Below are 61,660 nucleotides of genomic sequence, written 5' to 3'. Positions count from 1 at the left end.
TATACATATTTTTTAAATTTAATTTAAAAGATATTAATAAAAATTATTTTAAATAAAAATAATATGAGCATATTTAAAGATTACTTATTAATTTTGTTATACCTATTTTGAGCCTTTTAATATAATTTTTAATTAAAGTTATTTAAGATAGTTTTATCATGTTATTAAATTATTAGGTTTTACCTTTTTGAGAGACGTACAACTTTTTAGGACGGAGCTGAGGACGCACGAATATACGAGAGGGGGAAAGAAAGAGTCGGCGGCGCATAAAATTGGCAAGGATCAGAAGCAATAGCTTCGTCTTTTTTATTTTCTTCATTCCGTGAGCAATGTTCAGTTGGGTTCGGGTAAATTAAGTTTGATTAAAATTATTAACTCTATATATAAATAGAGTTAAAAATTTTAAAAGTCAGATTTGTTTAAGTCGGACTCAATTTAAGTCGAGCTTATTTAAATTAAATTTAATATATTATATCCTTTTAAAAAAAATCATATAGCCAAGTTTAACCTTAATTTTTTTGGGCGGGTTTAGGCTGGCCTGTCCAACTTGGTTCAAATTAACAGCTCTATTTCTAATGTTTTCATACAGTGTTGTTCAATTTTTAGTTCTATGAAAAGATAATTTTTTGATGTGATCAATCACAAATCATAATCTTAATTTTAATCAAAATCTTTTATATTTAAAGAAGATTTTATTTTAATTTTATTCCAATTTACTCTCCTTCTTTCTACCTTTGAATTTTATGCTTTACTTGCTATTACTAATTAAAGTAGTTTTATTGCATAATTTTTGGGTTATATGTTTTATATAAGGTTTAGCTTATTATAATTGATTGATATAGTATCACAAGAGAAATTTGGCCTTGCTTAAATGATTACTTATGCTTTATTTCTGGTATGACTAACTTAAAATAGTTGTTAGATTGTGGGTTAAGAGATATCTTAATTAATTCATAACTTATTTTCTTGTTTAATTCTTGAATGATAATTTAAAAAATATATAATAAAACTAAAATAATAAAGTTAAATAAATTTAATTTATTTTGTAGACAATGAAGATTAAATATAGATAATTAGATTGTGATTGATTGCGCTACTTGTACTTCGTAATTTTCTCAATTGAACTTTACTTATTTAATTTTAATTTGGTTTGTTTTTAAAATTAATTTCATCATAAAAAAATCCCCCCACTATTTATTTTTTTATAATCATAATTCAAGTGGTTAATCCATTGACTTTTAAAGAAATGACTTGTAATGACCCAAAATTTTAAATTAAATATTTTTTTAATTAATACTTTTATTTAAATTAGTTTTATAAAAAGTGGAGAGTGATAGTTTAGTGAAATTTACTTTAGTAACTTTTTAAAGGTTCAGAGTTTGATTTTTATTGAATAAAAGTTTGATTTTATTTTATTTTAAGTTATAGAAAATTTTGGGCTCATTTTTGTAATTTTTTGTGTGTCATATCTTATAGTTTTCCCAATTTTTCTTTTTGGTCAGAATTTTTATTCTTCCTACGCGAGGCAGATCACTTCATTTTTCCTCAATTTCTCTCCTTTCTTCACCGACATGAGCTCCCCTGATTCTTTACTGTCGGTTTGCGTTTCTGCTCTTCAGCATCGACTTGCTTCCTAGATCTTTGCCATCAGCTTCCTCTGTTCGCGTCGCTATTTCGCAGCTGGAAGTGGGAGATCGCTGGATTTGCTCCCTTGTTTGGCCGTTCTTTGCCTCTTCTCTGCTTCGTGGCTGACAGTGATACATGGTGCGTCATCTTGAACTTCTCTTCCTCCTCAGTTCTGGGCGTGAGGTCACCTCAATTTCTCTTCCTCCTAGGACCGATAGGTGCTGTCTCTTTGATTTTTGCTACTGTGGGTTAGTATAAGAGGTTCCTTGCTTCTTCCTCGGTTCAGCGTAGCGAATTCATCCTTCCTCCTGTCCTATTCTACCGTAATCGATTGAAGGTGTGGAGCTTCAAATCCCCTACCTCTTTGCTGTTTTGTTTGTGTGATATTTGGGTTAGCTGTGATGTTTTTTTCATTTTTGCTGCTGCTGTGCGTGATAGAAGGGAATACATGAGTTTAACTAAGCTGAACTTGAATTTAAGAGCATGATTGTTGGTAGATAATTTCTCTTATGTAGATTACTGTAGAAGAAGAATTAGATTTAAATTTCTTTGATCTCAATTGGCTTGTGTTGAAGGGGGAAAAATTGGGAAGCTTGGAAATTCAGGTATTAATAAAATTTTTAAGGAAATGGGGAAGTTTGTATTATAGTTGGGCATGAGGCATGTAAGGTGTTTGATGAAATGTTTGGTGGAAGAAACTTTGCTTGATTTTATAGTTTATGAAATTTCATTAATTTTTATAAGAAATATGTTTGGTTTAAGTACTATTTAATTGTGAATTAACATGAGTATTATCTAGAAATTTAATAATTATGAAGCTAGTGTGTAATTAGTGGATTTCTTGGGAGTTGTATGTCTTGGGAGTTGTATGGTTGTTGATTAATGGTTGAGCAAGAGATTTAAATGTTAAAAGCTCAATTGAATGGTTGAAATGATGCACACTAAGCATTTGTCAAAAGGCTAAAGAGAAAATTGTATTTTAATTGAGTATTTAGTTATTGTTACTTTATGTGTAAATCTTGGTCCTAAGGCTTTAAATTTATTGTAGTTAAATGTTTGTTATGTTAGTTTGAAATAAAGTTTTATTGAACTTATTGAAAGTCTATTAAGACCCTATTATATTTCATATGGTGTCTAGAGAAAGAGGATCTTGATAAAAGGGATAAGGAGTAAGTTATAAATTTTGGAGAGTATTTTAGGTAAGTGGATAGCGTCTCAACTGATTTTCTAATAAAATTTTCTTTACTAAAATATTGCATTTTTATGCAAATTATTTTATAACAACAATGTAAGTACTGGATAATTTGTTAATTAAACTTCTTTATTTTATGAAATTACCTTTAGCACTTTTGAAATGTCAATTATTCAATAAATACAAGTTTGGATTTTGATTATGGGATTTCATTCTGAAAATCATTGAATTACTATGGAAAAATGATTCATGCGAGTTTGACATTGAAAATGAAAATTATATTTTTACTAATGATGATCTTCTCGCATGTTTGAAAGTGAATTTAAAAAGGGACTTTATACAGAACACTTGTTGTTAATAGCAGTTCCGTTTGCTCTTGGCGCGCCATGGTACACCTAGATAGCAGGGTGCTTATAGGAGGTATGTCATGCCCCAAAATATAGGAGTGACCGGCACGGGATATGTACCTAAACACACATCCCTTAAGCCCAATTTAAAAAAAATGCCTTAATATTTTTGTGAAAATTTCAATAGAATCCTTCTTGTACATAAGATCTCTTAAAATTTTTTAGTACAAATTTACAAACAAATATCAATCAAGCAGGAGCTCAACTCCTTCTAGTCAGCATATAGAATATATATTGAAATATGAATCCTACCTACAGCATATGTGGAGCACCTAAAATTTAATTTACAAAATACAGTTTTATAATTCAAATTTTAGATAAAAAGGTAGTTTGGTCTATAGCTCCTCCACTTCCCACTCAGTGATAAACTCCTCAATAATTAGCAAAACATTCATCCTCAACTAATGAATTTGAAACCAAAATAATTTTCAGTGAATAGCATCCCAAAAATAAAATTTAAAAGAGTAAAAAAAAAAACTCAAACAGTTAAGTAAATTAGTTGAAGAGATGATAATTCAATGTAATAAACTTAATAAATATGTAAATCTTAATCATAATCATAAAATGAGAGTGAGCTGAAATTGCATTATTCTATCATGCTTGAAGAAAATAAATTATCCACATGTAAATCAAAGTAGTACATTTACTAACTGAAAGCATTGAAGTATCAAATACCAAAATTAATTAAAAATTTAGAATTTTGAGGACTTAACAGAACAGGTAACAAACGTGGACACATAGTCCACGAGGGTAAAATAACCAAACGCGGCTTATGCCACGAAAACAAACGTGAACATATAGTGCACGAGAGTAAATAACCAGACGTGGTCAAGACCACGAAACAGATGTGGACATACAGTCCATGAGGGTAACTAACCAGACGCAACTGAAGCCACGAAACAGATGCGGGTGCATGACCCACGAATAACAGACGTGAGAATAGAGCTCACAAAGATAAAACTAGCTAGTCATCAACCATAGCACGTTATGGGCTAACGGAACTGTTATTAGCAACAGTGTTCTACTTAAAGTCCTCTTAAAATCATGTTTCCAACATACGAGAAAAACAATCATCACTGAAATAAAATTTTCACTTTTAATGCCAAACTTGCATGGATTATTGTAAGTATCAATTTAATACTTATCAAAATAAAATCTCATAAATAATGCTCATTATTGTATTTATTGAACAATCAAAATTTTTTAAATCTAATCAAAATAATTTCATAAATTTTGAATATAAGAATCTAAAAAAAATTTACATGTACCTGCCACATCACATTTATTTCGTTGCAATAATCTTATATTTCACATGATAAAATAATTTAATCAATAATATAAGCAAATTATCATAACAATTAAAAATGATCTTCATAAAGACAAAGATGAATTCTTACAGTAAAAATTATTATTAGTAAAATAAATGGGATGTCATTCACTTACCTAAAATTTTCTCAAAGTATAAGATCCTCTTTTTACCACATTAATTGATTTCCTCTCCTTCCAAATTTCCTATAGAATAGTAAGGTTTTAATAGCCTTTCAATCAATTCAATAGTTCCTTTCCAACATTATCACTACCAATATTAAACTATACCAGTATTGAAACTTTTACAACCAATGCTTTTCATATAAGAGTTCCTTAATAGCCATAGTTGATTTCTCCATTTTAATACCATCTACTCTTACTGCTTTTGTTAGAATACCAAGTAAACATCATTTTCCCAACCTATTCATAAGGCTTTTGTGTTTTTTTTTTGGGTCCTCTCTTCTTCTTCTTCTTCTTTTTCCAACATTCAAACCTCTAACTAAATAATTTATCAACAACCATCAACTCTCAAGAATTCAAATAATTGTATATTAATTTCATGATCAAATTACCTTTACCACCTTCAAGATAAATTTATATATCAACAACATCCATATAAAATATACTTCTTACAATAATAAGTGAAATTTTAGAGAAATACCACAATTAAGCAAAACTCTTCTACCCTGTGGGCACTAATAGTTAAACTAATACCAACATTTTCCTCATCAATTTCACTTCTCAAAAATTTATCAGCATGTATAAACAAATCAAGTTCATCTAAAACTCAAATCCACACCATCATCTTTTTGTTCTTAAAAAAAATAGCTTCAACTTAAGTGAAATTCCCTTTTATATTAATAAATGACAGCAGAAAAGCAAGAAAAATTCCAGAGTCACATACAACATGCACAACCAGATGGAGGAGGGAAGAGAGGTAAGATTCACTAACCAGCAAAGCCAATAACGTTGAACCAGGAAGAGGAATAGTCTAATGTTGAGAAGGGAAGCAAAACTCTGTGCTCACACTCACAGAAACCAGCACCGCACACAAAGAAGACGGAGAAGATCGAGGATTTCCCCTGGCTGTTACCGCCAACTCATCTGGAGTATTAAGTTGAGAACTGTGATAGTAAAACAGAGAAGGAGGAAGAGAACCGAACTTAAAGCCTACACATACTCAGGATGATATTGCAACCATGAGAGCAGGGAGATGAGCGATAGGACACAAAGAAGAAGAGCTCGTGATTCCTCCTTTTGCAATGACGTGCAGCAGCAGGCGGAGCTTGTGTACACACCATGGACGGCGATGGAATAAGTGCGAGAAAAAAGAAGATGAAGAAGAGGGAGGATGGCGGTTCTGTTCAAAGCTCCTAGATCTCTTGCTGGAAAGAAGACATTGGGAAAGAAATAAAAACAGAGGATGCGTGTGTTTTACTCTCTGCCATCGATTTTTTTTCCTGAGGGCATAATAGTAATTTCATAATGAAGCAAAAATAAAAATCTTTCTTAGTGGTCTTGGAGGATTCGAACTTGGGACTTGAGTATATTTATCCATACTCATTTCCATTGAGCCACCCATTCACTCTTAATAAAGCTATCCTAAAATAAAAATATAACCAAATATAATCAAAATACTTTATCATTAAATTTAATCTTATTTAAATTTTTGGGTTATTACAAGGTGCTAATCCCGTGCGATGGCCAACGCACGTGGAACGAAGGGATGGTTATTCGTTAGCATCGTACTCACGTTTGTTTCAGGGCTTCAAGTCGCGTTTAGTTAGCATTATCCTCGTGGATTGTGTGTCCACGTTTATCTCGTGGCTTTGGCTGCATTTGGTTACTTACTTTCGTGGATTGTGTGTCCACATTTGTTTTCATGGCATATGCTGCGTTTGGTTATTTACCCTCGTAGACTGTGTGTCCACGTTTGTTAATTGTTCTGATAAGTCTCTATAGTTATGAATCTAATTATTTGATGATTTTATATTTCATTGATTTTTATTCAGTAATTTGTTTATAAATATTTATTTCATTTATGTGCTTTCTTAAAATCAAGTGATATTATCATTTGCTACGATAGTTCAATGATTTGAAATTTCTTGAATATTTATAGAGACATTTTATTATGAAATTTATTGAATTTTTACAGAAATTTTTGTTTCTTTAACTTACATGACTATTTCGAACTTTTCATTTTATTTATGTTCTATTCTTTATTGTTGGGACATTATTCACCAAAAAATTTCTTTGGTCTCAGATAATGTAGTTGACCCTGCACCTCCTGCTAATCATTGAGGGGCTCTATTGCATTTTGGACAGTGGAAGCATGCTTCAATCGTTTATTTTAATGTAAATAGTCATTATATTATACAATGTTAGTTAGTGCTCCACGTATACCGTAGTTAGGTTCTAGTCCTATTTTTGTTATTATGTAATCTACTGGTGTGGAATTAAGCTCCTCTTCTAAATTTGCTAACAGATTTATTGGCTATAGAAATTTTGGGATGTTCTAATTACAGGGGAGACTTTGCCAAAATTTTTATTGAATATTTAAGACTTTATGAACTTTATAATTATATATATATATATATTATATGATTTATTGATCAGTATAAATATCTATCACTATTATAGTTTAATATTTGGATAATTGAGGCTTATGGAATATGAGTTTATCTCATATTTTGTGTTGGTCATACCATTAGTATTGGGGTGTGACATGACTTAGGTTGTGCTTTACTATAAAATTTAATTTTTATTAATTTTGGTGCTATTCGACAGTAGTGTCAAACACTTTGTCTCTTAGAGTGTCATGAGATTAGACACCTTGGTACTAAGAGTGTGATCAACACAAGATATGAGATAAACTCACATTTCATAAGCTTTAATTAACAAAATATTAAGTGAAAATAATGATAAATAATTTATATTTAATTCTAAGACTCGTAAAGTCTTAAATATTCTGTAAAAATTTTGATAAAGTCTCCCCTATAATTTGGACCTCTTAAAATTTTTACAATAATAAAACCTGTCAACCAATCTACTAAGGAGCTTAGCCCCATGTCAGCAGATTTCATAATAATAAAATAGGACTAGGACCTAACCATGGTATACATGGAGCACTAAATTTATAATTTTATAATATAATACATAATTACAACAAAATGAGCAGTCAAGGAGTGCTTCCAATATTCAAAAAGCACTACTACGCCTCAATGATTAGAAGAAGATGTAGGGTTAGCTACAATATTTAAAATTAATTTTTTTCAGTGAATAACATCTCAATCAAAGTTATAGATAAAAATATGTAAAAGTGGTGACTAATAAATTTAATTTAAACAAATTAACAGAATAATAAAACACATACTTTAACTAACAAATAAATGACAAAGTTGCTCAATGATATAATTGTGGAATTAACCAATAATATTGAAACCTTGTATATTTATCAAAATTGTACTGCATGCTTATTATTTATAAAAATAAATTCAAATAATGATGTAATCAAGAAATTTACTTTTACAAGATTAATATAAAAATGATAAAATTTTAAATCAAATTTAGAGGGCTTTATCAGAATAAATAACAAGTAAAATTCAAGGCTATAAGAACAAGCACAGGCATAAAGCTATGAAATAAGCATAGGCATGAGGCCTATGAAAATAAGCGTGAGTATGATGTTCATAAATGACTATCCCTTCATTCCATGTGCGTTGACTTTCGCATGGGGCTAGCACCTCCTATAAGTACCCTTTCTAGCTAGGTGTCTCATGGCACGCCAAGGACTTACGGAACTATCATTGACATTTAGTGTTCTAAACTCAGTCTCCCTTAATCAAAATTAAGCATGCATGGAGTTGAAAAAAAATTACAAAAAATTCCTTTTTTCAAAGTATATGTTTCAACTATCATCTTCCATTTCCCATGCTCATTTTCATCTCCTCCATGCACAAATTGTTGTAATATAAGTTTGCATATCAAACATAAAATCATCGGTAAAATTGGGATATCGTAAATAATATGACAATTATTATAAACAATAGAATTGAAAAGAATTTTCTTATACAATTTATAAAGGGATAATATTAAAAATTTAAATAAAGAAATTTTATAAACATTTTACAAGAAATTATCTAAGACACTATCCACTTACCTAAGAGTTTCTTAAGAATTCTCTAAAGCTCGTTCATTTCAACTTCTCACTTTTATTCCAATGATGTCATTAATTTCCTAACAAGTAAATCACAATCCTAAAATCACTTACTAATTCTTTCCTTAATGTAAGTGAATATTTAACATACATCCTAATCTTCAACAACTAACAGAATTCTCTTTACCCCAATAAGTTCTCTCTACACTCCTTAATTTCACTTGCCAAATAATTTTCTCAAACCATTAGTGGCATATAACTTGATCCCAAATAACATCACAATTAAACATACATAGCCAACAATTTCCTTATCAAATTAGTAACTTAACCATAACCCAATAAGAGTAGGAAAAAACCTTTCCATGCATTTATGTCTTCTTAATGCTCAATGAAGCACCAGAAACCATTATTCAATTTAATATCATCTACTTTAGGTACTCCAAGCTTCTAGTCACTATATTAAATCTATTACTAGTAGATAGCATCCATAATTCTTCTAGACCCTTGTATAAAGATTAAACAACCTTATATCCACCAAATCTTTCTTTCAAGTATTTTCACAAATATCTTGAGTGCATCAAAATTTAGTTTACAATAAACATCCAACAATTTAATCAACCTCTAATATTAACTCTATCATCAACATTTAGCTTAACATCAAACTAAAATAACATATAGCATCAACCAAAATACACCTCTTGTTAAGACAAACTTGGCAACAGGAGCAAAAGTTTCATAAAAGTCAACACCCTCTTACTGAGTGAATCCCTTAGCTACAAGGCCAACCTTGTATCGCCTTACCTCTCCCATGGGTTTATACTTGAATTTGTACACCCAGTTAGAGTCAAAAGCATATTTCCTAAGTAGAAGATTAGCAATCGACCATGTACCATTTTGTCCAAGGGCCTTAATCTCATGAGCCATGGCCGCTTGCCAGTGTGCATGTCAAACTGCTTCTGTAAAATACTTGGGCTCATCGTGCTTATTAATGGCTACAAGAAATGCTTTGTATGAAGGAGAGAACCACATGTTAGAAACAAATTTGGTAAGAAGGTGTGCAGTGGAGTTACTTGATGAATAAACTGAGGTCCCTGAAGGAGGTGGAGTAGACTAAGATGGATGGGCTAAAGAAGTAGGAAGGTCAAGTACATAGTTAGTGAGGCGACTAGGCTCTCGCTTAGCACGTTGACTTTGATGAATGACACCATGCTGCATAGCTTCTATTGGAGTGGCGAGTGCCACATTGGAAGTGTTCAGTTAGTTCAATATTTGGTTGACTAGCAGCCTTAAAAGTGAGAACATGCCCATTAAACATGGCTTTGGTGTCCTAATCAATCTCCTCATTGTCTATAATAGCACCATTGATGCTTACATCTGGGTTAATTAGTGGAACTAAGGCTACAGACTATAGATTCTAAAAGGGAAACTAGGCTTCAAAGAAAACTACATGGCATGACATATAAATGTCCATACTGTGAATGTCATATTGACGATATCCCTTCTAACCCAAGAGATAGCCAATAAAAACACATGCTTGTTTGTGCTCATCAAACTTATATATAACCCTTTCATTGTGCCCATAAAACTAAGTAAATGTACATAAATTGGTGGCTTGTGAAGCAATACCTCATATGGCATCCTATGGTGCAAAGCTTTGAATGGGAGGCAATTGATAGGTGCATTGTCGCTAGCATGCATTCCCCTAAAATTATATTGGCAAACCTGCTTGAAAATGTAGAGCATAAGCCACTTTCATGAACAAGCCACCTCCATGATGTAATAGTATTTGTATTCAACTACCCCATTCTGTTGAGGGCTATATGGACACATGGTTTGTAGCGCAATGCCCTTCTCAATATACAGATTGAGCGTGTAGTTGGATTGAAATTTTGAACCATTGCTTGTATGTATCATTTTCGCTCATACCTCGTATTAGGTCTCCACCATAATGAGGAACATTGGTAGGTATGTCTTCACATCTGACTTGTCATGCCCCAAAAATAAGGATGATTGACTTAAGATATAAATTGTACCACACATCCCTTAAGCCTCAAATCAAAAATTTTTCATTTTTAAAAAAACATAATTAGATTTGTATTGAAATTATGACATCTTTAATAATATTTGTTTCAATGAAAGTTTTAATATTTTTATAGAAATTTTGACAGAACCTCCCTTATAAATAGGATCTTCCAAAATCTCTGTAACAGAAAATATTATAATATGCATTTAATAGATTGGAACTATGTTCCCTAACCACAGAAAGTCAACATAATAAAACAAAAATCAGGATCTTAGCCATAGTTAATGTGGAGCACTTAAATGTAAATCTCAAAATAAAACATATAATTGAATATTTACATCAAAAGAGAAGGGGTTTACAAAGATAATTATTCATCTAGCACAGTTACAAGCCCTTAATAATCGGCAGGAGGTCCAGTGTCAGCTAATGAATCTGAGACCAAAATATTTTCTAGTGAATAGCATCCCCTAAAAATAAAATTTAAAAGAACAAAATAATAAACTTACCATTATATAAAATAATTACAAGGAAAATAATTCAATATAATAACCTATAAAATCTAGAGATATCAATTATAATAATAAAACATGAATGAATTAAAATTATTTGATTTTGATATGTTAAAAGAGAACAATTTATTCATATTTAAACAAAAGATAACAAACTTACTAGCTGCAAACATTGAGAATTCAAATATACTAGCTAAAAACAATCAATATAATATAATCATGAATTTAAAAATTAAGAAATTTCATATAGCTTTAAAAATACTAAACCACTGAATTTATAATGATAAAAAAATCTTAATGCTTTGCTCTTGTAAAATAAAATGGATTTAGTAAATAAATAAATAAAAATAATATCCTTTATTAAATAAAATCAATGAAGTGTGTATTCACAAATCAATCAAAAGCTAATGATTTAAGAATTTTGCAGAACAAGTAACAAATATGAACACACAGTCCACAAGGATAATAAAACCAAACGCGGCTTATGCCATGAAAACAAATGTGAACACACAGTCCACGAGGATAAGTAACTAAACGCAGTCTGAGCTACAAAACAAATGTGGACACACAGTCCACAAGGGTAACATTAACTAAACGCAGCTTAAAGCCACGAAATCAAATATAGGTACGAGACCCATAAATAACAAACAAAAGTACGATGCTCATGAAATTCAAACTAGCTTATCATTATCCAAGGTGCTAAGGGCTAATAGAACTGTCGTTAGCGACAGTGTTCTGCTTAAAGTCCTCTTAAAAATTACTTTTCAAATATATGAGAAAATAATCATTTTTGAAATACAATTTTCTTTATCGATACCAAACTCGCATAAATTATATTAAGCTTCAATTCAATACTTATCATAATAAAATTTCATAAATAATGCTCATTCTGGAATTTGTGAATAGCCAAAAATTTCAAGAATTCGAGAATAAAAAAAATTGCTTTCACCAACCTTAAAAGTATATCTTTTTTTAGAAAATTTACTAACACAAATCATAATTTAATTATCCCTTACCATTATTCTATAATCTCAAAAATAAATAAATAATTTAAATAACAAGGTAACCAACATATATCATAGTTGTTAATAAGAATGATACATAAAAAAATGTAATAAATTCAATGAAACACTTTTATTGATAAATAAAATGGGGTGCTATTCACTTACTTGCTAAATTCCAATATCCAATTATATATTTTCTCTCTCAATTCTTATCAAGGTACTCATCTTCCACACACTCTATAAGAATATGTGTAAATGAAACTTCAATTTACCTCTAGTAGTTATATAAACTTTATTCCACTACCAACACAATTCCAACCAATTGCAAGTATTCAAAATTTTAAAAAACCAAAATTCATATCTTAATGATTTCTCCATCATCATCAATTACCACTAATTTATCTCATAACACTTTAATCATGTCAACTATTTGAATGAGGTATGGTTTTCTTATACCTTATGTCACACACCTTGTGTGCAAAATTTCCAAACTATTCAATAGAACTTTTTAATCAGTAGCTTCTTTCCCAACAAATTTCCAAACACCCATAATTAAATTTATCATATTTCTTTTACCCATTTTCTCAAACACATTAAATTCATTCTCAAGATCAAATAATATAAATTTATAAATTACACAATATAAAACTTTCAAAAATTCAACTAAATAAAATTTGAATCAATCATGCCTCTCATCACAATCAATAGAATTTCAAAAAATTCAAACTCAAGCAAGACTCTTTTAACAAGTATTTTCCCGAATATCTTATGGGCATTAATCCTTAAGCTAATATTAATCTCTTTCTCTTTAATTTTACTTTTCTAAAACTTTACAGTTCAGCATTGTAATCAATAATCATATCAAATTTGATTAAAACTTAAACCCATGTTAACATCATCATCATCTTTTTACAGCTACAATTTCCAACTTAAATCAAACTTCCCCTTCCTATATACTCATATATATGGTCACGTATAGTAGCAGCAAAGGAAAGAATTTTTCAACTTCAATCATCTTGTCATACACTACTCATATAGGCTCAACAAGGAAGAGAGTTCGAAGCCCCTTCCCATTACAGTGACAATCTCTTTAACACACACACTGAAGATCGAGAAAGGAGGAAGAAATTTATAAATCCTTACCTCTGATCAATAATAATGAGTGTCGAGAAATAGAACGTTGTTGCTGAATAAGGAAGAAGATGATGAATGTTGATTAGAGATGTGCGAAATAAGGAACGATAAAGGAGAAACAGATGGTAGTGAGGAGGATGCAAAATCAACGGTCAAATAAGGACCCATAACTTGCGACTAGACCACTATACCTACTTTCTTTTTTGGAAATTTGAATAGTAGTGGAAGGTGGCAAGAGAGGAAAACCACTTTCCCTCTTTCTTAGATCCAGAATTTTTGAAAATGAGAGATAAGAGCCACTGTCGGTGAAGGAGAAAGAGAAATGCCAAATGTTGTCTCTGTTTTTTTTTTTGCACGGATGAAAATAAAAATCTGATCAAAGAAACTTTAGAACAATTACAAGAAAGAGCACAAAAAAAATTACAAGAAAGGACACAAGGAAAATTACAAGAAAGGGCACAAAATGTTCCTATAATTTAAAATAAAATAAAACTGAAATTTTTCTTAGTAGAATTCAAACTCTAAACCTTCAAAAAAATTATTGAAGAAATTCTAATAATTTACCATTCCCCACTTGCTAAAAAACTAATTTAAAATTTAGGGTCATTACATGACTTATGCATTATGAGATAAACCCAAAGAATTTGACTAAGGTCATATACAATGGTGAGAAAGTAGTGTGCATAGGAAATTTATGGCACCTCGAAATTAAAGTAAAGGAAATTAATGCCTAAGAATAAGAATGGGAGTATTTGGTCGGGCGACCCCTCACAATTGAAGAGTTGGGTGATCTAGTCATATGGACTAGACTTATACTGTAATGGATTCTATCAAATGATATAAAGAGTGGCATAAGGTGGTTGCATTTGAGCATGTGAATGTTGTATGCATGATGCATTAAAAACTTTGTATGTTTTGCCTTAAATGCAATATATTGCTTGACTTTGTGTATGTATACTTTAATATGCTTTAATTAAACTATTTGGTTATTGAGATTGTTAAATCTCATTCCTATTACTTAGTTAAACTATTTGGAAGCCTCATAGACTAAGCACTAGAGATCTCATTTGTATATTTTCTAGCACTTGTTTGTTATGTAATAAAGTTACTGTTTTGCCAATATAGGATTATTGTACATGTTTGACTATAGATCATTTACATGTGAGCCTTGATTATTGACTTGGGCATTTTTTATGGGTGGCCTTATGTTTGTGAAAAGGCCAATATGCAAATGTGTGATGATCATGATTGATGCTTTGGCCATATTTTGAGATATCAATTTGATATGGGAAGTTATGCATGGATGAGATTGCATGTGAATTGTATTGTAAGGTGATTTGAGAGGGGAGATACTTGTTAGAGTGCATGAAGCATAAATGCTTGTTTTAGCATTAAGTATTCCAAGGTCCGCATATGGTACCGAATTGTGGTGTAATCGAGCCAATAGATAGATAGTTAATTTATCTACATGTAAGTGATTGGATCACCTTAATCAAAGGTCCAAGCAATTAATTTGGTATTTAGGAAGTTTGGTTTTTGTTGCTAAAATATATGTGCCAATAATGCACTTGAGCTGAGGCAGATTGTGTGTCTGATTGAGACATATGTTTACGTGGGTGCTAGTCATGGTGGATAGCGTCGTTGGCCATGGTGAAGTGGTCTTTATATCATATGCCACGGAGGACATGCAAGCGAGAGTTGGCATTAGCGGAAAGGACCATTAGCCACGGCGGATGGACTTCTAGCCACAACAGACATGTACAGTACTATTTCAAGTCCCTATCTCAATGCTATTTCCATTTACCATGATTTTGCACATTACTCGTACTTTGATCCTTAAAGAATTTAAATGTAACACTTTGTTATTATCTTCAAATAATTTTGGGATCCCAACTTCAAATTTAGATTTATAAAATTAATATCCTAGTGTAGCAATGGTTGATCATTAGTAATCAAAGGTTGTGTGGTTTGGATGAGCTTAATTAGAACTAATGACAGATGTCATTACATATTAATTATATATATATATATATATATATGTTGGCTGTTAGTGTAGAATCATCTAGTTTTTCAATAGATATCAATATATATTCTCAATAATTCTTTACATTATATATATGATCTAGAATATTCAAATAACTTGTGCCAATAATATATCTATTTATATCAGTAAACTTTTGATTTACTACACCATATTTCTTAACCAACAATAAACTTATCAATTTTTAATAACATAAGACTCATTTAAAATCTTAATATTACTTCTATTTGGAAGATCAATTGGGCTTTGAGAGGAAGTATATAAATGAAAATTCATGCACATTAACTTACACTTGTATTCCAACAATTTCCCCCTTGAGTGTGAGTCACACAAAATTACTCCTTTTATTCTCATATTTCAAATATGGTGACGAGCTTATATAGTAAACCCAAAAGCATACAATTCACTTAGAAGCCCAAGTGCTTTGTATTTTACAAGTAACCATGGATTTCAATTCAATTGAGCTATTACCTTCAAACTTTTAGCGAACCAAATAGATCTATAGAACCAAAGCTCTAATGTAGATCTATGGGTCATAATTATGTTATCAATTCTTTTTTTGACCATAGAATAAAATTTCTTGTTAGTTTTCATCAGGAACTATAGGCAGTTTTTTAGGAACTTTCATATATTAATTGCTTACATACATACATACATAAACACTTATTTTCATTATTGATTAATAGCATATTTCAATTGGCTTTTTTTTATGCATAGTCTAAGTATGAGATATAAAATCTCTTCATCTGAGCAAAAAATTACTTCTTTTTCATGTATTTTGGAACATTCCAAAACTTATTTGTTGAATTTATAAAGAAATTCAAGAGGAATTTGAAGAGATCCTCAAGAATTAAAATTAAAATACATAAAGACCAAAGTATAATGGTTTAAGATGTTTAGGGGCTGAAATGAAATGAAGAAAATTAGAGAGGAACATGAAGACAAATTCATCAAGGCAAATTCAACATTATAAAATAGAATAATAAATATGAGATTTATAACTTTCTTTCAAATTATCCCAACATTTAAACATTCATGAATTTAGCTTCCAATACACGTATATAGTTTCAAAATTTCATCACATAAATGATATTGTCCATCAACATCAACTATCTACTACTCATAATAAATTTTCTTGTAAAATTAAATAATTTCTCATTCTCCCGGTTCAAAGGTGATACAAATATATATTTTTCCTCAAGTATCAGATAAAAGTATAATTGCAATATATATATACTATCATGACAAATGTTTAAAATTCAAACCTACAATTAATATTTAATTTCCATATTTTTAAATTTGAAAATAAATTGACACAATATATTAATGATCAACAACAACAAACTTCTTGATCCACCTATCTTTATGTGGCCAAGAAGAATCAAGAAATGATCAACAACAAACTCCTTAGACCCCATTTGGTATGATAGAAGAGCTTTTGATGGAATTGGGTTTAAAAGTGTATTTGGTATAATGATGGAATCTTAATATAATTTTAATAAGTATTTGTACTTACAATAGAAAAAGACCAAAGTACCATTTTGTTGATGAGGGTAATAATGAGAAAAAAAATAGATTCCATGAATAATGACTCAATTCCATGAGGGTGATGATGGAGTCACATTCTAAGACTTTTGATGGAATCATGATTATTTTATACCAAACTCATTCTCAAATGGATTCCATGTCTGGTTTCATTTCTAACCTTAGGATTCCCAAATACCAAACGTGGCCTTAGAGTTCATGCTTTATACTAATTCAATATAGCATCATGCTTATAATGTATTATAAAAATTGTATGTGATCAATAAAGGAGGAATAGGTAGCTGGTTGATAATTTGGTTTGGAGTATCTGATGTATAACGGCTACTATTGGGAACTGATTGGTGAAGCTAGCTATGTATCTTTTTCAACAATTGCTAGAGAAACCATGGTACATGCAGTGCCAGATTAAATATGTGTTTTATTTTCAGTTTATATTTGGCAAAAGTCCTTTTGGGAGATCCAACTATTTGTTGGATTTGGTTAAATTATATCCAAAATGTGATTTGAATATACTTTTGAAAGCTACTCAAACAAGCCCTATGTTAAAATAACAGACTTCATCTTTCTTGCCCAAGCACCATTTTGGAGCTTAAAATCTTTTTTTCCATCATGTTTCTTTTTGCTATTTGATTTTTTTTTTGCCAACACTATTTGATTATTATAAATTACACTGTTTTTTAATTAAATTAATAAGAATTTATTTTGTTCCTTTTATTATGCATTTAACTCGAACATGAAAATGAATTTTATAGGTTGAGCCTACGGAAGTTACCATTTAAGTTATGAGTGTCTTTAATATTAGGCCTATTTAAGCATGTGTGTGCTGTGTTGCCTAGGATATTTCGCTTGCATTGAGGCTAGCCCTCACAAAATTATTTGCTAACAAGTATAAAGGAAGTAAGGTTGGGCTATGAATTTTAAGGCATTAGTACCAAATTAAGTTCAATGGCACATGCCATCTTTAGTTTGAGATCGAAAAGAAAAAAGTATGGATGGAAAAATTAAAAAGGAAAAAAAAAGGAAAGAAGATGATGAGTTATATCAATAAAACATGATAAGCAAACTTTGGTTAAGTTTATCCAATTGTCCATGTAGTTAATGTAAACGCTATAATAATAGTATTATTTCTTAATATCTATTGTCTTTTTACGATATTAATAATAATAACAATGACAAAAGGAGAAATAAATAAGAATGCTGGAACATAACTATAACATCCCAAGTTTTCTAATTCGAAATCTAAATGGATAAAATAGTAAATTAGGGGATTAATTAGCTTAATCATGCTTTCAAATTACTAATTGATATTTATGACTATTGGATAGCTTCAAGGTCAAGCTAGGGTGAAAGTTGGACAGATCAAGACTAGATGGCATAAGACGAGTGAGATATTACTTACTCTGCCACATGCCATAAATCATGGCACATTTCTGGTGATAAAATGATGTGAAAATAGCTCAGAAATTAGAATGAAACTTAGAGAAAACTTGGAGCTCAAAGGAGAAGAAGAAATCCTCTGCTAGGGCTTCAATTTGGGTGCTTAAAAGCTTATTTAGACCTTTAATTACTCGGATAAGTTTTTTTAACACTCTCTTCTACTTTTTCACCTTGGTTGTCTTAGATTTTAAAGAATGGGTGGTTAGGTTTTGAGTTGAGGAGAGTTATACTCAAATCCTATATTTTGCATGTGGTTGTAGGAGTTTGATTTAAGTTGTTTTTGTGTTGAATAAGTGGTTATATATATATAGGTTGTTGTGTTGAAGAAGTTGGACAAACCTTAGGTGGATTTTGAGACTATTGAAAGTGTAGATTATCGTAATTTGGTACTTCTCCAAAGTCAATGAAGCTATTTGTGCTTGTATTGTTGCCATGAGTAACTTTTTTGTGTAAAAATGGTTAAGGTAACCGGATATTAAATATGCTCATGTGCGCGCATGTGTATGTGAAATTATGAGTTCAGAACTAATAGAATGGGCAAAAGAATTATAAATTGAAAATGTATTCATAATTGAAATGTATGTTGTTAAAGGCAAGGCAATGTGATTTTCTAAATTAGATGTGTAAAATTATGATGAAATGGTATTTGTGTAAATATGAGTTTAAGAAAAGCATAGTGTTGCATGTGAATGGCATGATATATATATATATATATATATATATATGTATGTAGAGGGTGGGAGTTCATCCCAAGTAAAGTAGTGTGAGAAATTCCATATGGTTGAGCTGACATCTTAAGATGCTCGATGCAGCAACATTCACTACCCAAAAGGGTGGTGTTAGAGTAACAACTCCTTACCATTTGAAAGAATGGTGTGTTGGAGTAATGACACCATGCTTATGTAGAAGTGGGAGAGTCCGTAGTTTAGAAGTGGTTGATAGCATCTTTAGACAGGTAGTTCTCCAATGGAAAGTGAGCTTAGATCAATCTATTGAAGGCTAATCTTGTGTATTAGCCTATGGATTCAGTCAGGGAGTAATGAAGGTTCAGTTGAATAATATCATGCATAAAATATATGTTATGTAGCATGTTGTGGTTTGAATACATGTTTTAAATATGATGCTCTACTTACTTGTTTATAATTTTACTTGGTAATTAATAATATGGATTATTTTGGTTACTGGGACTCTATCTCACCCTATTGTTATCATTTTCTAGGTTCAGAGGCTGAGAGAATACAAGGGAAAGACCAAGAAAAAGAGTAGCTAGCCTACTTGTTGTATTGACTCTATTATTTTAGAGTTTTGTACATATTAATGTATGTAAAGTTATGGTTGCCAACTAGGAGCTTACATGTTTTTGAAGTATGCTTATATGGGTTATGTTTTGATATTTTAGCTTGGGTAGTATATTTATTGAAATACTTGTGGTAAGGGCTGAAATATTAATACAAGCATATATTTGGTATAAATCTCTTGTATATAGTAAATATTGTAGTATTTTAGCCTAATGTATATGTTTGGTGAAGTATTGTGAAAATTAGGTTAAAATAGGAATTCAAGTGTATGTCTAAGTTAATTATATGTGTTAGGTTGTGATTGTTTAGCCAAGCTTTGAAATTAATCTTAAAACTATCATTTTGCATCTAGGTGTTCAATTTTCAAATGGTTGTTGGATTGAAATGAAACTTGTTCCATTAGCTAGATTATCGAAAAATATTTGTGTGGGAGCTTAAATCACTCCAATCAGATGTCAAATGTAAAAATGGCATACGATGGAAGTTTACCTTGGAGAGTTGTCATGAACTACTCTATGGGTCGCAGTGTATGGCACAATGGAGGAAGAGTCTACTCTGTGCCACATGTGGTCCTTAAGTTGTGGCTTGTATGCCAGTTTATGTAAAAGTGACTTTTCTGCCTTATTTTTTTTCTGTAGCTTGATTGTATATTATCCCATACTTCCCTTACTTTAAAATAATTATTGATTTGAGCTCAAACTATAAACTTGAAGGGTTTTGGGATCCCAAATGTTTTCAAAATTTTATGAGTTTAATTTTAACCCTTCTTTAATTAAGGTAAGTTTAAGAGCTTAATGGCTCTTGATTACAATTGTTTGACTTGTTTGTGGCTATGTGCTAGTTATGTCAAGGAGGATATTACAGTTTGACATTAATTTCTCGAGTTCTGAAATTTGATATACTGTGATTGATGTCTTGCATTCATTACTTAGTAGCTAGCAACTTATATACATTCATTACACATCTCTTTCCATTTTCTAGTTCATATTTATATAGTACGCTAACTCTCTCCTATGATTGGTTCTTTCCTTAAGAGGGGAGAATTGGTGAGGAAAATTCCAACTACTTATAATCCGCTACTTGAAAATCATTAACCTATACTAGAGGAGCAACTAGTACCTGAGCAGCGCAAGCCTTATGGCAATGATGCTCTTTTAGAAGAGTTAAAGGAGATGATGATTGATATCTGACAAACTGTTCAATACCATAATGTCTACTTCATAAGAGAGGTCGTGGTGATGGTCAGCCTGAGCATGAAGAGGTTTGTAAGAGTAGATTGGAATCATCTAAAGATTCTAGCAGTAAGTAAATTCATCTAGAGAGAGAAGTTAGGGGCAATAATGAGATCTCAATTCATCAAGCCTGGAGAACTTTCTCCTAATTCAATCCTTTAACATTTGATGGGAGCATAAAGGAAGAAGAGGCTAAGAAGTAGATAGAGCACCATGAGAAAATATTCAAGGTAACAACTTGCTCATTTGAACAAAAGGTGGTATTAGCCATGGTATTGCTGGTGGAAGTTGAGAAGCAGTGGTGAGATATGGCTAAACCTACTAATGGCTGTTGATTGACTAAAGAGCAATTCAAGTAGATCTTCTTTACTATCACTTCCCTATGACTTTTAAAGATAAAAAAGAGGTAAAATTTCATACATTCAAGTAGGGAGATCTTGATGAGGAATAGTTCATCAAAAAATTCAACCAACTGGAAAAATTATCCACCTACTTGATTAGTAACAATGACAGCGGGTGAGAAGTAAAACGACTTCTAGAAAAGATACGACTTGAATACAGGCAATAAATTTCCTTTTATGGGGTGACCCTTATGACGAGATGTGTAATAAGCTCTTAATAGTAACAAGAAGAGGTTGGGAGATAGAAGCAGAGAAAAGAAGAGTAGTTTTGGAAGGTTCTCATCTCCTTTTGGTCTTACAGGTGGGATTTTGAAGAAGTCTACTTTTGGCTTGAGTAGCTCTATGGCTTCGGGAAGGAAGAGCTTCAATAATATAATGCCTTCAATGACATTACCATACAACCTTCCACACAATCTACTAATCAATTTTAAATCATTTACTTTGAAAGCTTGGGATCCCAATATAAAACATTTCTAAAACCATTTCATAAAATACTTGAGTTGTAAAATACTACACAGTAGAAGCATCAAACATAAGTATATAAAGATCAACAGGAAAACACATTTTAAACAATAAATTCACATAAAATGTGGGCCATGTGTTGCGGTTTGTGCCACATGCGCCACGACATGTGGTACAAAGGCCTTAGCATCATGCTTTGTGTCATATGCCATGACATGTGGATAAATGCGCCATGACGGAGCATCAAGTCTTGCTGTCAAATTGCAGAATTTGATACAAGCTTCGGATGTGCACCATTTTTGCATCCAATGCCCGATTGTGATAATTCAAGTGCTCACATGAAGCTTGTTTTAGAATCTATCCAATGATGCTAGCTTTCATATCAATCTGATATTCTATTTAAAAATTAGAAACCCTAGTGCATTTTGACCATTTTATGTTAAAATTTGCCACTTAAGCATTCCAAATAAAACCATATGTCATTGGCTACTTCTAGGGCCTTGACCATATCTAAATGGACAAACAACACCTAATTGAGCAATTATATACACAATATCACACGCATACACACATTTGGTTTGTAAACTACCTTTCACACACTTTGGGCATATTTCATATTTCTCAATCTCATTCTCATAAAAGGCCAAATTTCATATACTCAATCACATGTTCATCATCACATTTTCTCAAACAATCATTGTCTAACCCACATTGTCATTTACATTACACACACGCACACAAACATTCACCATGGGCTAAAATTCTAAAATCATGCATTATATGCCATCACAAGTTTATACATTACAATATATTTTCTATGGCAACTTATATGTTGATCACAACTACTAATCCACAAATTCATTACAATAACTCTTACAAAAGGCTTTAGTAAGAAATATCAACTCAGCCATCATCTTTCACATTTGTACTACTAGTACCAGATCCTGAAAAATATAAATAACCATAGATGATATCAAAATCTCAGTAACCAATATAGCTTATTAAATATCTATTAGCACAAATAACCATGTCAAAGTAACAAAACCAAATAATATATATATATATATATATATATAAACATAGCTTTTCTCATAGCTTTTCTCTTTATAAATCATTTCCATACTTTTTTACACACTAGCATGATCATCTATACACCGATCCTCAATAGCTTCCCGACATGAAACCATAGGCTTTAATGGATCAATCACATGTTGACCCAAGCACACTTTCAATGGTAGAAATATGCAACCAAAGGTAATCTATTCCACATATGGATTATGGTTTCCCTCATTTCACACACTTGTGATAAAGGCATTGTTGACTCATAACCACACCCTAACAGGTACTAAAAAGTTGCTAGACAACTTGGATGTCTTATGATAACAGTCTCAATATAATGTTGTACCAAATTACATATAGTATCAACTCGTATAATACTGCATTAGATGTCCCATGGTGTTAACCCGACCATATGGATTTGTTCACTTATATCTCCACACACACATCTACACATACCATGGGTGAATTCTCACTCCTCATGATTATATTTTCCACACATAATTTACCACTTTTCCATGCTTACTATAGTATTTCCCAATATTCACTTGATATTAGGAAGAGTTAACTTAATCACTATACTAAACACCAGATAGTAATCAAATACTTTGTTTGAAAAGCTTGGGCACAAGTCATATTTTCCAAAATCATCAGATTGATACCATATCAGAGTAACACATAACAAAAAGCAAACAGTTGCATTCATAACACTCATTACATGCATTTAAAATGAAGAGAATAGGTCAAATTATGGGCTATACGCCGTGGCAGGCAGCACATGCACCGCGACATGTGGTACAGAGCCACACGCCCTGATCTCCTTTATGGCATGCTCCGTGGCTTAAGACGCCATGCACCACGGTGCACAAGCCTAATTTTACAATTGTCATTTGATAGCTTAAGTGACAAACTTTTAGAGTGCATTGTTTTCACATACGACGTCCGATCGGAATAATTCAAAATCCCACACAAAACTCAACTCATAAGACTAATAAAATAGGTTTGGACACGATTTAACAATTTGATCAAAATTTAAACACTCGAGTGAAAAAAGTTACTTTTTTTGAGAATTTTAAGCACCCAAGCGGTCAAACCAATTCCATTATCTCATTAGACTATGCCAAGTTCAAAAGGACCTATTACACTTGATTGACCACATTATACATCATATACACACATATATCATAATTTGGCCATTCAACGACCCATTTTTTCAAACAAACTTTCATAATTTGGCTCAAAACATTTCTTTGGCCATTTTCACTACAATATCACCACAAACTCACTCCATAATCACCAATAAAACATTTACAACACATTCACAACTAAATCTTAACCCCGATTAATTATTTCACCATATATTCACACATAAGGGCTAAGATTCAAAAAATTACTATAATTTTCCTCGTTTCACCCGACTTGAAACTATAGGCTCTCCTTAGACTAATATACACTCTCATCGACCTTGAGCTCATCTTCAATGATAGAATCACCCAACCAAAGGTATTATATCTTACTTTTGGACTATGGTTTCTCTAATACACACAATGGAGTGTCGTTGACCTTAACACTGCATTACATCGATACTAAGGAGTCTAAATCTCCAATACCACACCTCAATAGGTACTAAGGAGATAATCTCCAACACCGCACCTCAAAAGTCACTAAGAAGATACAATTCTCCAATATCGCACTCCATCGAAAACTAAGGAGAATGATGCCATATGGTTTTTCTCTACATCTCCACACTACAGGTGATTTCCCACCCTTATAATTATGCTTTTCAAACCAATCACAAGTTCCCATTCACCACCATACGTGTATCCACAATATATAGCATATATATATATATATATATAAATTATGAAATCACATGTTTTAACCCATCTATTTGATCAAAAGCCATTTTCATACAACATTCACAAAATGCCATAAATTGTGCTTAGTTTAAAACTATTGTCATGCACTAGATAGTATACTCACATAATTATAATAAATAGTCAAACAGAGAAAGTTATTAGATTACCTCAAACCTTCTGTCGCAAGAAAAGTTACCTATGGATTTCAATTACCACTACAGCTCGTTACAAATTTCCTTTCTCAACTCACACAAGAAACACGCCAATCTACACACAATTAGCACAATCAGTCAATTGATTCAATTGATTAAAAAAACTTATTTATTACTATAAACCACCTCTAACCATTTACTCACTTCCACTTATCCATTTAAGTTCATTACCACTTTCAATTGCTTCTAACAATCCCATTTTACTCAAACATGATTTCACCCCTAATTTTTATAGAATTAGGGCTAAATTGAGCCTATAGGTTCAAAGCTCTATTGTTCAACTCTGAACCAGTCACAAAGCTTTAATTTAACTTTCAAGAACCTTTTTATTACTAAAAGGTAAGAAAAAATCCCTTAAATTTCACTGATTCGATTTCTCTATGACTCCTCCTAAGAGAAATTATAGTAGAATCAAAGGTAAGGATTATACAAAGCTTACCCGATAAGTTACTAGTCGGAAGTGCCTTCCAATGCTCTTAAATCTCTTGCCCTAGCAGACCTTGATCTCTTCTCTTCTTCTTCTCATGTTTTCTCCCTTTTTCCTCTTTGAGTCTTAAGCCAAATCACGACTTAAAGGGTCATTTTCTGGCATAACAAGTAAAATTCTCACTACACGCACACGCTTCACTTTGGGACACAGTTCTTCCACCTGTATCTATTCATTTAAAACCCCAAAGACACAAATCATCAACTAATCATCTAAATCTCTAATCCCTTACTAATTACTAACTTACTCCTGATTATAGCTAATTACAAGATTAAAAAATCATGATGTTACACTTACATACTTCACACATATATATACATAAACACACACATATATATATATATATATATATCTCCATTCAAAGCTAGAAATTATTAAACTTTCATTTTATAAATCAATTTCATGCTAGCTTTGTTTACATTGCAAACTCATGCAATAAACTCACAAAATAACAAATACATTTACTTCTACACAGTTATAATAGCCAATAAACATAACAAACTAGATGGTTACCTCAACCCTTCTATTCACAAGAAAGGGTTACTCGTGTTTTCAAAACCTTACTCAAACTCCTTCTTACTATTTCAACACGTCTCACACGAGAATCTACACAATTGAGGCACCCAGAGTCAATTACTCTATTGACTAAAAGTGCCTATTACATTAATTAAGCACCCAATCGCTATCATTTCCATGTTCTACACCCAATCACCTTTCAATTCAAGTATTATCACATCCACTATCAAATTTCCCTCAACTTTCTCCCTTTAAATTAGGCTAACTTAAGGCTACAGCTTTAAAGCTTTATCGTCCCGGCTCTAGCTAGTCACAAAGTCCTAATTTAGTTCCAAAAAACCTTTCTATTACTATAGGGTAAGAAACCATCTCCTTAAAACTTCTGAATTTAATTTTTCAATATTTTAAACAAAGAGAAAATAGGATAAAATTGGAGGTTAAGGCAGTATAAAACTTACTCGATAAGTAACAAGTCAGAAACATCATTCGTGCTCTTGAAACTTGATGCCCTAGTAGACCTCCTCTTCCTACTCCATGCCTGAGCTTTTTTTTTTCTTACTTCTTATTCTATTTTCATGAGTCCAACAAGTCCTTTCTATCAGATATCTGCTCCATGCACCGCAACACATATATCCCTAGCTACAGCGTGTGGCACAGTGAGGGAATTCTTTATCGCGCACACACACTCTACTTTAAAATGCCACTCTCTCACTCAAGCTTGTTCATACAACATCCCAAGGAGCCAAAATAATATTTCACCATTTAAAATCTTAATCTCGCATTAAATTTCTAATTCATCCCTTAATTAGAATTAATGTTACAAATAAAGAGTCTCAATCTCAAGGCTCTATGTACAGAAGTAGTGGGGTAAGATTAGGGCTCTGCAATTGTCACGACAGGCTTTTGCTATGTTTGCTCTAACTCTGAGTACTGCTAGATCACCACTATATGCTAAGTATGGCAGGTCTCATTCTTGGAAGTCTTAGGGATGTTATAAATGTGGCAAAGTAGGTTACCCTTTGAGGCGATGTCTATAGGGCAGAGCTGACACCTCTAAGTAGTGTTTGATAATACTAAGAAGGGTACTTGTGTTGTCTCAAGTGGAAGCTAAAGTGTCCCTAAATCTGATAAAAGGTACCATTCTTCTTTGTGAACAAGAGATTGTAGTGCTACTTGATTATGACTCTACACATTCCTTTATTTCTAATGAATGTGTAGAAAAATTAAAACTGCCTTTCCATAAGTTACCATTTATCATTAAAGTAACTATTCTATTAGGATTGCCATATAAAATGAGTAAAGTGTGCCTCAAAGTGGAGCTTAAATTTAAGAGTCATGCAACTACAATTGATTTAATCAAGATTCTTTTAAAAGGATTTAATCTTATCATTGACATGGATTGCTTGATTGCAAATAACGCTACATTAGACTGCACTAGGAAAACAACTTTATTATCGATGCATACTATTTTGGCAACTGCTCTTAATTAATCTAAGTTCTTATATGTAGTTCTAGCAGAGAAGCTATTGCAGCTAGGGTATTATGCCTACATGATGTTCTTTTCAGTGCATGGGGTTTACGATGGGGAAATGGACAAGATCAGTGTTGTGAATGAGTTTCTAGAGTATTTTTGGATGAAATATCTAGATTTTCTCTGGAATAGGAGGTTGGTTTCTCAATTGATTTGGTGTCAAGAACTGAGCCAATCTCGAAGGCTCCGTATCAGATGTCACTATCCGAGTTAACTTAACTAAAGAAGAAACTAAAGGAATTAATAGAGAAAGGGTTTCTAAACTAAGCATGTTGCCTTAAGGGTTGTAATGTTCACCTTGACATCACTAAGACAACATTCTAACATACAATTGTGATGACCAAGATTAATTAAAATCCCTAAAGAAAAGTCATCATAACCAAAAGATTTAAAAGTAAATAGTTTAAAATATTGAGATCCTAAGAAAAACCCTTTTTCAAAAGTCATTTGAGCTCAAATCATAGTTTAAAGCAAATCATAGGCTATAACAGAAGCATGGACAACACAAAACAACATTTAAAAGCATAATTAAAGCATTCTGAAAATTTTAGAATTTTTCCCATTCACCATAGCCAGGTCTTCTCTCGCCACAGTAGATGGCATGGAGAGCCATTCTCTCACTAGGAAAATGCATCGTGGCATGCACTTGCTATCATGTCTTGCTGTCATGATAGCAAACTGCTGATATGATAGCACCCTGGACTGACTTCTAAAGCACGCCATTTCGCCATCTGACATTTGATTTGAGTGATTCAAGTATCAACACAAATCTTTTTGAGCCCTCTAACTATTGGCACTGGACTCACACCGAAATTCTTAACTATTAAAAAGTTAAACATTCGAATCCAAAATGGTCAGTTTTCACCCCAAAACACACTCAAACGTGTCTAAATCACACAACCTTATGCCAATAGCTTTAGAATTACTTGGACCAATTCAAATAGCCCACACATAATATAATAGACTAATCATATCACATAACAATCTGTGCACAAAATAACCACCAAACCCCTAATTCTCAACACCATAAAAGGGTGGTAAAAATTCATCATAAATGTCATTTAAACCATTAAAACACATAATTAACACAAGCATATCACTTGCATTAGTATCTTGGTCATTCATAATCATTCAACCACAAGCACTTCAACTATAAGCTAAGATACGTACTTATTTCATAAATTCTCATACAAGTGATAACAAAACAATGAAATGCTCCTGAGTTGGCATAATATCATGACATATTCATTATAAAACCAAAATATAAAAGAGAAGAGCTATATAAATGAAGCTCTTCACTTTTTGATCATCCTTTCCTTCCCCCTATCCCTACCAAAGCCCTAACTTGTAAAATACAACCACGAAGTAAGATAAACATCTCATTAATAGAATAATTCATTATTATCAATTAACATGAACAACTATAAGTGTAACATCCTAATTTTCTAATCTTGTAATTAGCTGTTAATCAAGGGTGAATTAGTAATTAATAAATGATTAGAAGTTTGGATGGCTATTTGATAATTTGACTCATTATGATATTGAATGAGCAGATATAAGTGAAGTGATCATATTTTAAAATGAAGCATGTGGCATGGTGAGAATTTTCCTCACAGTGCCACTCGCCGCAGCATAAGCTACTTGCGTCGCAGCATATGGACTAGATAATGACCTAATTAATACGTGGTCAGCTTGTGAGTTTGAGAAGGAAAGGAAAGGAAGAATGAAAGGGAGAGAAGAGGAAGACACCCTCTACTAGGGCAAGGATTTATGGGAGGAAGGAAGTATTTTTTGACTGGTGACTTATCGAGTAAGTTTCATATTACCCTTAACTTCAATTCTACTATAAATTCTCTTAGTACAAATTATAGACAAATTGAATCGAGGAAATTTAAGGGGTTTGTTTCTTACCTTATAGTAATAAAAAGGTTCTCGAGAGTAAAACTAAAGCTTTATGACTAGTTTGGAGGTGAACGATAAATCTTTAAAGCTGTGGGCTCTATTTGCTTTAAACCTAAAGAGAAATTGGGGGTGAAAATCATATGTGGGTGGAATAGGATTGTTTGAAATGATGTAAAGTGGTGATTGAGTGATGATTAACTTAGTTGGACTAAGAGGAAAGTAATGGACGACTAGACATAGCCCTAATTAGCAACTAAGTATTTTTGATCAATTGGGCCAATTGATTAATTGAGCCAATTGTGTGTAGATTGGCATATTTCAAGTGTAGAATGGGAGGAGAACTTGGCAGAGACAAGTTAGTGATTGAGAAAGTACCACAGCTAACCTTTCTTATGATAGAAAGATTAAGGTAACTGAATAATTTTCTCTATTTGATTATCTATTGTAACTGTTTGAAAGTATGAATAGTAATGCATGAAAATTATTTATAATAAACATGTTTTTCAAATGAGTTCTTTTGCATGAAATGGATTTCTAAAGGAATGATTTTATGAAAATATGTGGTTACGAAAATTTACATACTTATATATGATTCTATATATAATACATGTGGTGAAAGTGAAAGCATGATTATAGAGGTAGGAGTTCACCTATGTGGAGATATAGAGAAAGACCTCTCCTTAGTGCCCGACGGGGTGTGGTGTTAGAGAATTGTATCTTCTTAGTACCTATTGAGGTGCAGTGTTGGAGATTATCTCCTTAGTGTCTATTGAGGTATGGTGTTAGAGATTCAGACTCCTTAGTATCAATATGATATGACTTTGAAGTCAATGACACCCCGTTATGTGTATTAGGGGAAACCATAGTCTAGAAGTGAGAAAAAACACTTTTGGCCGAGTGATTCTCTAGCTAAAGGTGACCTTAAGCTAATGAGAGTGTATATTTTGAGGCGAGCCTATGGTTTCAAGTCAGGGTGATTTAGAGGTTCAGTCAGTAGTGATCATGCTCTATGTTAGGAAAGTGGTAAAATGTGGTGAATAGTTTTAAAAAGTGGTGAAATGATATATATATATATATATATATTAATGAAATTTGAAATGTAAAACCTGATATGTATTATGTTCAATTATATATTATGCTATACTTGCTTATGGTTGCATGTGATAGTCAACAGTAGAGAGTTATTCAGTTACTGAGATTATTATCTCACCCTATAGTTACATTTTTATAGGATAGAGTAGCGATCAAGGTAAGGGAATAGAGTCAGGATCAATATAGTAGTGTCGAGAATGTAAAATCTTTGAGTTTTGTGTAATGAACGTTACTCTTGCATATGTTATATATATAAGTTGCCATAGAGATTGCATGCATGTTAAAGTTATGATTTGTGGAAAATTCATAGTGATTTTATAAATTTTAGCCTATATGTGTAACTATATGGTGAAATGATGAACAAGGGCTAAGATTTAGTTGGAATGTGTTGTGAATGTATTTTTGGCAAATATAAAGTGAACTTGTTGTGATATTATGGTGAAAATGACTAGAGGAATGGTTTTGAGTAAAGTAGTAAAAAATTAATTGTTGTGAAAATGGGTAGTTGAATGGCCAAAATGTCTTTTTTGTGTGTGTGTGTGTGAGATATAAAATGTGATCAATTAGGTATATTAGGTCCTTTTGGACTTGGTTTAATTCCTAGAATGGTCTAATGAGACAATTTGATTGGGTTGAATGCTTAGATGCGCTAAATATTTATAAAAAGTGACCTTTTTTACCCAGCTAAACTTTGATCAAACCACTGGATCATATCCAAATGTCTTATCAGTTAACTTATGACATAAGCTTCATGTAGGCACTTAAATCACTCCGATCGGACATCGTATGTGAAAATGGTGCATGCTAAAAGTTCTTCATTTGTGCTGTCAAATGATAGCAGTAGGATCAGGCTTGTGCACTGCAGTCTATGGTATAGAGAAGGTCAAGGTGTGTAGTTTTGTATCACATGTCACGGTGCATGTGTTGCACATCGTGGTGCATGGCCCCTAATTTGAATTTAATACTTTTCTTTAAAACTATGCAATGATTGATATGAATGTAACAGTTTGTTTTTCGCTGTGTATGGCTATGATATGTTAAGATTTTAATGATTTGCAAAATAAGTCTTGGGCCTAAGCTTTTAAAACTATTTTGGTTACTGTTTGATTTTGAGTAGAGGTTGTGATTTTGTTAATTCTTTCCTTTATTAAAAGGATATAAGGGAGAGTTACACTAAGAGAGTAAAAGTAATATACACAAAAACATGCATTTCGCACATTCAAACATATCTTTTCCATAAAACACAAATTATTTCCCATTTGAGCATGATCGTTTTACCATCTGAGCCTTTATATTACCCCAACTGAAAACATAGGTTCTTAGATCAAGTGCACATTCACAATGGCTCGAGCTCACCCTCAGTAGTAGGATCACTTAGCTAAAGGTGTCTTATCCCATTTCCAAACTATAGTTTCCCCCTATCACACAAGAATCGAAGTGTTATTACTCTAGCACCACATCACTAATACTAAGGAGCATCAATCTTCAATTCTGGATCTTACTTGGATGTTTAACCTTAGTTTTGATGATTACAAAATAAAGAAAAGTTTGTGCATTATAGGATATTTAATCTTAATCAGAGATTAATTAGGTTAAAACATTAACTAAGCGTGAGCTTATTCATGTAACAAAATTTCTTATGTCCAAATATCTCTTTGTTAGTTAAGTATTTGACTTAACTATAATCTATGTGCTTGATACAATCTTGTTCTATTCTCCTGCAATGATGTTTGATTAATCGTATTACTTCAGTGTTACTTTCTCTAACACCAGTGCTAAGTTATCTATTCAAAAATATCCTCATTCACTCAAAATTGTCAAAATCTTCATCTTTTACAATGATGGATTACACCAATACTAACAGAACAACACCTGTGCTAAGCTTGTCCATCAAAGCCTATTCATCATAATAACACCGGTGTTGGGACATTATAACATTGGTACTACCTTGCATTTCATGCTCTATTTTTCGTGTCAATTTTGAATCTCACCAAAACTAATCTTTCAATCTTTTTTTCATCTGGAATCAAATGTGTTCATTCTAAATCTTTACTTAATGTTATTTAGACAATTATTTCCTTGAAGTTATTCAGTTTTCTTATCTTTCCTTGATTCACTAAGTTTGCCTTTTGTTATACCAAAATGTATAAGCTTTATCCACTTTATCAAAAGCATTTAATGTTTTCAACTGTTATTGTACAAAAGAGGAAGTATCTGCTGTAAAGCATTGTTCCATTGCCTCATCCACCAAAAAACCTCATATAAGCTCAAATATCTAAGGAAACTCGAAGGAAAGAAGGAATCAATTCACAAGAAACCTTTAATGGAAAAATTTATGAGTCTCATAGATCATTTAATAAATAGACTCATTTATGAAACTTGAAAGAGAAACGAAAAAAGAAAGCCAATAAGAAAATTATGTGATTACTTGAACATTAAAGTTTACCTACCTTCTGTATATCATTTATTGTTTCAGAGTTTCATTGATCATATATCTACTCTTAGAGAAAGTTTAAAAGCAGTAGTAGTTCACTCTTGAACTTATTCTATTTATCCCTATTTTACATCTTCAAAATAAAGGAACTTAAGCTCGGGGAGCTTAAGGGAATTTATTATTACCTTTGTAAGGGAGAGAGTTTTAGACTTATTGTGAAGTCTATTGATGTACTGAGGCAACCAAGAGCCCAAATAAATCTTGATAATATAGTTAGAAATCTCAAGAGGTTCCTGAGGACTAGACTTAGACTCAAGTGGTAAGAGTCAAACCAGGATAAATCACTTATGTCAAGCTCTGCTCTTCTAACTCTCGTGATTAATGATTTCATTCCTTTATCACTTTTATTATTACTACAAAACTTTTCAATTTTTTAATTGGCCAAATTCACCTCGCATTTATATTGGATACTACGAAGATATTCTCCAATACCATACCTTATTAGACACTAAGGATATACATGCCATATAGACTTTCACTCTCCTTCCTATGGGTAAACTCCTACCCCCTATTATGATCATGCTCACACATCTCATACATAACACAAGTTTGTATCAAATTCACATGTAACTTACATAAGAGGCTTTCTAATTTTCATCGTTTAGAAGTCATTTCAAATGCATAAAAATCTCATTCTGCAATATGCAATGTTTTCAAATCACTGGTAGAAAATTTATATATCTACTCACATATAGTTAAGCACTATAATCAAATATTATAAATTATTCCATTACCTCAACCTTTTTGTCACAAAAGGGTTACCATGGTCTAACATTTGCTCCACATGCACAACCACACTTGAGCAACACTTAATCTACACAATTAAGTGATATTATCAATTATCATTCTAATTACACTCTTAAATCACTAGATTTCTAGTACTTGTTACATCCAAAATCCTTATTTAAAATAACAATCCTTCCAACACACTCCAACAATCCTATTTAACATCCAAACACACCAATATCATCAATCATGTACCTACATTATCCCAAAACATTAAATTCTCACATAGTGTTCGTTCAAACCCTAGTCAAAAATTTCAAATCATCATAAAGCCTATAAACCTAGGGTTAGAAGCTTGATTTAACTTCCCAAGACTTAACTAAGCTAATGGGTTTGGTTATAACATAAGGAAATCGAAAGTAAAGCCTACATTTCCCCACAATCATAAAAATTCACATAAAGGGAGAGGAAGAGGTGTAAGAAGCTTACCCAAGGATAAATCTCATTCCAATTGCTTCCAAACTGGTCCAGGGGTCGTGCCCTAGCAGCCACCGATCGTTCCCCATTGCCTCCTCGCGATTTCTCTTATCCCACTTTTGATTTTCTGTCTGATTCGCGAGTTTGATAAATGTTAATTTTGTACATGTGCTGTGGTACATGACACAAAGTCCCACATGTTTTGGGTCTCTCTCTCCATGCTATGGCTCACTTGAATATCGACCTAGCTCTCTTCTAAGGTTGTCCAAGGATCCATTAAGTACATTAGTCTCCCAAAAACGTCATAAATTTAAAATTTGCTTGAAAATTACTATTTTATCCTTATAAACACTCAAAATGCCCATATTGAAATCTAGGATGTTACAGGGGTCACTAATGCTATTTGTCATGTAGAAAGGTGGCAGCTTAAGGCTCTATATTGATTATCAATAACTGAACAAAGTGACAATGAAAGACAAATATCCCTTATTAAGGATTGATGATATATTGGATTAATTGACTAGAGCATATGTCTTTTCAAATATAGATTTGAGGTTGGGATATTGCAACAACCTCCATCATTATCCTAAATAACTAAGCAACCATGGCTTGATTAAGCATTAACTCTAAACCTAACTATATATGAAAATAAATTGTTCAAAATAAACTGTTGAATACAGTGATGATAGAGTGTTGCTCTATATATCTTTTTTTATGTTATAAGACTTAATATTGAACATCAATTCAAGAACTTGGATTTAGATTCAGTGCTTTTAATTGGGTTTTAATCACAAAATCCTAGTGTTTGGTTTGTGTAATAAATGTTCTTGTAATTAGAGATTGAAGAGGGTTATCAAAGGAAGAAATTATGTATGTATGTATGTATAGTACTAGTTCACTAATTCATTTAACAACCAATGAGTGCTCAACTAACAATTAGGGTGATATTTTACATAATTGAAAAATGTTGGGATGATATTGTGTCAATAAAAATGTGACAATACCAAATGTGCCTGCGTGAAACTTTAATGTTAGATTTATACCTTAACCCAATTTTAAAATAAAGCTAACGAGTTTCAAGCTTTTCTTTGGTTTCAGTGAAACATGTCAAAAGTGTTATATAAATAGGACTACCAAAGTATTGTGATCAAAAAATATGTTATTTAGAATATATTAATATTTAATGAGATGTTATTTAAAAAAGGAACAATGACAAGTAAGGACCTGATAAGAAGATTAATGCCGAATCAAGATTTTTTAAAGATTTTACTATAAAACATGAAAGAAGGAGTACAAAATTAGAGAACTTTAGTTGTGAAGAGATCTTAACTTAACATTAATGTTCTTATGAGGTTCTCATTTGTCATTCTCCCTTTAAAAATTAATATTTATAATTATTTATTTGTGTTTTGGTACCTAGTGGCTAATCAAAATGAAATTTTGGTCTTTTATATAAGTAAGAAAAAACATTAATCTAGTGAAATCTATTTGTAATTTAAGAGACATCATCAGTATTAATTCTTTTATTAGTCATTTTTTGTAATTTTCTAGATTCTTTTCTATACTTTTCTAGGTCCTTTTGTGTAACTATTTTAGGTCAACTACCGTTTAAGTTAATGGATATTTAATAGAGCGGGTTCCTTTTTTTTTTTAATACATGAGGGGGATCATTGTACCACCATTGACTTGAGAGTACTTATCACACCTAAAAAAAAAAGTTGAATGGCAAAATAGCATTTTAACCCTTCATTTTATTTTGCTCACCAAGGAGGGAGATGTTGTACATAAGATGTGTCACGCTCCAAAAATTGGAGAATGACCGGCACGAGAGGTGAACCGTTTCACACCTCCCCGTAAGCCTTAAATCATAAGTTCATTCTATTTTTAAAATGAAATCAGATTTATTTTGAAATTATAACACTTTTGACACTAATAATTATAACCAGTTTTCAACATGTTCGTAGAAATTTTGACAAAACCTCCCCTTGTAAATGTGATCTCCCAAAATTGTTACAATACATTGATACAGTCAAAATGTCAAATAAATCAGGAGCTTAGCTCCTTCCAGTCGACAGGCAGCATATATATAAAAATAAAAGTCCTAATTATAGCTTATGTGGAGTACCTAACTGTACTTTTCAAAAATAAAATAAAAATAAGATACATAAACATTAATAATTATATCAAAAGAAAAATTTCAATCAATCCTCCACCTGTCTATAAGTACTCAAGGTCGATAGCAAGATCAACGTCAACTAAGGCATCTGAGACAAAAATAATTTTTCAGTGATTAACGTCCCAACAATAAACAATAGAATATAAATAAAATGAAAAGTTTGAAATAATTATGTAAGTTAAATAGATAACAAATTTTTTTTAAATTTTAATAAACTTCATAATAAAATGACTCTATAAAATTTCAAATAAAATCTCAAATCATTGAACTATCACAGCAAATGATAACATCACTTGATTTCAAGGAAGCATATAAATAAAATAAATATTTATAAACAAATTACTAAACAAAACCCAATGGTATATAAAATCATCAAATGATTGGATTTATAATTATAGGGACTTATCAAAACAATTAACAAACGTGGACACACAGTCCATGAGGGTAAATAACCAAACGCGACTTGTGCCACGCAGACAAACGTGGACACACACAGTCCACGAAGGTAAGTAACTAAACACAGCCGAAGCCACAAAACAAATGTGAACACACAGTGCACGAGGTAATGCTAACCAAACGCGGCTTGAAGCCACGAAAACAAATGTAAGTACGATGCTCACGAATAACCACCCCTCCATTCCACGTGCGTTGGCCATCGCACAGGACTAGCACCTCCTATAAATACCCTGCTAGCTAGGTGTACCATAGCACGCCAAGGGCTAACGGAACTGCCGTTAGCAACAAGTGTTTCGTATAAAGTCCCTTTTTAAAATAATTTTCAAGCATGCGAGAAAATTATCACTTTCAAGATACAATTCTCATTCTCAAAATCAAACTCTCATGAATACTTTTAAGCATTAAAACTTGCCAGAATCAAATTTCATATCCAATGCTCATACTTGCATTTATTGAATAATCAAAAATTGTCAATGCTAATGAAAAGGAATTTCATTAATCCTGAAAGGATATCTTATAAGGGATAAAATATTCATATGCTATGATGAATCGTTTTTCACCACTGTCTTAAAACTTAAAAATGAAGAAATTTAATTAACAAAGTATGCACTAATCAACATAATTATTATTAAAATAATCAAAGTAACAAAATAAATTTTAATAAAAAAATTAATTGATAAATTAGTTGGGACGCTATTCACTTACCTGAAATTTTCAAGAGATCAAATTTCACCTCTTGCAACTTCAATCAAACTCATTTTTCAAATACCCTATATCATATTAAGATTTTTATTAAACCTTCAAACAATACAATAGTTCCTTTTTAACATCATCCTTAACAAAATTAAACTCTACTAAATTTGAAACTTTAGAACTGAAGCCTTACACTTTTTTTTTCATCATTAATATTTTATCAAGCCACCAAATATACATCATTTCCAATCCATTCATAAAAACTCTAGCATCCAATTAAATTTTTTTTTTCAACAAACTATCCATTTTCAAGAATTCAAATAATCACATTATTAATTTCATAATGACAACATCCCTATTAAAATTCAGGATCAATGAAATTTCAAAAATGAAGAATCATTAAAGTTCTCCTAGTAGGCATTTCATCCAACACTCATGGGCATTAATTATATAGCTAATACTAATCTCATCCTCTTCAGCTTCACTTTCCTAATAATCATTTTGTCAAGCACCTTCTGTGCGTAAATTTTTTAAACTCAACCAAACTACTCCTTCTTCCTTTCTAACCTCCAAAATTTTACAATATGTAATTTTAATCAATCAATCTCCCTATCTCCATTCCTCTAATATAAAGAAATGAATTTAACTCAAGAAAATAAAATAAAATCATCTTCAACGGTACAGCCAACAACTGAACAAGAAAAGGGAATCAAAAACTATTGTCACTACTAACATGAATAGAGATTCAGCACAAGAAAAAGAAAAAGAAATGAGAAAGATTTGAAGTGCTTGACCTTAGATCTCCATGGCACAGAGCAATGAGAAGGAGATGATTTAGATGGTTGAGCAGGGGAGAGGCAAAACTGAATGCAACTTCCAATAAAGGAAAGAAACCGGATCAACAGCACCAGTCGAAGCTCGTGACAGCACTGCCAATGGCTCCGGCAACTGTATTTCTCACCCATCCGTAACCCGAACGTGAACACTGAAGATAAAGCAGCTACCGAGGAAGACAAACAGAGATGGAGAGCGAGCAGGAAGGAGAAGAAATTGCGTGAAGCATGAGAAGAAAAGGAAAGAGTGGAGCATCCCATGGCCACCAAAACGGCGACGTCACCAGACCATCCAGGAACAGGGCAACGTTGCTGCTCGTAGGAGATCTTACAGCAACTATCACAGCAGACGAACAACAGATGAGGAGACGCGATGGACAGAGGGAAGATGAGGATCGACGTTGGACAGAGGGAACAAACAGTAACCACCAACACACCCACTTCGATATTGATGACAGCAGACAAAAGAAGATGGTGAACCAGACTTGAAGCTTCTCGAAATATATTCTCTGCCTCTCCCTTGGATAAAATGCGAGACTAATTGAAAGAGAAGAGAGATGAAAAATATCTGATGGTTAAGTAGAGGGCGTTTTTGTAATTTTACATAAGTTAAGACAAAAATAAAACCCAACTGTTCCTTGAGAATTCGAACCCAAAACTAAAGGGTAGCCACCAAGCAAGTTTCCACTAAGCTAGCACCATCTTCCTTATCATATTTGTTACAAAATTAATAAAAATATATTTAAAATACCTTATTATAAATTTTAAAATCAATTAAATTCTGGGTCACTACAAGATGAGTGAATCCTTGACTATTTCTTATTCATTGCTTTTTTTTTTATATTATAAAGTGAAAAACACAAATAAGGATTTTAGAATATTGCAAATAACAGTCAATACTACAAAAGTATGAAATTAGATTTTAGGACCATTGTCCTTTTTTGTAGTTTTAAAAATATACTTTGACTAAAATGTCCATATCTAAAATGCTAACTTAAAATTTGATAGTGCTACAACTACTTTAATTGGGTTAAAAATTTAGTTAAAGTGAATTGTGAAATCACTTTATTGAGTTGGAAACATTTTTACTCCTAGACTTTGCAATTTGTTAATTTAAAATTTGCTCGTGCTGAAATTATTCTAATTTAGTTGGAAATTTAGTTAAAGAGAATTATGAAATAATTTTATTTGAGTTGAAAAAATTTTTACTCCCAAACTTGTAATTGGCCAACTTAAAATTCAATAGTGCCGAAATTACTTTAATGGGGTTGAAAATTTAGTTAAAGAGGGTTATGAGATTACTTTATTTGAGTTAAAAACGTTTTTACTTCCAAACTTGCAATTGGGTAACTTAAATTTCATAGTAATGAAATCACTTTAATTGGGTTTGGAAATTTAGTTGAGGGATGTTATGAAATCACTTTTATTTCAGGTTGAGAAATTTTTTACTTTGAGACTTGCAAACTTGGTCACTAGATGGGGGCATTTTAGTTAAATTATTATTTTTAAAACGACAAAAAGGACTATGGTCCTAAAATTCAAGTTCATAATTTCATGGTGTTAATTGATTATTTGTGATATTCGGAAGTCCTTATTTGTGATTTTCCCTAATACACTATTGTGAATGATTCTTCATAGGAATAATCTTGACACACCATTATATTGCATTTTTTTTAAAAGAGCAAATTAGTCATTAAATTATAGGTCCAAAAATATTTGAAACCTTAAACTCATTTTTGATTCAATATAATCTTTCCCTTCAATTTGAAAATTGTGCAATCTAACTCCTATTATTAAAAAAAAGTTAACTATGATCGTTAGTTGACCAAAAAAATAACAGACAAAGACTTTAAAAATTAAAAAAAAGACCAAGTTTTTCTATAATTTTTTATGTCCATGTCTATAATTTTTAGATCCTTTAATATTTTGATTCTTTTCTATAATTTTTAAAGTCCATTTATGTTATTTTTTGGTGACACAGTTAAATTTGTTAATGATAGGAATTGAATTACATCGTTTTTAAAAGTTAAAAAGGAACATTATACCAAAAATAAGAATAGAGTTACAAAATCTCCTAGACATATACTTCAGGGGACAATTTGCTCTTTTGTCCTTTTTCCCCCTCTTACACTTGCCATTTTACATTTTTGTGTGCAATTTCATCATACTCGAATTATTAGCTTTTAAACGAGTGTCTTAGCCATTTTTAATGATTGATTTGATTTGTAATATTATGTTTATATTTTTTTCACTTTGTCTTTATAATAATATATTACTAATACCTAAAAATTATCATTGCCGATTAAATTATTATAATAAATAGTTAAAAATGATAATGATTTGTTTATTATTTATAAAAAATATTATTTTATGATTTGGTTGATTTTCTTATCAGCCGTTTTATGCTTTAGGGTCAATTTTGGTGTGCTTGGATCATGTTGTCAGGAATAAAAAAATAAGAAAAAATTAATCTTTTAGTCCTTCAATTTTTAAGTCACTTGTAACTCAGTCTCTCAACTATGACTCGCTGTAACTCAATCCCTCAACTATGACTCGTCTATGACTCAATCCCTCAACTTTTGAATCACTTACATATTAGTCCCTTAACTTTTATTAATTTTTTTCATGTTAGCTTATATCTCACATCAATGAGCAAGAGGAGGGTATTTTAAAATAATATATGAGCATTTTTTTATCTCTCTTATTTGATAAGAAATTTTTAAAAAAAATTAAAAAATAAGGATTGAGTCATAGGTGAATCAAAAGTTGAGGGACTAAATCGCAGCGAGTTATAATTGAAAGACTGAGTCACAATGAGTCATAGTTGAGGGACTAAGTTACAAGTGAGTTAGAAGTTGAAGGATTAAAAGATTAATTTTTTCAAAAAATAATGTCAGAATAAAAAATTTATTCCCGCGGCATCTTGTGAACAATAGTTTTTTGGGAAAAATTCAATTGGGACTTTTGACCAAACTTAATTTTAATCAAAGCCCTCAAATTTTAAAATTTCACTGCATATGGGGGGATTAAAATAACATTAAAGAACTAATTGAAATAGTCTTATTGTCCCTAATAAAGCTATGCAATGAACAACCCCTATAAAAAATTTAACAACTGATATATGAAAAATGAACAAGTGACATAGATAAAATTTGCAACTCTCACTAACAAATAAAGTTAAGCACATAAACAACTCATGTAAAAAAAATAACTAATATATAAAAAATGAATAACTGACATAGGTGAAATGAAAGTTGCAAATTTATAGTAGTGTTATGATATTAATAAGAGTTGCAAATTTCACATATAGCAGTTGTTCATTTTCCATACATCAGTTGTTACTTTTCCCCATACAAGTTGCTCATGCGCCTAATTTTACCAAGGACAATGAAGTCATTTCACTTAGCTCTTCAATTTCATTTTAATTCCTCACATATGTAGTGAAATTTTAGAATTTAGAAGCTTTGACTGAAATTAAGTTGAATCAAGGAGCCTTCATTGAAATTTTCCCTAGTTCACTACTAAAAATAAGGTTCACATTCTATATAGAGGTTACTGAAAGAAACTATTATATAGTTGAGACACGCGGGATTCAAAAACAAAGACTATATACCGGTTACTCAACATAACTACTGTATAGTCTTGAAACTATATAGCAGTTATTGCAAAGAATCATTTTATAGTCAGTCTTTTTTTTAAAAAAAAATTCTAACGATTACATATCAATTATTTCTAAATAACCGTTATATAGTCTTGAAATTATATGGCGGTTGTTTTATAGTCTTATTTTTAAATTTTTTTCTAGAGATTATGTAGCAGTTTTTTTAAAATAACTACTATATAGTCTAGAAATTAAACAACAATTATTTTAAAGATTCATTATATAAAATATTTTTTTTATTTTTTTTAAAGGCTATATAGCCGTTCTTTCTAAATAATCATTATTTAGTCACTGACTATATAGTTTTTGACTCTAAAAACTTTTAAAACACACACATTTTATATAACACATTGATTGATGATGTCATTATCTCTAAACCATTGATTTTTTTTTTTCTGATCTAAATGGCACACATACTCTTTTTATCTCTCATTGTCATTTCCCACATTTAAATCCATCCCTCACACTTCACTTTCATGACACTCAACCTCTCCCTCCCTCCCTTTCCCTCTCTCATATGCAACCTCACTCCTCTACTTCACACTCAACCCTCTCTATTACTTAAGCATCTTTCTCACTCCAGACTTTGAGTCTTCATCTTTAGCAATCACGTGATCAACTTCGGCCATAATCTCCAGCATGACATATGTCCCTTCTCCTCCATTTTATGTGTATGCATGTGTCATGCACCATTGTCTAGTTTGTGTGGTACCTAATCTCATCAGTGCCACTCTCCCTCGACTCTATCTCATTGTCATCCCTGGTATATTATTAAATGAAAGGCTAGTGTTCCATATTTGTAATCACAATTTGTAGTTTTTAATTTTAGATATGTGGTTTTTCATATCTTTATGGTTCTAGTTTGGGTTTGTCTTTTTCATGAGGATACTTCTTCGATTTTCCATATCTCTAGTTTTTGTTTTTTATTTTGCATTCAAATTGTTAAATAGAAAACATTATCATCAATTGTTGTTAATTTCCGATATAGATATTGTCTCTACAACTCAAATCTTTGTGTTTTTTTCCTTCCATTTTTTCACTTGCTCAAGAATTTAAGAGGAAACAATAAAATATAAAATATAATGGAAGAGCTTCATTTTTAAAAAGAATGCTCATATATAGCAATTATTTAAAATAACTCTATATAATTAGCAACTATATTGCCTATATAGTTCGCAACTATATAGCCGAAAAAATGTTCATATATAATAGTTATTTAAAAATAAACAAAATATAGCAGTTAAAAGTCGCTATATATTAATTCAAAAAATATTTATTGCTAGAATATATAACAGTTAAAGATTACTAAATGTAGCCAAAAATAACTATCATATGTAACTTTTTTTTTTGTAGTAGTGATTTTTTAGAAGAAATTAATAATCTTATATATAATCACTTTGGCGAGCTATAAATCATTTTTTTCAGATGTTACCCAATTACAATTTGCTAGATGGTTTAACTTAAAGTGTGATGTGGTGTTTCTCTACATAAAGGTAAAAGTGAAAAAAACAAATATTTTATTAGTTATAGAGAAGTGGTTAGAGATCACTACTAGAGGGGGTGAATTAATGGCAAAGTTAATATATCCACGATCCATCTTCATCTCTCTATTTTCTTTCTTTTGTTTTTTTTTTTATTTACTCCCTCTACATCATAATATAAGATATTTTTAAAAAACTTTATTTGATTTAAAATATAAGGCATTAGATAACTTTTACATTTATTTTTTTAATTATACTCCTACTTCATTTATTATCCTTTTTGAAAAAAAATAATGAATTAAAATTTTAATTATTATTATCCAAACTCATATATATGATATTTAATGAGGATATACATAAAAATATGTAAACTTTTTCAAAAATTTAAAGTTTTAACTAAAATTATTCGTAAACCATGAATTAATTAATTATGACTTATATTATAATCTAAAGGAGTATATATTTTTCTTCTAGATAAGGATAACTCTATTAATAGTGTCTTCGACATTTACATGTATTCAAACCTGCTCCAAACTTCGTGCGTAAGCAGCTGTATCGCCCTTCAACTAGAGAGATTAAAAACAACACCACCACCATATAAGAGCTAGAATAAAACCTTGTTTATCGTGAAGTCTTTGACTTTCTTATAAACCAAACATGATCCAATTAAGCATGGAGAGAGGATATACTATAAAGAACATAAATAGGGTAATGAGAGAGCATGTGCTATATGCATTGGAAAAATTAAAAAAAATAAATTGTGACGAAAGGGAAGATTAAAAAATAATTATCTCATTGAATTATTAATCAGAGCATACATCCTATTGATTTTTAAAGGCTACTCGGTGCTGGATGAAAAGACTAAGTCCACCTTGACAATAGGAAAAGTAGCATTCCCAATTTCTACCATATGACGAAAATACCATCTTGCCCCTACATATTTTATTTCTTCCACTTGCCTAGTACGATTTTGCAAAGGAATGAGCCTCTAGTATAGATTTGGAAGGCTTCTCTCCAAAAGAATTTGGATGTAAATGATATTATTTGTTAAAAATAATATTTTATTAAATAATATATAGTCATATAGATTATTTTACCATATTAATAATTAAAAATAAAATATAATATATGTATATCTTTTAAATAATACAATATTTGAAATATGTATTTATAGTTAAATAATATTTTTAATTTTGCATATAATAATTGCAGATATATTTCAATTTAATTGGTAAAGAATGAGTACTTAAGGCTTGAAAGGGGCAAATGCACGTGGTTTGAGTAGATGCACATGTGGTGAGGTGACATGGGGTTGAGATATTGGTGACATGACATGAGAAGGCACACATGTGGTGAGTGACATGGCATAGGATGACTATTTTATTTTTTGCAAAAAATGCTAAAAATAAAATTTTGGTGGCAAAAAACTTTTGACAACAATATTTGTCATCACTAAGAATAAACTTTTAGTAATGAAAAACTTTTGGCCATGACAAATTTAAATGATATAATCTAGCCCCTACTGTTAACAAAAATTAACTTTAATAATTAATTAGTTTACTAGAAAAGGACCTGAACAGTTAAAAAAAAGACCAAGTTTTTTTTTGTAATTTTTTAGCTCATTGTTTGTAATTTTTGGGTCCTTTTTGTAAGGGCCTTTTATGTCATTTTTTAATCAGCTAACAATCGAAATTAACTTTTGTTAATAATAGAAGTCGAATTGAATCATTTTAAAAATTTGAAGGGGAATATGATACTAAAAATGAGTTCAGGATTCTAGACGTTTTTGAACCTATAATTTAAGGGATAATTTACTTTTGTACACTTTTTTGCTTCTACACTTGTCATTTACATTTTTGTGTGCATCAATTTCATTAGAGTCCAGCTATTAACTTTTTTACGAGTGTCTTAGCTATTTTTAATGACTGATTTGATTTGTAATATTGTGTTTATAATTTTTTTATAACAATACTATGTTTACATTTTCACTTAGTCTTTACAATAATATATTACTAATATTTACAAGTTATTAATACCGATTAAATTATTATCATCAATAGTTAAAAATGATAATGATTTTTTGTTTTTTATAAAAAATAATATTTTATGATTTGGTGGATTTTCTTGTCGGTCATTTTTGGGGGTCAATTTTGGTGTGCCTCATGTTTTGTGAGGAATAAAAACATAATACCCGCGGTGTCTTATATACATGTAGGAAAATACAATCATCTTCTTTATAATTTTATTAGATTTTATTTTTTAATCTTTATAATTTTTAATATTTTCAGTCCTTATATTAAAAAAAATGATACAATAGAGACTTAAAGAATAAAAGTCACCTAATTATTTTACTGAAATTATAGGGATTTAAAACACTAAAAAAATACATGAACTAAAAGCAAAACATAATAAAACTATAGAGACCGATAACTATGTTTTCTTAATTGATAATCTTATAAATAAGTCACTGATTTATTAATTAATTTTCTCAAATGTCACCCAATTACAATTTGCTAGAAGGCTTAACTTAAAGTATGATATAGCGTTTCTCTACATAAAGGTAAAATTTTATATATATATATATATATGTATATGTATATGTATTCTTTGTTATGGTGAAGTGGCTAGAAATCACTTATAATAAAGACTAGAGAGTGATTACCAAAAAAAAAATAGAGTAAATTAATGGGAAATTTAATGCATCCATCTTCATCTCTTTATTTTGTTTCTTTGTTTTTTTTCATTTCTTTTCATTTATATATTCTTCTTGTAGATAAGTATTATCAAACTCAATTGAGGATAACTCTATTGATAGTATTTTTTATATTTACATAAATTCAAACTTAAAACTTCGTACATATATAACTAGCCATATGGCCCTTCAATTATTAGAGTGATTAAAAACACCACCACCATCACATATGAGAGCTAGAATAAAACCTTGTTTATCATTAAGTCTTAGTCTCTCTTATAAACTAAACATGATCCAATTAAGCGTTGAGAGAGAATAAACGGTAAAGGACATAAACAGGGTAGTGGGAGAGCATGTGCTATATGCATTGGAAAAATTAAAAAAATAATTGTGACAAAAGGGAAGATTAAAAAATAATTATCTCATTGAATTATTGATCAGAATATACATCCTAATAATGTTTAAAGACTACTCGGTTCCAGAAGAAAAGACAAGTCCACCTCGACGATAGGAAAGCGGCACTCCAATTTCCACTATATGACGAAAATACCATCTTGCCCCCACATATTTTATTTCTTCCACTTGTCTTATACCGTTGTGCGATTGTGCAAAGGAATGAGCTTCATGTATAGATCTGGAACGCTTCTCTCTAAGACTGTCGCAAGCTTTCTAGGTCTCAAAATTTCTGGAATCATATTTGTAGAGAAGGAAGAAGAAGTGAGTTTCAATCTTTTGCTCAAGTTCCGATCAGATCCATTAACATAATATTATGGATCCATCTTCCATAATATGGGATGTGACCAAGTGCTTGTGTGGCTGCCTCAAGAACCAAGCTTCTTATGTTTATGACTTGGAAGAGAATCTGCAATCTTTGGGAGAGAAATCGAACAAGCTTGAAGTCATGAAGAAAGATTTGGAAGATCTGGTTGAAGGAGAAGAACATACCAGAGATATGGAAAGGTCTCATCAAGTCACTGCTTGGTTGCAAAAAGTCGACAAGATTCAACAGGTACACTTTATTTATTTATTTATTTAATTTCATGGTCGATCAGTTGCATGAATTAGAGAATTATTACATAATTAAACTATTTTTTTTCAAGTTCAATAATTTGTTTGATATATATATATATATAATTCATACCAAGATCTATATGAGGAATAAACAAATTAAAATGTAATTTTGTAAACAAATGTTTCCCCAGTTAGTAATGATTTGGTATATAATTTACAAAGTCGTGGTAGATTCAGATCATCTTACTACTAATGTGAGGATATTATAAGTAGGTAAGTTGTTCAAACTTTTGTAAACCCTCCTTTAGGATGAATGCATCCTAAATAGCTCCTGAGACCTTATTTATCTAAATTTCCCTAAATAAAATATGTGTATGATTTCAATAAAATTTATTAGTATTAATAATGAGTTTCGGTGTCTTTGAAATAAATGCTATAAGTTCTTAACGATATTTATTATATGATATCAAGTCTATGGTTAATAAAAAAAACCTTATTTTAACATATTATTGTTATTTAAAATGATATTACATTTTTTCTCAAATCTATAAATGAATCTAAATTATAAGAAGCTGTAATAATCACATAGTGCAAATGTATAGAACCCACTGTCATTACCATATTTGCCATGGATATTCACTAAAATCGTAAAATCAGATAATTAATAATTTTAAATTTTCAATTAATATTTGTGATGAAACTTTAAAGAGATGTATAAGTGGATATTTTCAATACACCTCTAGGCTCACGCCACTTGTTGAGAAAAATAAATCGTTGAAGTTGTAATAAACATCAATAACAACTAAGAAAAGATGGGGACGCCCATCCAATTAATTGAATTATGTGTGCCTAACTTTTCCAAACTTTTTCAAAAGTATAATTCAACCTATATTTTATCTTGTTTCACCCATGACTTTAATCGATATTAACAAATCAATCATGCTAATTCTTGTCTATCAGTACGTCAGCACGTGCAAGATCTTATTACCACCTTCAAATTCAAGATGGTTTGAAAAGTATAGACTAATGACATTGTAAAGCTAATCAACAACATTGTATTTACAGGAAATAAAAGATATTCAAGGTCGTGGAGCCCAACAAATTCAAAACAAATGCCTAAGTAAATGTCCAAAGAATTGCATGTCAAGCTACAAGTTAGGAAATAATGTTGCAAAGATTTTGCAAAATGCACATGAGCTAGAAGCTGAGGGGGAAAGGTTGTTTGGCAAGGATTTTAAAATTGCCCACAAGCATCCAATGAGACCAATTCAGTTGCTTTCAGAAGAGACAGTGGGCTTAGATTTCATGTTTGATAAGGTATGGAATAGTATTGAAGAAAAAAATGTGGGGGTCATTGGCTTGTATGGGATGGGCGGGGTGGGTAAAACTACCTTGTTAAAGAAAATTAATAATGAACTTGGAAAGAGATCAGATTTTTTTGTTATGTGGGTGGTGGTATCTAAAGTGCCTAACTTGGACAACATTATGGACAATATCAGAAAATTGGTAGGGATTGACGATGGAATTTGGCAACGTTTTAGTAACCAAGATGAAAAAGCTGCAAGGATTCACGAAATCCTAAAAGAAAAGAAATTTGTTTTGTTATTGGATGACATATGGGAGAGATTGGCTTTGGAAAGGGTGGGAGTGCCACATCCAAAGGACACTAATTTTCAATCCAAAGTGTTATTCACAACACGACATAAGGATGTGTGCGCGAAAATGAAAGCACAAAGAAAATTCAAAGTAGAAATTCTCACAGAGGAAGAAGCACTAGAGTTATTTTGTATGAAAGTTGGGGAGGAAACTCTAAAGCTTGACCCTATTATTCCAAAGCTAGCAACGGAGATGGCTAGAGAATGTAAAGGGCTACCACTTGCACTGACTGTAGTAGGAAGTGCCATGTCTGGTGTTGAGAGTGTTGAAGCATGGGAACACTCAAAGAATAATTTAATGAGTTCTTCATACACAACATCAAGTTTAGAGAGAGAGGTCTTTTCTATCCTCAAGTTTAGCTATGATAAATTACCAGATAAAACACATCAAAATTGTTTCTTATATTGTGCATTATACCCAGAGGATCATGAGATTCAAGTGTACGATGTCATTGACAAATGGATAGGGGAGGGATTACTTTGTAATGATAGGATGAGAAGTGTACCTGATATGCGTAGCCATGGTGGATCTATAATTGAAAAGTTGAAGCTTTCATGCTTGTTGGAGAATGTTGAAGATGATGTCTTTTTGAAGCGTGCAATTAAGATGCATGATGTCATCCGTGACATGGCACTATGGATAGCAAATGATCAAGATAGAAACAAAAAGAGGGTTATAGTACAAGAAGATGCATGGTCAATGTCCCAAGCTAATTCTGAAAATTTGAAAATGGTTGAAAGGATTTCAATACTGAAGGATAATGGATCACGGATATCAATCTTAGATTTACCGAATCTCAACATTATTATTGGATATTAGGGTAACGAAGTTACAAAATATCCAATACTTGAGCCGATTAAAAGTCTTGGAACTACATCGATTGTCAACGAGTACACTCCCGGATTTAGGTGGTTTAATTTTCTTGGAATATCTCTCATTGCAACGTGTATTTTTAGATGACCCACTTGAATATTCATGTAAGTTGAAGAATTTGAAAAACCTGAAGGTTTTACTTTTGAGCATAAGTACTGGTATGATTGCCTTGGGAGTAATTTCAAATCTTCCACAACTAAAAGTGGTTAAAATTCATAGCAGTGAATATCAACGAAATGACGGAGAAGAGAGAGAATTTCTAGAGGAGCTGGAGTGTTCATCAAACTTGGAGGAACTATGGGTACAAATAGAAACTAAGGATGGCCTCAAAAAATTACATGAGTCAGCCAAGTTGCAAAGCTGTATATGTGGCATTGAACTTACCAACATGTTCACCCTTGACATGCCATTATTATTGGCAACAATGTCAAAAATAAAGCACTTGCAATATCTTTACTTCTTCCAGTGTTTTATTGTGATAGATTCTTCTATTACTGACATATGTTGTCTATCCATGCTTCGAAGGGTGAATATTGTTCACTGTGATTCAATACATCATTTGACATGGTTTAAGTATGCTCCACTCCTCCAAGAAGTTCATGTTTCTCGTTGCTCCTCATTAGAAGAAGTGATAAAGGGAGGAGGATCAGAAGATCAAAAAAATAGAGACAATGTGGATTCTATATTCTCTTCTCTTGTAGAGCTGTATTTGCACGATTTGCCAAATCTTAGAAGAATTCATGAGAGAGTTCTATCATTCCCTTTTCTAAGATCCATTGAAGTGGAAAACTGTGCAAATCTAAAAAAGTTACCATTTGATTCCAATTCTGCCAAGGCTAAGTTGAGGCGTACTGAAGGAGCACAAGAGTGGTGGGACAACTTGGAATGGGATGACCCAGCCCTCAAAGCCACTTTCCAATCAAAATTTAGGACTCGTTTCTAAAGAGGTAAAGGCTCTCTAGTTCTAGTATTATTAATACTAGTCTTTTTAATTACTCGTATCTAACTACTTCTTGCATATATCATTGCACATTGATTTCGTGGTGGTAGATTTTGGCATGGGCATGGTTTTCATGACTTTACTTGCCTTTGTAACTGTTATTTTAATTAGCCTGCAGGTACAATATTCTTAACTTTTATTTTGGGTTTCACTTTTCACCTCATTTAGTTTCATTAATCATTCTGTTCTTTGCTTTCATTGTTTTCAGACACACACGCACGCACGCACGCTATATGTTGTTTTGGATTTGCATATTGATATTTGAATTGCAATTTTTATCAATAATATAAACTTGATCAAATTACGAAAAATAATTTTATGCCTCAAAACAGTGTGTGAGAGAGAGAGAAGGAAATCACATAAACGCAATCTAGCAGTTTGCAAAATAGCACAAGTTGGTCTTAGGGATATAAAAAAATAGCAAATTGTTTTATGAACTCATAAGGTTGGTGCAAACTTGATATACTGAAATGGCCCTGTCTTTCTTAATTGAAATTTGAATTAGTGACAAAAATACTAAGTTTATAATGGAATATGATATAATAGTTAATTAAGATAATTTAGGATATTGAGGTTATCTTTAGGAATATTTGAATAAAGACATTTATCTATTAGGATTAAGATTTATTATTGGTTTATTTTATTTTTATCTTAGATTCATTTATCTTCAATAAAATAGGATGTTAGCATCTTATTAATATTTTTTACATTTAGAATTTGAATTTAAATTATTATCGTTTTATTATTTTTAAGGTTATAGTTCTCAATTATATTCAGCTTTTTTGTGATTATTGAATAGAATTTTTGAGAATTGTGGCTTTACCATCTTCTTTCTCTTTCTTTTCTCTCTCTTCTTTCAATTTTCTCTTTTCATTTTTTTCAATATATGACTAACACATAAGACTAATCTATTAAATTAAACCATTCAAAATAAACTACTTCTAGCTTATAAAAACTACTAAATGGAGTGATAAAACAGTTTTGCTCTATCTGTTTTTTTTTTTTTTGGTTTTGCCCTCTCCATTAAAAAGTGTAAAGCATTTTTTAAGGAATTGAATATTCAAAAATAAAAGACATTTTTAAAGTTTTAAGATGTAATTAATATAATTTTCTAGAAAATACCCTTAATAAATAATCATTTTATATTTATTTTTAAGTAAAACACCTTATTAAATAAGAGTAAATGCTGAAAGATTGCGTTAATTTAAAAACAATTAACTAATTTGTTAAGGGTGAGATTCAATTAAAATATCTTTTTTTGATTGAGAGAGTATAAAACTTTGAATAGTGAACATCAATTCTGGAAATTAGAATCAGATTCAGTGCTTTTAAGAACTAGGTTTTAATCACAAAATTCCAATGTTTGGTTTGGATAATAAATGTTTTGTAATTGGAAAGCCTAGAAGAGGGCATTACCACAGGAAGAAACCGAGTATTTTTTAAGACTTGTTCACTAATTCATTTAACTTGGATTTATGAAGACACTATATTTCCATCATCAGTTTCTAAGTGTAAAGGACAATAAAAGTTCATATATATTTTCATTTATGATTTTAATATTATATCATTAATTTTATGTACATACATGATCATCTATATTAACTTTTGTCAAACATATAACGTACAGGTGATTATGAAGATAGGAATATTCAAGCCCCAAGCCCCCAACTTTGATTTAATTGGAGACTATTGGATTTCAACCAGCAGATTGTACTAGCTAGTTATGGTTTTCTTAATTTGGTTTGCAAAAGGCTCAATATTTGAACATTTTAATTTGTATGAACTGTTTCATTACATCGTGATTGAAAGTTTGCAGTGGATGACTTGTTTTGTGTTTGGATCGATTGTGATGTATGAGTGTTGCTTTCTTTATTTTGGTTTGGATGAACATTGTACAAGATATATAATATCAACCTATTTGTGATCATGTATGTATTGTTTTCAATTATTATTTTTTGATTTAAACGTTATTAGTTTATTTTCAATATATGTTATTTACTTTGTATGATCCTATTTATAAGGCCTAGAGAAAAGAATTTGTTTAGTCTATTCATAAGTTACATCATTAATTTTTTTTATTATAAGTTTTCTTTTTACCTTTATTAAATGTTGGTAAGAAAACATATTAAAGCTTGTATATTTAATATTATTTAATAGAGCAAAGTTAAAAATTTATTAAAATTTTAGACAGAAAAAATAAGTTTTAAGGTTTTACTTAATTTTGAAAAAACATGTCGAAAATAACTTATTAATAGAATTAAAGGAATACTATGATTAAAAAGCCAACAGAGAATTAAAATTTTTGCTGCTAGTCTTATATGTTTTATTTGTTACAATCGGAGCTACAAAGGAGGCTCATAGCCTCATGTCCTTGATATCGTAAAGAAAGTCATAATTTAATTAAAGGAAGATGTATTTATGTAGTTCATGCATTATTGCCTAGACTAGATCAACAAGTTTGATTGGTCTAATCACGACCAATCTATTGTCCGAATTGGTCAACCTTTTAGAATTGATAAAAAGCGAACCAGTTAAGAATTGATCCAAACTAGTGAAAAACAAGAAAATCCGCCAAGAACCAATTTTATTATAATGTTGGTGCAATTGATTTTTATTTTGTGCTTTTGTTTGTCCTGTCATTGATTTTTCTACAATGTTGTGTATGTGATAAATAATTTTAGCTAACAACAAAAGTTTATCTTGGTTTGATTGGATCATTATTGTGTCCTACTTGACCATTTTGATTATTTAGAATTGATAATAAATAGTTTTATTATAATGTTGTCGCAATTTCCTATAAATTTGATATTTTTGAAGAATATAGTCAAATATTGTCTAAAATATTTTTAGTTTCGTATATAATTTAAATTTTATTAATTTAATTGAGACTAACTATACTATAATCTAATCACAATTCATTGAACTTGTACCCTAATCAGTTCAATATCCAATATTGAGTTTATGTTCATTTATTCTTTCTCAAAAGTTATAACTAATTTAGTATGGTAATAATCTTGACAATTTATTTTTTTCATTAATTATATGTTGTTGTATCTTTTATATTTTTTACTTTTCTTTTTAATAATTACCACGATCCACCTTGTGAATTATACACATGAGAAATTTGTGTTACTATTAGAGCTATAAATAAAAGCCGAGCCTATCAGCAGGTCTTTTTAAACCCAAAAAATTTAAAATTAAGTTACTATTTTAGAGTGGAAAATGACAATTCAGACTTAAAAGAATTAGCCTTTTTACCATTTTAAATCATAAAATAAAAGGACCGACCTTTAGGCCCTTTTATAATTTTTTAAATTTTAATATTAAAAAATTAAATGTTACACTAATTCTAGTCTCATTTCACTAGGATAAAAAAAAAGAATACATGGAAAGCTTAGTATCTTTGCCACTGATAAAGCTCTACAATAAGAAGAATAAAATTATGTTGCTATTGATAACAATGACAATGAAACTAATCAAGATTTAGTTAATAATGTTAGTAAAATTTAATTATTATCAGTATTGATTTTGTAATATTGTTTTTTCATTAGACTTAAATTTGTTGTTATGTGCATTGACTTAAATTTATTTTTTAAACTTAATGTTATGCATAATAACTTTTTTTAGATTTTAAATATATCTTTTTAAATTTTTAAACTAAAAAATAAAAAATAGATATAAGACCGAGGCCCTAAGGGCCAGCTCTTTAGCTTTGATAGTTGGGGCCAAGATGATCAAAGTAGAATTCTAAGATATAATTGAGTTTAATAAATCAGCCTGTTTAAGCCTTGGTCCTTTAAGGGTCAATCCTAATAGATAACTTTAGTTACTATAAGAGAAAATTAATTATTATGATCTTTATAATATTGACTCAATTAGAACTTGGCCTTTATTTTTTTTAGTATAATTTATTCTCTATAATTTTGACCAAGATGAAAAGGCAGCAAGAATTTATGAAATCCAAAAAGAAAAGAATTTTTTTTTATTATTATTGGATGATATATGGAAGAGATTACTCTAGGAAAAGGTGGGGTTGCCACACCAAAAGAAAATTAATTTTCAATCCAATGTATTATTCACAAGACGATGTGAGGATGTGTGTGAGAAAACAAAAGCACAAAGAAAATTTAAAGTAGAAATCCTAACAAAGAGATAAAATTCATTAGCAAAGCCAAAGATGTGCAACCAAACTAGAAAACGAACTGAAGAGTATGACAGCGCCCATTTCATGCAAACCCAAGCCAAGGAAACCAAAAACAAGCAAAAAATTATCATTGTAGGGGAGGAGGACTGAGAAAAACAATAAAACCCAAATTAGAAAACAGCAGGAATCTCAAAAACAGAGGAGAAAGAAAGGAAAGGAAAATTAAAATGCTAAAGAAGAGAGTAGAAGCAGGGGAGTAGCAGAACATAGTTAATATTTTTTATGGTAAAAAAACGAAGAAAGGCAGTGAAGGTTGAAGATCAGAGGAACGACAGCAAAGCGATTAAAATGGAGAGATGAAAGACGAAGGGAAGGCAGCAAACAGAGACGAAAAAGGAAGGAAAAATAAAGCGAATGAGGCAGAGATGGCAAAAGAAGGCGTGTTGGTTAAGAACAGGGAAGCGCAAAAGATGAGAGAAACCAGGAAGAAAAAGAAATAAAACACCCATAAAAAAAAACAGATGAGAAAGGATAAGATAGAAATATATTTTCATTATTATGATGGGTAGAATAGATATATAATAGCAATGAATTAAAACGATAAAAAGTAATTCGCTAAATTACCCTTAATATTTGAGGAGGCGGAACGATTTCTATATGTGTTTGTGTGTGTATTTAAAAAATAAAAAAGAACAAATGAGTCTTTTTATTTGTTAATCATTTGTGTCAAATAGGATGGAAAAGAAATATGAGTAGGATTTCAATTCCTTCATATCAAACTTGGTATGACCAACAAAGGTTACTTTTATTCTGGGTTAATTGGGCTTTTATTCTTATAATAGTGGTTAAAGACTCAAGTTGGTTTGATATGATCAAAGAATTTGGAGTGTAACTTATGTTCTATTAGATTGTGAGATTAAATTTCATTACTGACGTGAAGATATTTTTGCTGGATGATTTGCAAATATTTTTGTAAGTGTTCTTTGAGTAAACCCAAACCTAGTAAACTCTCAAGTAATGTTTTAAAAACCATGCTAAATGATAAATTAAAAATATAAGCGGGTTATAATTTTCTTAGTTTAACTATTTAAATTGACAAGTTTAACATAGTAAATAAATAAAAATAGTAATATGTACATGCAAGCGTGTGCGCAGTCATATAACATTAAAATATGGACAATATTATTACCAATAATTTTCAGGAAAATGTGCTATTCTACTGTAATATATTTTTAATAAAATATTATTAAAAAAATTAAATATGATATTTTTTATATTATAATAGTAATAATGTTGATATGGTAATCATCTCAGTTAGACTGGCTAGTTTAAATAATATTTTGGTCTTTTATACGAAAAAAAAAACAAAATTTGTCTCTTGATATTTATTTGATTTGTTAACCAATTTCTAGATAACAAACCATAACTAACCAATTTTTAAATTCATATATCTTTGTATGAGTCAAATCCGGAGGCCTTATATCATAATGACAAAGAATGCATAGTTATTAAACTCATAAGTTTAAATAAATTCGTGACAATAATATAAATTTATATTGCAAGTTCGGATTACAAACTCGTAAGAGTTTATCTCTATTAATAAATAATCATTAAAATATAACTATAATTTAATTTAAATATATTAAAAATATAAATAATTGAAATTAAACCCATCATCATTGATAAATTATCATATACAAGACATACAAATTTTAAAATAGCATAATTTATTTTTGGTATTTTTTTATTAATATTAGTTTTTTGCATTTCAATTTTTTTTCTTTGAATCAAGTCTTATAACTTTTATGAACTGAATTCTTCATAATATATACTTAACTCGCTCAATTAAAAAATAAAATTGACGAGCTTGACAAGTTTAACCAAACTCACATCTAGTCTAAATTTATGAATTAGTTAACATAATTTTATAAATTAGAAATGTAAAAATGGGAACTCGGAGGTAAACTTGCGAGTTTAATTGAAGTTGTATCTAGTTCGAGTTTATGAGTGAGTTGATATAATTTTATAAATTAAAAATGTAAAAATATTAAATTTTTAAAGTCAACTCAAGAGTTTAACAATTGTATTAGCACAGTGAAAGCTCGAAATTTGTTGAAAAATTCAAATTCATTCACACCTTCGGCCTTGGGGGTGTGTGGGAGAAACGTGGGCAAAACAATAATTGGGGAAAAGGTGAAAACATAATTTTAATAAAAAAATGAAAAGAGATTAATAACGAATCAACGTATTAATATATATATATATATGCGCGCGCGCGCGCATTTGTTGGATTGTGATTCAGTAATTTCTTGCGAAGAAGGCGTGCTGCTTAACCTTTTGTTTTTATTTTTAATCTTTCGAATCATAAAAAATTAATTAAATTAAAAATATTAAATTTTTCAACAAAAAATATTGAAAAAATGATAATAAAATCTTTTCAAATTACATAAATGACAATCTAGTATCTCAAAATACTATAATTTTACTGAAATTTTTAGAGACTTCTATGTCAATAAATTTTAAAGTAAAAAAATTATTTTACCTTTGTTGAAAATGACGAGCCACAGCTACAACTTTTATTCTGTGAATCGCAAAAGTTAAATAAGAAATCATAACTTATCAAGTGTAATTTTTATAATTGAAAAATAAGGTCCGACCACAACTTTTGTTTAAGAAATAACAACTTTTGTTTTATAAATCGCAAAAGTTGAACAAGCAATTACAACTTGTAAAGTATAATTTTTATTTTTGAAAAACAAGTTTTCAAAATAACATACTCCACAACTTTTATTTAAGAAATAATAACTTTTATTTAAAGATTGTAAAAATTGAATGAAACATCACAGCTTGTCAATGAAGATAACATAATCCTTTTATCTTAAAATTTATTGACATAGAAGTTTCTAAAAATTTTAATAGAATTATCATATTTTAAGAAATTGAGTTGTTTTTTATATAATTCAAGGAGATTTTATTGTTATTTTTTCAAAAATATTCAAAACAAAAACTAAATTATACATTAACAATGTAATACTCGTATTTGAGATGGATGAGTCCGTGCTATTAAATTTATCTACTAACGATAATAGAATGTTTAGTCCCTGAAAATTTTTTAGTAATTGATTTGATCCCCTGAATATAATTTTTACCCATTTGGTCCCTTATATATATATATATATATTTTACATAATCATACAAGTTCTTTATGATTTAAAACACAAATTGACTCTCAAAGTAGTCAAATATGTAAAGTATATTGATGACTTGTCATGTATATATAACTAAAAGAGGACAAATTAACACTCAAATTAATTTTTTTTATCAATATAATTCATTGCAACAGTGTGTTATTCTTTTGTTTTTTAATCTAAATAATTATACTTCTTTTTATTTATTTATATGATTGTCATTAATATTTTGTTATTCATGTAAGAAAATTTTAATAATATTATCTCTTTTTTAAACAATAATGACTAAATTAATAACTAAAATAAACTTAAGAGACCAGATTGATAGAAATTAAATGTGAGAGACTAAATCTTTCACTTGGCTTGCTTTGGCTCTATTATATTGTGGCTGTGTAAATGGTATGTATGCTACGAACTGTCTTTATATCTTTATAATTTAAAAAAAACGAAAAAGAAATGACTAATTAATCAACGTTAATTTGCCTTTATCGGATTGTGATTCAGCAATCTGCGTCAGGGACATCCGATAAAATTGGAAGTAATTTCTTTGTGAAGAAGGCATGATGCTTAACCTTTTGTTTTCATTTTTAATCTTTCGAATAAAAAAATTAATTAAATTAATTTTTTTCGAACAAAAAATATTGATAACAAAAAAAAATTATATACGCACATACAATATAATAATTGAGATACATGAAGCGAGTGCGTGATATTAAATATCTCTTTCACTTGGCTGGCTCTGGCTCTACTGTAGCTATGATGGCTTGGTATATATGCTACGCAGTACGTACTGTCTTTATATCTTATATTGCAGCTGATCCGATTGATTTGAACTTGCAAATGCTCACATTTTATCTCAAGCACATGCTTCCACAGGCCAAGTCATATATAAAATTACAAGTTAGAACATGAAACAATAGGACTTGTCTAAACAAATTCGACAACTAATAAGAGAGAGATAAGTAATCAATATTGCCTGTTATTATTTCTTGGGAGCCTTTTATTGTTCTATGCAGTGCGAAGTGAGGAAGGCAAACCTCTTCTTCTTGGCTTAATAATAATATTTGGTTGTTGAAATCATTGACGTTAATGTACCACTTTTTCATTACGTGTTATTATTTCTTGTTATTATTACTTGTTATCATTTCTTGGGCAAGCCTTTTATTGTTCTGTTTAGTGCTGAGTAAGGAAGCCAAACCTCTTGATTAGACATGCCAATCTCTGCTTCTTCTCTTAATAATAATATGTTGTTGAAATCACTGATGTTAACGCACCACTTTTCTGTCTCTTTTTTGCATAACACACGCCATCCCCTAGCCCTTATTCCAAGCTTCCTACAAGCGCCAAGTTTAATGTGAAGGCTATAATAATCATGACATTCTCTTAGATGTTGCCAACATGTTTTCTCATTCAATTCCAATATCATTATGCAAAGATGAGAATTCTCATTACTATAAACGACAATATGATGATGTGCCCACTCTCTGCAAATACAGCTATCATCTACAGGTGTTTTACTGCTCCAAGAAATATCACTACTCATAAGGCTAGTCGAAAGCAAAACACTGTCCTTATGAACTTTCTCTCTGCACCTTGTGCATGAGAGTTTGAGTTCTCTCTACACTTGGTGTATGAGAGCTTAGTTGTTTTGTGAGAGAGTGAGTGGTGGTGTTCTGTGGTGGGAGGCTAGGGGATGTCGGAGCTTGGTGTTAGAGGTTCAGATGGTAGCAATGGAGAAGTCTATTACAGAGGAGGAAGCAATTATCAATGAACCTTTAGTCTGGAAAGAGGAAGAGATGAAGAAAGTACTTATTGGAAAACTAATTACTAATAAGGAAATCGGTAGAAACACATTGCAGAAAATTATTCGAAAGGCTTGGAACTTACAATCAGGTCTCACTGTGAGCAAAATTATTAGAAATGCTTTTCTGTTTAAGTTTACAGAGGAGGATGAATATAATAGGATTCTTAAAGGTAGATCTTGGTCAATAAATGGCTAGCTCTTGAATCTACAGGAATGAAGGAAGTATAAAGCATTTGATGAATTTGATTTCAGCCAAAGTCCGATCTGGATCCAATGTGCTTTTGGAAGCAATGAACATTGAAAATGCTATCCAGATTAGCGGACGTGTTGGTGAGGTTATGATGGCAGAGAATCCTTTATATAACGATCGATTATTAAGATGCTTTTTGCGTGTTTGAGTGTTGTTAGATTTGAGGAAGGCACTTGCATATGGATTCTAGATTCCAAAGCCTAATGGAAGTTTGGGCTGGGTAACTATCAAATATGAAAAGCTGCAGAACTTCTATTATCGTTGTGGATGAATTGGACATGATGCAAGAATATGCGGATCGATGAGGCTAATGTCGATTGTTAATCTAAATGAACCGAGATATGGATCATGGTTAACTACAAATCAGGTTCGAACGTGGGACGATGCTATGGTAGTGGTCAAAGATGGTTGGCCAGAGTTGAATTGTTCATGGAGGAAAAGAGATGAAGAAAAAAGAAGAAAGAGATGGAAGGTAAGCGTAGTTCTAGCTATGGTCATAATTGTTGTGATTCGAATATGGTTGACTTATTTTCAATTAAGATTGATAAGAAACCAAATGGAAATATGTTGAATAAAAGTGGCTTTGGAAAAGACAAAAAGGTGATTGAAGTTTGGGCTGGGTAACTATCAAATATGAAAAGCTGCAGAACTTCTATTATCGTTGTGGATGAATTGGACATGATGCAAGAATATGCGGATCGATGAGGCTAATGTCGATTGTTAATCTAAATGAACCGAGATATGGAGCATGGTTAACTACAAATCAGGTTCGAACGTGGGACGATGCTATGGTAGTGGTCAAAGATGGTTGGCCAGAGTTGAATTGTTCATGGAGGAAAAGAGATGAAGAAAAAAGAAGAAAGAGATGGAAGGTAAGCGTAGTTCTAGCTATGGTCATAATTGTTGTGATTCGAATATGGTTGACTTATTTTCAATTAAGATTGATAAGAAACCAAATGGAAATATGTTGAATAAAAGTGGCTTTGGAAAAGACAAAAAGGTGATTGGATTAGATTCTGCTGACATGAATGGGTCCCAAGATGAGGAGATTGTGATCAAGCCCAAGGCATGTGAATATAATACAACAAGGATTGGGTCAAATGTAGCTGGGCCTAGTGGTTATAAAAATGAAGAAGGAAATGAGAGGCTTGAAGATGTAAGCTGTGTAAAAGGAGAAAATGATTTGTGTAATGCTATTGAAAAGGAAACTATTGGAAACATAATGAATTGCAATATGCTGGTTCCTTTTGTAAAAAAAAAGTGGCAAAAGTCACAAAAAAGCATTAAAGGCTTAGGGTTGAAGAGAGATGTAGAAGATGACATTGGCCTATTGATCATAAAAAGGAAGAAAATAAGTGAAGAGAGAGTGAGTCATAAGGCTGTTGTTTCAGTTTATGCTGAAAGCTTAAGGAAAGTGAAATCAAAGATGAGACATGGAGCTAAAAGAGCAATAAAGATGAAGGTGGATTTAAATAAAGGACAATTAGAGAGTGATGATGTAATGAAGGAGGAAGAGGTGAGAGTTTTGATAGGTGATGGTGATAATTTTATGTTTAATGTGGGAGGTGGTGTTGGTTTGGTGGCTCCTAATTTTAAGGGCATGGGCGGCTTTGAC

The 61,660-nt window shown here is 30.9% G+C and overlaps 2 protein-coding genes and 1 long non-coding RNA gene across 5 annotated transcripts; 2 read left to right on the top strand and 1 right to left on the bottom strand.

The window, feature by feature from the left end:
- Window positions 1-1,534: 1,534 nt before the first annotated feature.
- On the top strand, window positions 1,535-19,854 carry LOC129316422 (uncharacterized). Of its 3 annotated transcripts, XR_008594792.1 has the most exons (3): window positions 1,535-1,963; window positions 14,983-15,117; window positions 19,602-19,854. It is a non-coding gene; the product is annotated as an uncharacterized LOC129316422 (long non-coding RNA). The 3 variants fall into 3 exon arrangements; XR_008594794.1 differs by lacking the exons at window positions 14,983-15,117; window positions 19,602-19,854 and adding an exon at window positions 5,408-6,045; XR_008594793.1 differs by lacking the exons at window positions 14,983-15,117; window positions 19,602-19,854 and adding an exon at window positions 5,405-6,045.
- A 2,392-nt stretch (window positions 19,855-22,246) lies between these two features.
- LOC129316554 (uncharacterized) lies at window positions 22,247-42,575 on the bottom strand. The gene is made up of 4 exons (XM_054960974.1): window positions 42,525-42,575; window positions 38,247-38,822; window positions 34,140-34,258; window positions 22,247-22,719 (listed from the first exon to the last, which is right to left on the bottom strand). The coding sequence occupies exons 1-4, from the start codon at window positions 42,573-42,575 to the stop codon at window positions 22,707-22,709; spliced, it is 759 nt and encodes a 252-aa protein (XP_054816949.1). The 3' UTR covers window positions 22,247-22,706.
- A 4,157-nt stretch (window positions 42,576-46,732) lies between these two features.
- On the top strand, window positions 46,733-52,586 carry LOC129315264 (probable disease resistance protein At1g61300). The gene is given in 4 exon segments (XM_054958851.1): window positions 46,733-47,128; window positions 48,196-49,592; window positions 49,594-50,606; window positions 52,287-52,586. Coding segments are annotated over 3 exon segments (2,646 nt in total). The 5' UTR covers window positions 46,733-46,888; the 3' UTR covers window positions 50,603-50,606; window positions 52,287-52,586.
- The last annotated feature ends 9,074 nt before the right edge of the window (window positions 52,587-61,660 follow it).

Source organism: Prosopis cineraria, unplaced genomic scaffold, assembly GCF_029017545.1.
Source record: "Prosopis cineraria cultivar Desert tree isolate PC_DT_omini unplaced genomic scaffold, ASM2901754v1 PC7, whole genome shotgun sequence".
Classification (NCBI taxonomy): domain Eukaryota; kingdom Viridiplantae; phylum Streptophyta; class Magnoliopsida; order Fabales; family Fabaceae; genus Prosopis; species Prosopis cineraria.
Note: the sequence above shows the minus strand (reverse complement) of the source record. Positions and strands in the feature narration are given on the sequence as shown.

Coding starts and splice junctions, on each gene's coding strand:
- LOC129316554 (XM_054960974.1), bottom strand. CDS start 42,575: ATGGCCGAAGTTGATCACGTGATTGCTAAAGATGAAGACTCAAAGTCT. Junction 38,823..42,524: donor ATGAAGACTCAAAGTCTGGA/GTGAGAAAGATG, acceptor TCTTTCAATTAG/TCTCGCATTTTATCCAAGGG. Junction 34,259..38,246: donor CTGTGCCATGGAGATCTAAG/GTCAAGCACTTC, acceptor CTCGCGAATCAG/ACAGAAAATCAAAAGTGGGA.